Genomic DNA, 71260 nt, shown 5'->3' with positions numbered 1-71260 from the left:
AAAAAAAAAACAAAATTAACACACACTGGTCTTCCTAGCAGTGCTAATCCATCTCGCTACACTCTCATTTTTCTTTCATCTGTAGCATGGGTCAGCATGGAGCAGAGAACAGGGTTCTCTATCTCAGGGCTTCTGAAACTTCACCCACTCATTACTTCTCTTCACCTGAGAAATGTTTATGCCACCAAATGTACATAGGCATGTAAAACAAGCATACAAAATAAATATTTGCTGGTAATAATTATGAAGATATCTATTGTAAAGCAGTTCTATAGTATACATATAATGTTACCAGCCTATGTTATGTGAGACACCCACCTTAAAATAAATTTAAAAATTCTAATGCAACAAATTTGGATGTGAGAGTGATCTGGCTGCAATGTGTGCCACTCCACTGACTGCAAGGACTGGTTCAGCTGATCTGGCTGCCTAGGCAAGTGTCTCCTTCCTCCTTCACCTCTTCAATGTGTGTCCCTCCCAAAGTTGTGCATGCACTCAAAGAGCAAGACCTTTATAATGGAGGATGGTTCTTTGATAGAGAGTATACATGGAGGTGTGCTCCCCTGCTAAAATCTCCAAACGAGTTCTCAAAGGCACATTCATTTGCTATTTACAGGCTGAGGAGTGATGACAGGCAGACATTGCAAGTCTATGTTTTTTTTTTAATTTAACTTTTCTATTACTATGAGGCAGGAAGCTTAGTATGCACAGAGAAAAAGCACTGCAATGCATGACGTATAATACTCTCAAGCCAAAGCCTGGGTGTTTGGGCAGCTTTGGCTGGCAGTGTGTGATGTGAAGACATGTGCTGTGCAAGATGCACATGTTATGTGCTTAGGAACAAGACTTCAGGGCAAGTGCTGTCCGAAGCACCTGAAATTCATCCAGCATTTGATTTTGAATTAATTTGGGGTTATTGTGTATTCAGGACTCTTTTTCCTTTCTTTCAAGCTCAAGAACCATTTATTTTATTATGGTTTTAGAGGAAAAAAAAACAGGGTAGGCAAGCTGTAAATCCCAGTAGGTGCTAGGGAGAGGGAGATAGAAAGAGGACAGGGAGTCATGCTATTTGAGTTAAGTCAGTAATGGAGGAGGCCTGCAACCAGCTAGAGAAAGGGGAAAGTCTAAACTATCAGAGAAAGCATGCTTAGGATTTGGGCTGGTATTCAAAGAAGAGAGAAATGAGAAAGGGAAAGGAACAATAGTATGAACTGTTCTAATCTTTGGGACAAATCAAAATTTCATGTCTCCACCAAGGGACTAGTTGGACTCAAAGTCCATTCTTTTGACCTGGAGAAAGTAGTTTTACCTTAGTGGGCCTCAGCAAAGTCCTGATACCTTTACTCTTCACATGGTAGTTTAAATCTCAAGGAGCGGCAAATGTACTACTTCCTTTCCCGTGAAAGAAGGGGTGGGATCCAGAAGAAGGAATTTATCCTCAATGGCCTCCAAGCCCACTAATAACAATCTAGCTACTTAACATTCTCCCTCAAGAGCTGCATCCCTAGAATAGTTTAGAAGATGAATCTCAAGTCAATCTGGCTGATTCTGGCTGAAGTAGGTTGTAGATGGCTTAGAATCTCCATACTTGCTGCCTTTCAGGCCTTGGAGGAGTTGTGACCCTCATTCAGAAACTAGTCCCTAGGGAAACAAAACCAATAGGCTATGTGGGGTGTGTGTGTGTGTGTGTGTGTGTGTGTGTGTGTGTGTGTGTGTTCCCAGAGTCAACCAGGGTCAAGAAGAGGGCATCGGATCATTCCCTGGAGCTAGAGTTACAGAGGATTGTGAGCTGCTGACACAGGTGCTGGGAACCAAACTCAGGTCTTCTGTAAGGCTTACTTGCTGAGCCATCTTTCCAGAATTCCCACTTCTACAAGTGAATACATTCTTAGTGAAATTAAAAATAAAATGTCTTGGTCGTATAGTTTTTTTTTCTATAATCAGCCACATGGCCGTAGCTGGTATTTATAGCTATTTTTCTCTCCCACTGACTCTGAAGTTCCTCCATGCTTAACAGTCACCTTAGCAGGTATTGGTTCTTGATCTGAAATGATGACCTACACACATCCTGACCTACACAGGGGATGGAGGTAGTAGTCTAATCTATCTGTAATTGCCTGCGTTGGTAACCCCTGCTACTAATGCAACTCTTTCCTTAGCCTGTTGACTAAAGAGTATGAGGCGCCCAACATTGCTAGAAGGAAGTCTTAGTTTCCAGTTCAATAAAGGGTTTGTTGTTTTTCTTGTTAGAAGCACCCCTCCCTCTAAAACAAAGACTTCTTGGCCAGCAGAACATAAGGTCTTAGAAAAATACATTAAAAATTTTACTACTGTGTCTCTAGGGGTGATAGTGACCATTTGCACTTCCATGCTATGAATCTTGGACCCATGAGTCCTGTGTATGGAAAAAACTGTAGCATAAATTGAATGTTAATTCTGAGAATATATATATTTCTTTCTGAAGAACCCTACTACAGCCCTCCAGGCTATTGATACCTAGTAACTGAATGTTTAAAAGGTTATTCCAAGGTTCTATCAAAGTCAGTACTTCAGTATGGTGGAGAATATGGTAAAGCAGTGAATTCTATGACTGTGAGCCCACTGACACACTTATTTTACTGTGAAGTAAGTTCCTTGGTCACAAGCGACGCTGTATAGAGTACTATAGAGCATTCTGTAAGGCTGTTGATAGTGATGTTTTCACCTTTTTCTATTCATCACCTAGTATTGGATTCTTGAGTCCCCCCCCTCTTCCATGCTAGAATGTAGGTTGGCTTGTTCTTGTGTGGTCTTGTACAGGCCACCATAGCTGCTGTGAGTTCATGAGTGCAGAGGTCCTGTCATGGCCAGAAGACATTGTTTTGCTATGGTTCTCCCTGAACTCTGGCTCTTACAGTCTTTCCACCTTCTCTTCTATGATGGCATCTGGGCACTGGGGAAAGAGATATGATACAGATGTCACATTTATGGCTGAGCACTCCACGGACACTTATTCTCTGTACCAGTTGCCCATCTTATTAATCATATGAACTCTATCTGTTGCAGAAATAGACTTCTCCGATGAGGATTGAGAGTGGCACTAACATACAGATAGAGGGATGCAAATTTGGAGGGCTGCTAGATACTATGCCCATTTAGCAAAATACACAAGTATATTCACTCTTGAAGCCTATTACCTCCCCCATCCATTGGTTCTTGGCCAGGCATGAGTTTCTACCTGTGGAGCAGGTCTTAAATCCAATAGTAAACTTGTTGATTGCTCCTGTGATATCTGTGCCATTGTTTCCATTCATAGGTATGTTGTGTCACACCACGCATTATTGTAGTTCACAGGGTTCACAGTTTTGTAAGACCATTGATACTTTTCTACCCTAGCAGCCTGTATAGTAACTTCTGAAAGCTGTTGAATAGGGAAGAAGCTTCCTAGCCAGTACCAATTTGATTTCTCTGTGATCAAAGTATGTGGTATTTTCAGCAATAGAGTTTTAATGTCAGGTTCTGGCAGGCAACCAGGAGCAACAGCAATAGCCTGTATTGTTTGTGTTTGAGGAAATCTTTGGAACACCCCTAGCCAAGAACTAAAGAAGAGATATCCATGCCTGACACTGAGGCTTTTTTTTTTCTTTTTTCTTTTTTTTTTCTTTTCTTTTTTTGTTTTTCGAGACAAGGTTTCTCTGTGTAGCTCTGGCTGTCCTGCTGTCCTGAAACTCACTCTGTAGACCAGGCTAGCCTCAAAACTCCGCCTGCCTCTGCCTCCCAAGTGCTGGAATTAAAGGTATGAGCTACAACTGCCTGGAAAATGGCATTTTGTTTTGTTTTGTGTTTTGAGACAGGGGTACTCTGTGTAGCCCTGGCTGTCCTGTAAGTCACTCTGTAGACCAGGCTGGCCTCGAACTCAGAAATCTGCCTGCCTCTGCCTCCCAAGTGGTGGGATTAAAGGTATGAGCTACCACTGCCCGGCAACACTGAGGCCTTTTATTTGACAACACACAGCTTCTGAGAGATTTATCCTCTATGTAGGGTAACTCCAATTGAGTTTTGTGGGCTGGGAGAAGTTTATGTGCATGTGTGTCTCATAAAATATAGGTTTCTATATGGCTTTTTCAATCTTCCTTCATGTTACTTATCTTTTCACTTGTGGATGGCATTTTGGCAGAAAAATTATATGCAAGAAAGGCAAATCCATAACCAAGAACAAATGTTTATTCCAGTAAGAATAATACACTACCCCTTTCATCACAATGGAAATGACCCAATATAATCAATCTGCTACCAGGTCACTGGCTTGCCACACCAGGGAAAGGTGTCATATTGGGGACTCAGTGTTGGTCTCTACTATTGGAAAATTTGTCACCATGCAATGGCCATAGCCAGATCATTCTTGGTGAATGGAATTTTATTTATTTTTTCTTTTCTTTTCTTTTCTTCTTTTTTATTGGATATTTTATTTACATTTCAGATGTTATCCCCTTACCCCATTTCCCCCCCCAACCCAGGAACCCCCTATCCCATCCCCCCTCCTCCTGCTTCTATAAGGATGTGCCCCCACCCAACTCTCAACTCCCACCTCCCCACCCTAGAACTCCCCTACACTCGGTATCCAGCCTTCATGGGATCAAGGCCTTCCTCTCCCACCTATGCCTGACAAGGCCATCCTCCCCTACATATACTGCTGGAGCCATGGGTCCCTCCCTATGTGCTCCCAGGCTGGTAGTTTAGACCCTGGGAGCTCTGGTTGGTTGGTATTGTTGCTCTCCCCATGGAGCCGCAAACCCTTTCAGCTCCTTCAGCTCCTTCACTCTAACTCCTCCATTGGGAACCCCATGATCATTTCAATGGTTAGCTGTGAGCATCCACCTCTGTATATTTCAGGCTCTGGCAGACCTCTAAGGAGACAGCTATATCAGGCTCCTGTCAGCATGCACTTCCTGACTTCCACATCAGTGTCTACCTTTGGAGACTGCACATGGGATGGTACTCAGGTGGAACAGTCTCCAGATGACCCCTCCTTCAGTTTCTGTCCCACACTTTGTCTCGATATTTGCTCCCACGAGTATTTTGTTACACCTTCTAAGATGGACCGAAGCACCCACACCATGCAACAGCCATAGCCAGGTCATCCTTGGTGAATGAAACTTTAGATTGTTAAGTTCATGCATATCCCCCATCTCTGCCATGATGGCCGCTTTTTCATGGGCCCACTGGACAATGACAAACATAGCTTGGGAAAGAGATTATCTTATTATCCACTATGATATCCACTATTATCCACACAATGAGTCATCTATTTAGTTGATTACTGGAGTTCTTCTCTGGTGAGGTCACATTTGGTGAGGAACAAGGAATACAAATACCTGCACATCCTTTGCCCACATGGAGAGGTCCATCTGTATACCTCTTCCTCAATGCCTTTCTCACTAATTTTCCATTCACACTTCTTCCAAGTCCCTGACCATCTAGCCAAACTATTGGCTTCAGCCCATGAATCAGTATAGAATTACCCATCTGGACATTTTTCTTCCCAAGTAAAGTTTTACCCACTGTGATGAATTCTCTTCACCACTATCCTTTGGGGATGTCCCCCAAAGGGACTGTATTCTTCAGCTATTTACTTTTTAGGTAGTGCCTACATAGTATGCAGAACTCACTGTAAACCAGATGTTAGTATTTTCTTCTTTAGTTGACCACATAAGCCATAGGTGCATTGCCTAGGGCACACCATATGAAGCCACAGATGCACTGTATAAAACGCATTGCAGTTGGAGTAGGAGCCACAGACATTTAGGTCACTTCTGCAAGTAATTTACTTGTGCTTTCAGGATTAGCTTGGGCCTCATCACCAACATTTAATGATCACATCCATTTAATGAAAGGTTGCTGCTGTGTACATGTGTACATGAAGCTTTATGACTCGGTGGGTCCAATAACATCAAACTCAGAATGAACAGCTTAGGTCACATAGTACCATTGTGGACCATTGTCAAATACTTTCCCTCCACTAAGAGCCCATAACAGGCTAAGATCTGTCTCTCAAAGAAAGAGTAGTTGTCTGCAGATGAAGTCAGGGCTCTGTTCCAAAATCCTAAGGACTTCTGCTGGAATTTACCTATGGGCCCCTGCCAAAGGCAAGCAACATCAAATCTGCCACTGATACCTTCAGTACCATTGGGTCTACTGAATCATATGGCCCAAGTGGAAGAGCAACCTGCATAGCAGCCTGGACCTATTGAGGAGACTTCCTATCTTTTAGCTTCCCTGCTCCCACACACAAAGAATAACAATCCGTATATGGGCCAGACTTACACATGCAGATAAGGAATGTGCTATCTCAGAAACCTAAATAGATCCACTAAACATTGTGCTTCTTACTTGGTGGCAGAATAAAAATTAGAGACAACTATAAGGGATTTCTTTGTATGTCCCACACCACTGGAATCTTAGCAATTTTCTTGAGGGAGACGATCATTGAATTGGGATTGGATTTTTTTTCCTATCCTCTTATGCACATATGCTTTACCAACAATTCCTTACTTGGTTCAATTAACATAATGTCATCAGTAATATAAGCCAGTATAGATCAAGATCTCTGTGAATTAAGTTATGACACAGGGCTGGAGAGTTAATATACTCTTTGGGTAGTGAGGCAAGCTAGACAGACAAAAAAGTTAAGGGGACATGAGAAGGGAAAGACGCTACTCACTTTGAAATCTATTATGTTCCTCCTGCCTATGGAATAACAAATGTCAACAAAATTGACAAGCCAAAATTGCCTACGGAGAATGTGGTGTAGGTTTTTGTTTGTTTGTTTTTAAGAACACTCCAAATAAGGAAGTTAAAAACAATGAGTGAACTGGAGAGATGGTTAAGAAAACTTGGACCAAAGTTCAGTTCTTGGTGACTCACAACTGTGTGTAACTCTAGTTCCAGAAGATCTGATGCTTTTTTCTGGCCTCTGCGGGTACCCACACACAATTATACACACACACACACACACACACACACAAGTACGCAATGTATATGCACACATACACATATGATAGAGAGAGAGAATAAATTTTGTTTAAAAAGGAGGGCTGGAGGAGCACTTGCTGCTCTTCCAGAGGACCCGAGTTCATTTATCAGCACCCGCACAGTGGCTTACAATAGTATGTGACTCCAGTTTCAGAGGATCCAGTGCCTCTTCTGACCTCTGCAGGCTCCAGCACCCACATGGTACACATACTTACATGAATATATATTCATACACATAGAATAAAATAAATAATATTTTTAAAATGTTGAAAATGACAAATGAACTATGCTTACTTAAGTCCCAAATGTTTGTCACCTTGAGTTTTGCCATAGTAACCATTCCTTTCTCCTCTCTAAAGCAAAACAGTGCACTCATAAAAGTCATCTTAAAGTGTATTTACAAAAATAAATTGTTTAAAGTAAGTAAACTGGCTCATATATTTTTTAACTTTCAAAAGATTACATTTGTTACCTAGGTGGTAGTTCACACCACCCTCCCAACAAGTGGGAGGCAGAAGCATTTAGAATCTCTGTGAGTTCAAGGTCACCCTGGTCTACAGAGTGAGAAAAAAATATCTTGAAAAAGCATTTTAAAAAATTACATTTTTCGCCAGGCAGTGGTGGCACACGCCTTTAATCCCAGCACTTGGGAGGCAGAGACAGGCAGATTTCTGAGTTCGAGGCCAGCCTGGTCTACAGAGTGAGTCCCAGGACAGCCCGGGCTATAAAGAGAAACCCTGTCTCAAAAAAAAAATCCATTTTTCAATGTGCATGAGTATTTTGCCTCCACGAATAGCTGGGTACCATGTGTGTCTGGCAGTACCTGCAGAGGCCAGAAGAGGAAGCTAGATCCTCTAACTGATATTAGAGACAATTGTGAGCTATTGTGTGGGTGCTAGGAATCTAACCCAGATCCTCTAAAAAAATTTACCAGGGCTTTTAAATGCTGAACCATCTCTCTAGTCCTTATTTTGTTTTTAGCTTTACTTAAAGGTTTGTTTTGTTTCATCTTTAAACCCTGTTTTAGAGCATCCTTTGAAGATGTAAATTAAAAAAACACAAGATCATATATATGCAGTCACTGTAAAGACTTCTGTGGTGGTTTGACTAGAAATGGCCCCCACAGGCTTATATATTTGAATGCTTGGTCATTAGGGTCTGGCAATATTTGGGATGGATTAGGAGGTGTCCCCTTGTTGGAATAGGTTTGGCCTTGTTGGTAGAAGGATATCACTGTGGGTGGGCTTTTGGGTTTCAAGGGTCCAAGCCAGAACCAATGGCTCTCTCTCTGCCTGTTGTGTGCAGATCTGGATGTAGAACTTTTTTGTTGTTGTTGTTGTTGTTTTTTTTTTGGTTTTTCGAGACAGAGTTTCTCTGTGTAGCCCTGGCTGTCCTGGAACTCACTCTGTAGACCAGGCTGGCCTCGAACTCAGAAATCCGCCTGCCTCTGCCTCCCAAGTGCTGGGATTAAAGGCGTGCGCCACCACCGCCCAGTGGATGTAGAACTTTTAACTCTCTCACTAGCACCGTGTCTGTGTGAGTGCCACTATGCTTTCTGCCATGATGACAATGGACTAAGCCTCTGAATCTGTAAGCAAACCCAGTTAAATGTGTTCCTCTATAAGAGTTACCATGGTCATGGTGTCTCTTCACAGTAAATAGAACAAGGAGAGGAGTTGGTACCAGGGAGCTGGATATTGCTGTGACAGGCGTGACCATTCTGCTTGTTGGTGGAACGTGGACTTTGAGACTTTGGATCAGGAAAGCAGTCGAATGCTTTAAGTGGGGCTTAATGGGCCATGCTAGCAGGAGCATGGAAGGCAGTGGTGTTGAGAGCAATGTAGATTATGATGGCCCAGCTCAAGAGCTTGCAGAGAAGAAGAACATTAGAAACTGTTCTGGTGGTGTTTTGGTGAAGAATGTGGCTGTTTTCTGCCCTTGTCCTAAAAATCTGCCTGAGGCAAAATTGAAGACTTTAGGATTAATGGTGTTAGCAAAGGAGATTTCAAAACAACCTATGTCACATGGTTATTACTGTACTTTTATACAGATCTATAATGAAAAGGAGAAAACCAGTAAGAAACATTAGCATTCCTCCACGGCCTCTGCACCTGAAGAACCTGCCTTCAGGTTCTTACCCTGTTTGATTCCCTGTCTTGAATTCCTTTGATGACAAGCAATGATGTGTACGTGTAAGCCAAATAAACCCTTTCCTCCCCAGCTTGCTTCTTGGCAATGGAGTTTCATCACATCTAAGTGTGACTCTCAAATTTGTACCTTTTTCTTTCTGTAGTAGACAGAGATTAATGAAAGGAACTCACAACTAGTCAACGTTCAGAGAATAAGTGTCTTGTGATAAGGCATGGGACATCTACATTATCTGCCTCTTTATAGGCTTTAGGGATCATTGCAGAAGCAGAGATAGAAAGATTGTGATAACCAGAGATTGAGGAGGACCAGAATCAAACAGTGTTCTTCTAGATATGACAGAACTGCTTTACTTATGAACTTACAGCATCAGTGTTTGCCAGCAAAAGGCCTCTACAATATCAAGCAAGTCAACATTACAGCACGTTTATCAAACCTGATTGTGCATTCTGAGGCTCAGAAAGTAACTACAGTTCAGGGACACATTTAACCTACTGTGAATCAGAGCTCTGCTAAGATTCCATTGGTTACCTTACGTTCTTAAGTCCCTCCTTTGACTGACGAGCCATGATCTCAAAGCTATTTGAGATCTTCTGGAATTAATGTCAATTCAGAGGAAATGTAGGTACTAAAACATCTGATTATTTCCTTTTCCTCAGCATATAGCTACCATGGCAAAAGAATGTAGATTCATTTTAGGAGAGATTGAGGAAAGATTAATAGTTTAAAAAATGGCTGAGCAACAGTGGTGCAAGCTTTTAATTCCAGCACCTGAGACGCAGAGATAGGCAGGTTTCTGTGAGTTCAAGGCCAGATTGGCCTACAGAGTGAGTTCCAGAATACCCAGGGCCACAGGGAATCCCCCACACACATTTATATAGTAGGGTCTGTCCTCAAAAGGATCTGGTATCCATTTATTGCATAGGCCTGAAAATTGTATAAAGTCTGGCAATTGGTTGAGGAGCCATGATTCTTCGTGTCTATGATTCAAGATAGACTTTTGTTCATTTGTTCTGTTTGCTTTTGGCCCTCGTATCACTTGCACCCCTATACCCATCTCATTTAAGTTATCCAATTGAGTGCCTATGGCTCATACTCTAAGGTCTGCTATACAGAAAAGAGTAATGACAGAGCTCTCCAAGCACCCTGGTGCTTCTCTCTCAAATCTGCTTCTTACAGTATTATTGGAAGGCATGTCTTCTGAACTTTCCTGTGATACAGGAGTAGATACCAAACTTTCAGTTATACCGAGCCATTGATTCCCTTCATCAACATTAAGCCAGAGGACACCAGGCAGATTCAGTGCATTCACAGTAGGACATTCAACCAAATAAACTATTATGTGCAGCATAGGGGTAGGGTGGCATGTGTCTGGGTGTGTCTGGATGGATATGTGTAGATATGAATGCAGTGTCTGCAGAGGCCAGAAGAGGGTGTTGAATCCCCTGGGGTTGACATTGCAGGAGGTTGTGAACTGTTCCATGTGAATGGTATGGCAGCTGAAACATTAAACCGAGAATCTGTTCGATGAGATCATATCAATAAATTCAGGCTGGAGTGGTTTTGTGTTCTGTTCACCACTACACCATACCCTTAAAATCTATTAGCATACACACTCCTCAGGCTTCTACTTGTATGAACTAAAAAATTCAAGCAGTTCTGGAACATAGAGCATCTCCTCAGGGTCATACTGTGTCCCTCATCTCTAAGAGCCTGCTAAGACATCAGTCTAGCTATAGATCTAGGACTAAAGATGGGTGGTGAGGAGGTGTTCTGAGGGGCATCAGCATTCTCTTGCATGACATCTCCTTCAGAAAAGGTAATTGCTAGTTCTATAGATATTGCAGGATTATGTCCTTGGGTAAGGATGGAGAGTCCAATGTTTCAGGGAATAAGGTATACTTACCACTAATGGTAGGAGACTACTTTCTCAGGTAAAATAAACTCAACAGATTTGGGGATAGAGAAATGTCTCAATAGTTAAGACTGTGTCCTGCTCTTGCAGAACACTGAAGTTCAGATCCCAGAACCTAACTGAAGTGGTTCCAAACCACTTTCAACACCAGGGAATCTGACACTGTCTTCTGAGCTCCACAGACACGAAATTTACATTTGTACACACACACACACACACACACACACACACACACACACACACACACACTTTAAAATAATAAAGGAAAGTCTTAAAACATGTAACCCGGGGCTGGAGAGTTAGTTCAATGGTTAAGCACACTAGTTTGTTCCAGAGGTTTCTGGTTCAATTCCCAGCACCCCACATGACAGCTGACAAGTCTCTGTAACTCCATTTCCAGGGGATCCAACACCCTCCCTCATACTGACATACATGCAGGCAAAACACCAACGCACATAAAAACAAACAAACAAATCACTTTTAAAAAGAAACTCATCAATATCTGAGGGCTCAGCGTTTTGGCCTCATTAGTGTCCGCCTACACATCTCCATCTTAAAGTTCTAGGATCCCAATCTTTACCAGTCAGTGTTGTCACTTTAACTGCAGACAGTTTTTGAGGCTCAGACCTAAACTTGTATTAAGTCAGATAAACTAATAATGAGAGTTTGTGTTTGTTTTTTGGCAACTTCAGCCCTATGGGTGCCAAAGAGAAGATTCTCTCTCAAGCCAAGTTTAGAGCCTTTAGTGTTTTTTTTTCTTTCCTCCAAGTCCCTTCCCCCACCTCCCCTTTTCCCTATCCCTAACCACTCCCCCCTTTCTCCTCAAAAAAGAGGAGACCTCCTACGGATATCAACCAGCTTTGGCACATCAAGTTGCAGTAAGACTAGGTGAATCTTCTCCTATAAAGGCTAGATGAGGCAGCCCAGTAGGAGGAAAGGATCCCCAAGACAGGCAACAGAGTCAGAGACAGCTCCTGCTCTCACTGTTAGGAGTCCCCCATGAAGACTGAACTACACAACTGTGTGATATGTGCAGAGGGCCTAGGCCGGTCCTATGCAGGCTTCCTGCATAGGTTGTCAATTCAGTCCCTGTGAACTCTTATGAGCTCAGGATGGTTGATTCTGTGTGTTTCCTTCTGGTGTCCTTCACTCCTCCAGCCTTTAGGTTTTTAAAACACACCTGGAGCTGAGAAACTGCATCTCTGAACTTATATGTTCCCTTTGTTACTTTATCCAGAGATACAAGAAGCAACCAGCCCATAACATTATATTGTCTGTTTCTCAGAAATACTCAAACGTATCATGGATAAACTCCCCCAATTCCCTGCCTCTCACAAGTAAGTGTTGAATCAGAAGTGTCCATTTATTGCACATACTTCTTTAAACAGTTCACACCATGGATTGTTCTCCAGTGCTCTCCATACTATCAGTAGGGTGTTTAGCAACTTTAGATATAATCAAACTAGTGCAGAAAGCACTAAGCCTCCATCCTTTCTCTAGAACTACCTGTAGTACCCAAATCTGCATTAGACAAGTTTCTGTAGAGGAATATCCAATTGAATGCATACATATTATAGTGATGGCTTATTGGATTGGCTTACGTGATAGGGAAACTAGCAGTCCAACAATGGCTGTCTGTACACTGGCAGGGCACAGAACCTGATAGCTGCTCAGTCTAAAAACTAGATGTTTCAGCAGTCTCAATCCAGTGCTGAAAGCCGAGAGGATCTCTGAAAAGTCACTGGTGTTAAGTTCACTTGGATGACTGAAGAACATGGAGTCTGGTGGCAGCCAATAATGGCAACAGCAGTGATGTGTGCTCTCAAAAGGAAGAGAAGAGGGAATGAAGGGATGGCTTCGTGGCTAAGAGCACTTGTAATTCTTGCAGAGGACCCAAGTTTGGTTTGGATGGACAACTATCTGTAACTTCAGTATCAGAGGATCTGACACGTCCTACTGGCTTCTGCCAGAACTTCATGCAAATGGTGCACAAACAGACATGTAGGTAAAACACTAGCACACAGAATATGAAATAAGTCTATAAACAATTTTTGAAAAGGAAGTGAAAGCAGACATATGCTTGCTGCATTTTATTCAGACCTCTCTATATCTGGATGACCTATTGGAAGATGCTACTCCCATTGAGAATCTGTTCATCTGCTCTGGAAATGCTCTCGAAGATATGCCCAATGCGTATCTTCTAGGTGATTCTAATTCTACTTAAGTTGACAGTCATGGCCAGTTATATCTATATGGTTATCTTTTTTTTCTTTTCTTTGTTGCGATTATGTTTGTCTACATCCTCCCCAAGGTCAGTGACTTGTTCTGTTTGTTGTATGTCTTACTGTTCTATTACTATCTTCTAGAACAGTGTTTGGCATGAACATCTGTTGAATTAAGCCCAAGTCTCTATTCACAACACCTACATAATGGCCTTACACAGGGTAAAAGCTCAATTGATGTTTGTTAAATTAAACAGAGACCTAAAATCTGCAGGAGAACTTACAGCATAGTACTTACATGAATAGTTTAGAGCATGAATTTGAGTCAAATGGCAAGAACTTTGTATTTCAGTTATGCTACCAGTGTTAGCACCACTGAGCTTCCCGTTCTTATTGGTAGAATGGAGGTACCATGATAGAGATTTTTGTTTGCACTTCAGACTTTGTAATGATTCAGTCATTGTCTGCTAAAGATAAAACAAGGATAGCAACAAAAAGCTAGGCCGAGTGACACCTGTAATACCACCAATCAAGTAGCTGAGGCAAGATGTTCACTCTGTCTCCAAAAAAAAAAAAAAAAAAAAAAAAGGATTCTGTCTTATAATTGTCCTTTCCCAACCGTCCAACAGCGTGAACCAGGAGAAGCCAAGGATATCTCCTTCAATAGGTATTCCTGAGTGCTGTACAGAATTGGCTTCTCTCACTTCAGATCTTTTCTTACCACTTCCTTGTACCCTAACTCCCTTTCTTCTTAACATTTCAAGCCTCTTTTCCCTAATATAATCATGGAGTGGAGACAGAAGTGTCAGGGGCAGGGACAGGTACTTTTCTCTCATTGCCGGTTCTGAGATTAAGTCTCTCACTGGTGATGTAAGAAAGGTCGACTGTGAGAGATAGTCATTTCAGGGCCTAGGGAATGAGAGAACAATGGTCCTGATCAGAATCCGCTGACAGACCAGGATGCTGCCCTTTTCCTTGGTCCCCTGCAGGCGGCAGCACTTCTTGCACCTTGCCCAGATGCCCCTTTGGTCGGTTCTGTTGCTGCCTTTACTTCTGGTGGCCCTAGCCTTGGAGCAAGCTTAGGGACCCATTGAGCATCTCACTGCAACTCCCTCTTGCAAGTGGGGCGGGGTGGAGTGGGCAGAGGACAGTCTGAAATTGGCAACACCGGGACACAGGATCACAGGATCATACTCTTCAGCTCTCCAGTGGACCAAATCTCAGCAACCTAGACTAGGGTCGCCAGTAACCCCAGAGAATAGGGAAGATATATCTGAGCCCGGGGGGCGCCTCTGCTTCTGTTCCTTTAAGGAGCCGCTGTTTAGCATTCCTGCTGCTGCTGCTGCCGCTGCCTGACTCTGCTCTCTGATTGGCTGGAATCAATTGAGAAGGGAGTCAGGGAGAGATGCTCTTGACTCCACTCAGATCCATCCTGGGGACCTGAGCAGAAGAGGTTCTCGCCGCACCTAGCCTTTGCCTGGGCGCCCGATTCTTCTTTGCCGCTGGGCCTCGGCCCAGAAGCCACAACGGGCGACACGGAGCCGCCAGTGCTGGAGGGGGAGCCATGGGTGCGGGGCAGCGTGGGGGCAGACGCCCCGGGACGCCCGCCCGGCCCCAGGCCCCGCTCGGCCCGGGCACCCCCACGGGTGCCCCCCCCTTCTTGGTCTGAGCAGTGCGAGTGTGCTAGGGAGCCCGGCGGCGGCAGCGGCGCCGGCGTGGAAACTGGCGTGGGCTGGGGGGTCCGAGCCGCGGGGGGCAGTGCCATGCACAAGCACCAGCACTGCTGTAAGTGCCCCGAGTGCTATGAGGTGACCCGCCTGGCCGCCCTGAGGCGTCTTGAGCCTCCTGGCTACGGGGACTGGCAGGTGCCGGACCCCTATGGGCCAAGTGGGGGCAATGGGGCTAGCTCTGGTTATGGAGGCTATAGCTCGCAGACCCTGCCTTCCCAGGCAGGGGCTACCCCCACCCCTCGCACCAAGGCCAAGCTCATCCCCACAGGCCGAGATGTAGGGCCAGTGCCCCCTAAGCCAGTCCCTGGCAAGAGCACCCCAAAACTCAACGGCAGTGGCCCCGGCTGGTGGCCCGAGTGCACCTGTACCAACCGGGACTGGTATGAGCAGGTAAGGACCGGCTGATGAGGAGGAGGGGAGGCTGGTGGGACAACCCAAAGGACTAGGGATTGGGGTCTAGGAAGTCTGGGGAGCAGTAGAGGTTGCTGGGGCTCCAAGTCTGTGGATTTGAGCCTTTTAGCACTGCAGCTGACCAAAGAGAGATTGTTGAAAATACATGCTTCTTCTATGTGTGTCTGTTTGGGGGGTCTCCATTTGGAGGGGATTGGGAGGAGCTGTTTGTATCAGGGGGTGATGGTATGGCGGAGGGGCACATTTTCTAGTGTGGGGGATTTGGGTTTGTCTCAGTGCCGTGTGGGGGGTGGCAGTGTCTCTGTGTCTGGCAGGGGGCGGGAGGTTCTGCGGGGGTTGTATGTGGTGTGTGTCTCCATAGGAGGGGAGGAGGGGGCATGGTGCTCTGCGTGGGGGGGGGGACATATGTGTTTGTATGTATGTTGGGGTGTGTGAAAGGAGCTTGTGTGAATGTATGTAGCAGAGCCCATGTGCCCAGATGGCTGAGCTGCATCCCTCCATACCATGAGTCCTTCTCCATCCCAGTCCCTTTGTGTGTGAACGTGCACATGGGTATGTGAATGTCTCTCTGAATGTGGAGATGTCTCTGTAGATGAGGCTGCAGGGATTGCTGTGTTTGCCTGAGGGTGTCTCCATGTATATGTGTATAAGCATGTGGCTGCTGTGGCTGCGAGAGTGTACACGTGTGTGTGTGTGTGTGTGTGTGTGTGTGTGTGTGTTGTCCCTGATGAGAAGCACTTGACAGGCGTGGGGGGGGGGCGAGACACGTCCCAAGCAAGGCTGAGAGGCTGCTGAGAAGGACAGACTCTTTTGTCCAGGCTGCTCTGAAGTGTGTGTGCTGCGGGGGGTGGGGGGCAGGGGGTGTTAAACAAGCCTTCTTGCTCCAAAGCAGGCACATTGCCTGGAACCAGGTGAAGGGTAGCTGCCCTAATGCAGGGTCTGCCCTGAATGGGTACCCACAGATGTGAGAAAGCTTAGCTCCCCAGCTCTGATTTGGCACAGCTTGGGAGCCCCTGGGTGCTGGGCACAACTCCGGCTTCCACTCCCAGCCTGAACTGCCAGCTTAGAAAATGGAAGGAGCGTCTGTGGGAGAAGCAGCAAAATGGAGGCTGGGCCAGCAGAGCCAGGGCTCTGGCACGCATGGCGGAGGGCCTGTCTAGTTCTTCAATTCTGCAGCCCCCAGAGTGGAAAGAGAGGAGGAGAGGCTTTGCTCTCTATGGCAGGTGCTGACTGCCCCAAGCTGGTGACCGTTCTAGCTACCCCTGTCTTCTTCAGAGAATAGGATGTGCTTTTATCAAGAAGCAAAAGAGGGGGCTTCTTGGAGATAGGAATCTTCCATTCTGTATTTCTGTCTGTCTACACCTCTTCCTGTGTCCCTAGCCTTGGTTCCTTGCCCTCTCCAGTGAGTCCCCTCTTCTTTGCCCCTCCCTTACAAATACACTCTCATGCTTGGCCTGCCCAGTGAGAAATAGGTGCCAATTCCAGGGCTGGGCCTGTTGGGTACCCTATCTTTACCCAGTCTGGTCTTTGGGTGGACCCTAGAGGCAAGGTCCCCAAGTGGACGTGGGACCAGAGCTAGAGGGTGTACTACTGGGAGCTGAAACCTCCAGGTACCATCTGAACTAGGCTTGAGGCATGGCTTATCACATGTGGAACACACATGGTACACTAGGTACACGAAAGAGCGGCATGGACTCTCTTCTGCTCTGTGTTGGTTGTATTGCACTTCAGTCGGCTGTGTTGGTTTGGGGGGGGTCTCTGAAGAACCAGTAAGTTTTCCTCCTGGGACCAGGGTGGGGCTGCAGCTGGAGTCCTACCCACTGACTCCTTAAGACCACAGAACATGAAGGAAGAGCTAAGGGAGGCATGGCTAGTCAGCACTCTTGAAGCCAGTGCTGCGGAGGATGAAGGTGGGAAGGGGGAGGCAGAGCAGTCGTGGTTAGAAGAGCCTTCACCCTGGATTTCCAGCGGCTCTCTTCTGGGGCCAAAACTTAAGAAAGGTATAATACAGTCAGAGAAATTTGGATCAGTGCTGGGACACCTGGTGAGAGAGACAATGTACAATGGCTACAAGTATGTCTTGTCTGGAAGGCAATGTCTATTTGTTGCTAAAAACAAAACAACCTGTGTTTTTTTTTTTTGGACCCCCTCACTGGCCTGTCTTCCCATGGCTGCTGTGTGCTAAAGATCACATATTCTGCTGCTATTGTCTATGGGTCTTCAGGTTCTCTGTCATGGGAAATTTTGTCTACCCTAGTCCTGTCCTACCCTGATTTGTCCTCAGACTCCTGGCCAATTCCCACCCTGACCCTTTCTTCTGGAACACAGAAAGGGTTCAAATAAAACGTGGGAACCCATTTTTAAATGGGTTCGGATTTTTACTCCCGTCCATTTGAGAACTTGGATTTCTGGAACCTTTGAAGGAGGTGTAAAAATAGGGCTTCCAGGGAATAACTGATGAGAATAACGTGGGGAAGGGATGATCAGCCAAATTACCACTGGCCTTGAAGCTTCCTGTAACCCAAAGAGTACCTGGAGATGCAAGTTCTATGTCCTAACTCCTAGTGTGCTCTTAGGCACACCTCATAACCACTCTGGGCCTTAGTGTCCTCAACTGTCATGTGAAAGTGGTGTCTATTGTCTTTCCATATCTGACACTGTGGGAGTCTATGATCCCAAAGTCAGGGGGAGCTGTTGTTCAGAAATGGAGAGGTTTCCTCACCAGGCTTCCTAAGGATGTTGGTGTGGTACGGTATGCCCACCATGCTCCATCTCTGCCATCCCCCTTAGGCCAGCCCTGCACCCCTCCTAGTGAACCCCGAGGCCCTGGAGCCCAGCCTATCGGTGAGTGCACCACTGGTTGGCTCAGTCTCAGACAATTGATCTGGGCTAAACAAGCAGCTGGTTTTGGACTGATATGGTTGGACACAAGGGGAGGGGTGTGCTCGCTTGGGGTCAGCCTGTCCCCATCTGTGGTCTAGAGATGCCTTGTGGTGTGCTTGGGATCTTTGTGGGAGTGGGGAAGGAAGCAAACTGACTAGAGGGCAGATGTCTGGGAGGGCAGGAGACACTGAAGGAAGTGCTTCTGTCTTCTTTTAGGTGAATGGCAGTGATGGCATGTTCAAGTATGAGGAGATAGTACTGGAGCGGGTAAGTTTTCCAGTAGGGAGATTGGGAAACAGGAGGCAAAGGCAACATCCAGGAAAGGGGAGGGCCATGAGCAGCATTTCAAGACTCATGGGGGAGCCCATATTGAGAGTATGAGGAAATAGGGCCCTCAAAAGCCACATCACCGCAGCTATCAAGCAACTCACAAATATCGATCTTGTTGTCTGAGGCCTGGAAACTTGGGGTGGAGGTGGTTTGCTGAGGCCTCCCCACCAAAATGGTCAACGTAGACTGAGAAACTGTTAGCTATCTGATGAATGTGTCCCACCCTTACCATGGGACCTGGGGACCCTACTCTGGGAGATGGAGGGACATAGAGAGCCAAGAACCCTCCTGTGTGCTCTCAAAATGAAATGACTGTGCCCTTCCACCTCCTCCTCAGGGCAACTCTGGCCTGGGCTTCAGTATCGCAGGTGGCATCGACAACCCTCATGTCCCTGATGACCCTGGCATCTTTATTACCAAGATCATTCCTGGTGGAGCAGCTGCCATGGATGGGAGGCTGGGGTGAGATGGCCTGGAAGCAGGGCTGTGGGTGGAAGGGACAGGATGGAGATGAGGGACAAGGGCAGGATGACCCTTCCATTATATCGGAGAAGGAGAGGGAAAGGAGGAAGGGAGAGACGAGGAGAGGGAGGATACAGGAGACATAGTAGAGGGGTGGCAGCACAGTGTCATGCCTCTTGGGCTTTCCCCACAGGGTGAATGACTGTGTGCTACGGGTGAATGAGGTGGACGTGTCGGAGGTGGTGCACAGCCGGGCCGTGGAGGCACTGAAGGAGGCAGGCCCTGTGGTGCGGTTGGTGGTGCGGAGGCGACAGCCCCCACCTGAGACTATCATGGAGGTCAACCTTCTCAAAGGGCCAAAAGGTGCGGCCTTCTTGATTCCTATGCACTTGCATCACATCCCCAGCCCCTAGTTCATGGCTGCCCCATGGGTGAATGGGAGTGGCTTTTCTCCTAGCATGAATACTAAAGTCCCAGATCATAGCCTTCTTTCTTGATCTCAAGTTTCAATCCTTACTGACCTTGGGATGGTAGGCTGGTGTTTGCCTGGTGGGAAAGGAGCTTTTGGAGGGGACAGAGGGAAGGAATTGGCTTCGAAATGGATGAAACATGCTAACTTCTCCTTGTGGCTCTCTCCCACTTCCTGCTGGCTGCCATCTAGGCCTGGGTTTCAGCATTGCTGGGGGCATTGGCAACCAGCACATCCCAGGAGACAACAGCATCTATATCACCAAGATCATTGAAGGAGGAGCTGCTCAGAAGGATGGACGCCTACAGATTGGGGACCGGCTGCTTGCGGTGAGATAGCCTTCAAGGGGATGCCCAAATAGTAGGGTAGGGAGGAACAGCTCTGGCATCCCTGTCACTCCATCTAAACCTCAGTAGAGGATGAGGCATTTTGGCAAATTTCAAGACTATCACCTGAGTTGTGTTTACTCAGCTAACAAGGCCCTAGTTTTTTCCATGATGGGGCCAGCCACTCTTGTATCCCTTTAACCCTACCCTACTTGGACCTGTTAGTATACTGAAAAAAAAAAAAACGCTCCTTTGAGCGCCCTGGAGAGGTTTTCCCTTCTAAGACCCAACCTAGGGTGTCTCCTCTTCTAGGTGAACAACACCAATCTGCAGGATGTGAGGCATGAGGAAGCTGTGGCCTCACTCAAGAACACATCAGACATGGTCTATCTGAAGGTGGCCAAGCCAGGCAGCATCCACCTCAACGACATGTATGCTCCCCCTGACTATGCCAGCAGTACGTACCCATTGGTCTTTCTCTTGATTTCAGCAGGGATGGTGTCTGTGCCCTTTGTTCAGAAAGAACTAGTATAGATGGTATTGTCATAACTGAGTTCAGGTTCCAGCCTTATGCTGGCAAGTTGGGTGCCCTTGGGCAAGCCCTTTTCACACCTTTAGTTTCCTCTTTAGCTCAAATAAGCTAATGGTGTGTGTGTGTGTGTGTGTGTGTGTGTGTGTGTATTGCCTTCCTCATAGGACTGGTGTAAGGATCGAATGAGATCATGGATGAGAAAGGCCTTGGAAAAACTATTAGGCTACAGAGATGTAAGGGATTGTTATTAGTCACACTTCTATTCATGCCTTTCTTTGTAGATGCTTTGACTTCAGCTCTTTCTAAGACTCACAGGAATAAGCTCTGGGTTTAGAAAGGGACAGTGGAGGAGGAACCCTGGGCTGAGGGTGGGTAATGGGTAAAAGCACAGAGCAGTGGAATCAGCATTCCTCGGTCCTTTTTGCATCTGAGGTAGGATGTAAGGAAAAATCCTGGGTGGGGTTTGGGGAAAATTCCATAGTGGACATCTCTAGACTCCTCTCTCTCTCTCTCTCTCTTTCTCTCTTTCCACCTCAGCTTTCACTGCCTTGGCTGACAATCACATAAGCCATAATTCCAGCCTGGGTTATCTTGGCGCAGTGGAGAGCAAGGTCACCTACCCTGCTCCTCCTCAGGTGCCCCCTACTCGTTACTCTCCTATTCCCAGACACATGCTGGCTGAGGAAGACTTTACCAGGTAAAGACATTCCCGTTCTTTCGACCTAGAGGGAGTGAGAATAAGTTTTCTGGCCGGTTAGAGGCTTTTTTGTAGTATGACAAAAAGGGCAAGGCCCTCATCATTCCCAGCAGTAAGATCTCTATGAGGCCTTCGGACTTTAGAAAGAAAACAGAGGTGGCTGCAAGAACGACTACTGCCGTCAGGGGGAGTGCCAAGCGAGTGGCCCAAATCAGAAAATGCAGATCCGGGGTGGGGTGAAGCGTTTAGGGGGCTGAGGAAGTGGGGGCAAGGGAGGGGGTTTCCTGCCCCGCGACAGTAGCAATCCTCTCTTCGGCAGCCATCCATAGTCTCCGAAGAAGGCCTTTTAGCCGACGGGGTTGGCCGGAGTCAGAGAGGCCGCCAGGCCAACCCGGGACCGCGGGAGGAAGGGTTCCACCCCACGGTGGTGGCGGCGGCCCGGGGCCGTTGAACTGGTCAGGCCGGCCGGGGTTGCAGGGGGACAGGTTTGCAGGGTGGGGCCTAGGTGGCTGCTGGGCCAGCTGCGGTGGAGACAGAAGGGTAGGCTGAGCCGGGGAGAACCAGGGGAGCCATGGAGAGGGCTCGCAAGTTCTCAGGCTCAAGCTTGGCCCTGGGTTTGGGCTCGGCCTCGGCTTCAGCCTGGAGGAGGGCTTCGCAGAGGTGGGCCTGGCCGCTCCGCTCGCTGCGGCCTGGAGGGGATGCCAGGTAGGGAGCCTCGAACCCAAGACTCGGAATTTCAAGAAAGGAAGAGGTTCAATTAAGACCTGGGCTTCCTCTCAGGAAAGATGCTTGTAACAAATGAAGATGGCTGGATGGGACAGTGTGCTGGGGAGTTGGGCGAATTATATGGATACCTGTGTGCAGATAATTCTGCTCATCTGGTGGAGATATATATATATATATATCCTCTCCTCAGTTTAACCTATTTTGGGACGTGGATTTCCTCATCTATTTTTCTTCCACATCATTGGTCAGTGGCGGCTGCCATTTTGGGGAAAGGTAGAAAGGGTCATATAGTTGAAGGGTGGAACTTCAAAACTTCCCAGCAGTGGGTGTAATGAAAGTATCTTTTGGATGGTTAGGGAGATTAATCCAGGGCGACTCCACTGCCCCTTAACAGCTTTCTCCTTCAGTCCAGGGCCTTTCACGGAGCATACTAGAACAGAAGACTCAGGGAAGAAAAGGAGTGAGTGAGCTGTGAAGTTTGGGCTCTAGAGTTCTGGATGATGTTTTGTGGACCGGAGAGTGCTGAGGAATGCCCATTGGGAAATTGACTAGGAGACTTTAGGAAGGAGGGACAAGGAACTGAAACTTGGCACCTGGCATAAAAGAGCAGCCAAGCAGGTTTCAGGAGACAAAGGGGAAGCACATATGGAAGTCCAAGTATTTACTTCCTACAGCAAGTATGGATCTTGTGATGGGCTGGTCCTCATAGAATCAACACTTCCTGTCATCCTTTGTCCTGACCTGACCTCCCTTGTCATATCTTTTTTCCTTTCTCTCCAGAGAGCCCCGCAAGATCATCCTGCACAAAGGTTCTACAGGCCTGGGCTTCAACATTGTAGGAGGAGAGGATGGAGAAGGCATTTTTGTTTCCTTCATCCTGGCAGGAGGCCCAGCAGACCTAAGTGGGGAGTTGCGAAGGGGAGACCGGATCTTATCGGTGAGACAAAGTTGGGGTGGGAGGATGGGTGTTGTGCCAGGCTGAAAGAGAGGAGTCTCTGTGTCCACCAAGAAGTGTTTCTTGGGATGAGGGAAGGGCTGAGAACTGACGGACATGTAAATTGTTTTTATAAATATCTTTAATTAGGGAAAAGAGAATAAGACTAGACTTATGCTTGGGGAAGAAATGAATGTCTCTAGAGCTTAACTGTGATTGGCATTTGACTGCCACAAAAAATAATTATTACACCAGAGGTATTGTATCCTTTAAGACTAATTTGTGGGGACAGGATGGAATTTGTGGAAAACCAATACCAAACAAGCTGAGAGATAGGTTGTACATCCTCTTTATAACTGTTATGGGGGGGAGGACAACTCTCTCTCTCTTGCCTTTGAGGTAGCTCACGGCTCCTCTCTTTGGACAGGTAAATGGAGTCAACCTGAGGAATGCTACCCATGAGCAGGCAGCAGCTGCTCTGAAACGGGCTGGCCAATCAGTCACCATTGTGGCCCAGTATAGACCTGAAGGTAAGAGAAGGGAGAGAGATGATGAGTTTCAACGTATAGCATTGGTTTATCCCACCGTAGGTAACAAAGCCATTTGACCAGGTCCGCGGTATTCTAGTTCAGTTACCTCTTATTTCCTTTTCACTCTAGACAGTGTGGTAGCTATGGTGGTTTGGGAGTATCAATCAAGGCAGTACTGCTAAGATCCTGCAGACGACGAATGCAGTACTGCAGGAAGCCTGTAGCGGGCAGCAGCCCACGAGAAACACCACCAAGAGATTTTAGGGCAAATGGAAAAGACAGGGAGAATGAGGGCTCAGAGACGGTCACTGGGAATTGTGTGCCCTGGGAAAGAGTAACTCGGTGAGAAGAACTTCAGAGAGTGAGGAACCCTACCTCCTAAGAGATCTTGGAGGTCCCACTTATTTACCTTCATCAAAATAAGGTGATACTAAGCCCTGGGATGGGGGATTCAGGAATAGAATCACACCCATATGTGATCTTTGTATTCTCAGCTAGTAGGCCCTCCGCAGGGGCGAGTGGGCGGAGCCGGTTATGCAAACAAGGGCGTTTGATAGGCCGGGGCCAGCGGAGGCCCAGGTGAGGAGGTGAACTGTAGGAAGGCGCGCCCCAGCCTGCCAGCCAGCTGGACAACCATTGGTGCGCCGAGCACGGCCTCCAGCCGCTCGCCCCGCCCCCTGACCCAGGCGGAGGGCGACGGGCGCCCCTCCTCCCCTCGCGCCTCTGGCGTCTCCTCCTCTATCCCCTCCCCCTCCTCCCCTTCTCCCCTCCTCCCGCGCGCCCCGCTTTGTGTCCGTGGTCTCCTGCGCGGGACAGAGGGACCGGCCGGAGCCGGCGCTTTCTCGACACTAGACCTGGACTCCGACTGGGCGCCAGGTGAGGTGGGACGAATGATAGCCAGGCCCCCTCGCAGTCCCCCCAGTCTCTCTACTGTTCTCAGCCTCTTTTCCAACATTGCGCCCCATCTCTGTCCTCTCCCCCGAAAGCCTGCGCTGTGCACCCCGAGGCCCCTTCCCTGCCACCTTGGCTTCCTCAACTGCGCTGCGAGGGGCTCTTCGCCCACTGAACCTTGTCTGGCTTTCACCTCCGTGCCATCACTTCTTCTCACCCATCAACTGTTGCCCCTTTTCGTCCCAAAGCCTCAGTGCAGCCCACAGCCTCCTTCCTGCTGCGTCCCCAGCTGCCCTCGATCCCTCAGAGGAATTTTGTAAATCTTCCTCTTTCCCCCATGCTCGTTTCTCCCCCTAACCCTAGGAACTCCAGCAATTAGTTTAGGATTCTTGCGTCCCCAGTCTTCTCAAGGCTTTCATTCTTTACCAGACGTCTTTCGCCTCTCCTCCCTCTTGTAATCCTGGCCTTTGTCCCCTTAGGGCTGCAGTGCCTGGGTTCCTTGGACACCCAGGCCCTGCAGGCCTGTAAGCCCTGTGGAGGAGGAACCTGGTGCTGGCAGGTGCTCCAGTTGTGCTAGAAGAACAGGAGAAGCTAGGATCCCTGTGACAAAGCTAAGACGACTCAAAAGCGACCACCTTTGTCCTTCTCGCCCCTCCCCCACGCTAGTTCGGTGCCCTCCGAGCCCTAAGAGAAAGGGCCCTGTCACCCTTTCTACCAGGCTTGATGGGAGACAGGAGTGCAGGCAGGTTAACTAATAGGAGAGCTTGTTGGTCTAAGATAATTGGAAAGAGAGATGCAAATGGACACTTCGAATCATTTCTCTCCATGTTTGGCGTTCAGCTTCCTGACAGAGAATGCTCCTTAGGGATATTGTTTTTTTATGAATCAGGCTTATGATGTTTGCTTCTGAAGAGAGGGTTCGCTATTGGATTTTTCTTAGCAACTAATATTTATCATTTTTTTTGCCCTCAATTTGAGAGTAGATTCTGCAAAGGAAATGGCTTCTCATGGCCTGCCTGCCTGTCTGCTGGCCTGCCTGCCTGTCTGCTTCCCTGCCTCCCCCCCCTGCGCGCTCTCTCTCTCTCTCTCTCTCTCTCTCTCTCTGTGTGTGTGTGTGTGTGTGTGTGTGTGTAAGAGAAAATGGTTATTCTCTCTGATGCTGGGTACATGGAAACAATACTGTGAATTTGCCTGGTGGCAGTATGCTGGAAACTGGTGACTAAATATTTCTATGACTTTGGTTTGGGGAATGCAACTGGTCTGCATAAAAAGCTATGAGTGGCTAAAGTCATTCCTGCAGTGTCTGCTACTCTCTCAGTGTAGTTTTGAGAGTTTACGATGCAGACTGAGATGCTATCTGTGTCAGGTCTTTCTACCACTTACTGCTCAAGGCCCTCCTTTAGGTATTAGGTGAAGCACCACTAAGCAATGCTGCCCCAGTCTTATTTTTTCTTTGGTTTGCTCAATCCAACAGAGCCCTAATAAGTTTTTTCTTCATTTGAAAATGGAACCTTTTGGTACTGGTCTAGATAGGCCATCAAACATTCTGCATTGAATCTATACTTTTCATAAATTAAATCCTTGTATTTAAGAGTAAGGATGACATGTTGATAATTGTAAAAATACATTAAATATGGCTCCTTGGAGGATTGCATCCTGGTGCCTGTTTTCAAGGTTGAATAATCCAAATATGTTCATCTGTTGGCAAAAGTGGCAGAGACTTCTCATGTTGTTGGCTAAGCAACCGTTCATTATTTGGATTTTCTCATAGAATGTGAGCACTGGAGGAGGTCAGATCACACTGTGCATCCCTGCTGTGCAGACTGGAACAACCACAGGAGAGCTAGAACTCAACTGGCCTGAAGTCACACAGGGAAAGTTGCTGAGGATCAGCAAACCATTTAATTTAAATACAGTGCTTGTAACAACTGCGACCTAAGACTAGGTCAGAGTGGAAGGATAACCAGAAAGGGATTGGAGAAATAACAGATAGGGGGCTAGGGAGGGAATGTGGGAAAGAAAGCAATGGATGGAAGGGGACTTCAGAGGCACCATTCCAGTGCACCCTTTGACTAATCCTATTTATCATGAGAACTTAAAAATAGCTTTGACTAATTAGAACAGTCAGGATAAGAACATTTTTTCTGCCTTTTAAAATGTTTTAAATGAGATATAAGTCATAATAGCATTCACTTCCCACATGTAGGTCTATAGTTCAGTGACACAGAGTTGTGCCTGTGTTGCCACAGATAAATTTAGAACATTTTCATGATCCTGCATCTCCTTGGAATACATAAGGAGGAACATGCATTGGGAAGGTGATAGGCTTAAGGCAGCTGCTTCCTAGTGTATCTCCCTTGAGCATGGGTGTGTGTATGTGGCGGGGAGGTGGGCTGGGTGGCAACGTAGAAATGCTCCTAACAAGACATTTTTGGTATATGTGGCTTGCTTAGTGTGGATTAATGAGGTATAGGAACTGGTCTTTCTATTTGAGCTTTGATATTGTGCTTAGCATGGGTGCATTACAGTGTTTTCATGATGAAGTTTTGGATATATTAAGAAGAAATAGAAGTGCTAAATAACAAGCTATCACAGTGAAAGATATTTAATAGCTTCCGTTCTAATTGCTCCAAACTGTTGTGGATACCAAAATCCTACCTGTTAGCTAAAAGTCTCATTAAAATAGAAACTGGCACAAGGCAGAGGCATTCTTCCAAACTACTTTGAAATGGGTATTATTTCTCACTGGCCTATGGAACTGCAGCAGCAAGGTAAAGATGGGCTTAGCATTACAACACTTTGAGCTCTCCTACACTTTCCCCCTAGTCCCCTGAGCCAGTCTCTGCTTATAAACTGAGCTAGTGTTTTTGTGGAAAGACCGTTTGTTTTTAGAGTACCAACCTGATCTCTAAATCAATAATTGAGCCAGAAATGGATCACTTTAAGTAGCCCAACTGAGGACTGATCCTTTGTGAAGTTTTGTCTTGTTTTTTACTGGAATGTAAATCCACATAGGGTAGAAGTGTGCTAAGTGAGAGAATTCTTTTTCCATTTTAAGGTGCCTAATGGTCTCACCACAGAAACCCCTTCACATAAGCCTTGGAAGAGCTAGCAGAAATGATATGAAAGTTCCAAAGAGTTTTTTTTTTCTTTACAATATTTCCCCTTATTTAGGAATGAAGGATGTAAACATTGCTACCTTATCAATATGATCTTTCATGAGAGCAGAGATTAAACTGCATCAAGGCAAAGAAAAATGTGAAATTCCTGAATTCCTAAAGCAGGGCTAAGACTAGGATAAAGATGAATCCTCAGAGTGAGAAGGCGGAAAGAACCTAATTGTCCATAGAGCCTAGAATGAGTAAACAGAACACACTCTAATTTACACCGAGATTTTTGATCTACCAGAAAACAGAATAAAGAACTGGTTGTCACAATATGGCTTAACCTTGAAAACATTTTTTTAAAGAAAGCCAGGCACACCTTTAATCCCACCAACATTCCAGAGGCAGGCAGATCTTGGGGTTCCAGGCTCGGTTTACATAGTGAGTTCTAGAACAGCCAGGGCTATATAGTGAGACCCTGTCTTAAAAACCAAACTAGAACAACACAAACAAAAAGCAACCAGACATATTGCATGATTTCATTTACATAAATTGGCCATGAGTGGCAAATTAATGGAAGCAAAAGACCTAGGGCTCGAGTAAGGGGAGGAATGGGGGATTTTCTCTATCTCTTCTTAATAGACAAAGAGGGATAAGCTTTGGGAGAGTGATAGGTTTAAGATACTTGTTTCCTAATGTATCTCCCCTGTACAAGTAGGAGTTGGCTGCCATTTAATCTCTGGCCTTCTACGTACTTGGTGGGGGGGGGGGTTCCCAAACAGGGTTTCTCTGTAATCCTGACTGTCCTAGGCCTCTACTGTAAACCAGGCTAGCTTCAAATTTACAGAGATTCTCCTGCCTCTGCCTCCCCATGCTGGGACTAAAGGTGTGTACCACCACTGCCTGGCTGTACTTTTTTTCTTTTTTGTTTATGTTTGTGTGTTTTTGTTGTTGTAGTTGTTGAGATAAGGTCTCATTTCCTGGCTTTGGTTGGCCTGGAACTTGCTGTGTAGATCATGCTGATTGGCCGCCTAGCCCTTCTTGCTTCTGCTTTCCCAAATGCTTGTGGGATTAAAGGTGTGTGCCAGCGCACCTTGTTTATCTCAGTTTTTCAGTCCTGATGATCATACAGTCCTGAACCAAAAGAAGCAGTAGTGGGGAAGAGATTTCTGGAAACATGTGGGGGTCTCTCCTATAGATGCAAAGTGAGTTCCCACTGGGTGTGGTTTTGTTGGGGGGGGGAATTGCTTTGCTTAGTTGAATAGAAAATGTGACCAGGTTTAGAATATTAATGGTGTAAGTAGGCATTTCTCATTTCTTCAACTGGAGTTGGGTCATTCCTTTTGAGTACTGGGGATAGTATCTGGGGCCTTATGTGTGCTAAGCAGGGGTGTGCCACTGAGTGACACCCCAACCCTGTTATTCATTTTTATGACAACAATTAATTCAAGGCTACAGATAAATGGAGTTTAATAGCTTAACCATCACCCCCAAACTTCTTATCCTTCTCAGCCCTAGGCAACCACATATCCCCTTTCTGAATCTTATGATGTTATTGTTTATTCTGAGTTTTTCATGTGAGTGAAAGTACATGGTATGTGGCCTTTTGACACTGGCTCCTTTCACTTAGCACACATTCAAGGTTAATTTGTGTTGTAGCATGTAGTGGTACTTCTTTTCCTTTTATGAATAAATAATCTCTCTCTCTCTCTCTCTCTCTCTCTCTGTGTGTGTGTGTGTGTGTGTGTGTGTGTGTGTAGTTTTTGAACTGTTATAAATAATACTCCATGAATGTCAATGTGCAATCTTTCAGTGGACGTAAGCTTCATAAGCTTACATATTTCTTGGATATGTATTACCATTCCCCTTAGAGGACTGTCCAGGCTGCTTTCTACTGGGCCTGCACCATCTCGGCATCCTCCTGAACACTTGTCAGTCCTTTTGGTTGTCACCATCCTGCTGGGTGTGAAGTGGTATCTCCTTGTGGTCTTGATTTGCATTTCCCGATAGTAATGTTGAGCATATTTTAAGGGCTTATTATTTGTTGTTCAATTTTGCTTTGATTTGGTTCTCATCCTGTTCACAAATTAACTGGAGAATAAATAGGGCCAGACATGCTGTTGCTGCAGTGAGTAGCAGGAACCAGAGGGTAACTAGCTGAGTGTACTGGAGGGGTTTAAAGCTTTACTGAAGATGCTTTACTAGAAACGCTGATCTGATAAAAAATAATAGGGTCCACCTTTTTTGGAATCAGGTTATTGAGATATAATTCACATGCCATAATATGAGCATGTCCATTTAAGATATATTTCAGCTCTTTCTGCAATTTTCAGGATTTTTATTATAGTCAATTTTAGAATGCTTTCATCACTCCCAGAAGCCTTGATCCATTAGTAGTCTGTCTTGTTTCCCCCTGGCTCTTTCTCTCCCCACAGCCCTAGGCATCTTCTAATGTTTTGCAGGCAGTTCACGTAAACTTTGCAATATGTGGCCTCTTGTGCCCAGCTTCTCTTAGTATAACCTCTTCAAGGTTCAGCCATGTTGTGACATGTGTCTATTCCTCACTGTTTCCAGGTGGGATAATAGCACAGTCTATGTTAGAGCCCATTTGTTTATCCGTTCTTGGGTTGACGGGCATTTGTGTTCTTTTCACCTTTTTACTGTTGTGAATACTGCTGTTACGAACATTCCTGAAGACGTTTTCCTGTGAACAGATGTTTTCAGCTCTCTTGTATTTACACCTAGAAGTAAAATCGCTGTGGGTCAGAAGGTAACAACATTTTTGAGGCACTGCCAGACTTCTTAAAGTGACTACACCCTTTCAGGCCCACCCAGTTTTGTAAACTTAGAAGAGAATTCGAAGCTCTCCTTCCTTAGAGTTTTGTCCCCTGAAGCTGCATGTGTGTTTGTGTTGGGCTTTTCTGTATTCTGTGTCTCTGTAGCCCAAGGACATTGGAGTGAAATTTGGCACAGTGTTTTGAACCTAGTTAGACAGGTGCTTTCTTGTCCTTGCTAGGTGGTATGAGTCAAAATCTTAGGAGCTTTGCTGTTTGTAAAATATCAGATCTTCCTGCTAGGAGGAACGATTACAATGATATGTAGTAATAAGAATGGGTTATTTCTTAATGTAATTATAGTTTGAGGGCTTCTTTTTCTGTCTATTGTGTTAGGTTTTGAAATCTTGACCTTGATATTGACACTGATGTTTTTTAAAAAAGAAAAAACAACACGAGTATATTCTACAACAAGGTAAATATTCTGTTGCTTTAAATAGAGGAACAGAGGGAGAGTAATTTGGGACTGCCACTGTCACTGAAATTGAAACTACTTTTTTTGCTACTCTTGTGTAAGATACATGCATACACACATGTACATCCACACATACATATCTATTAACACAATATATAGACATTAGACTCCTACATATATGATATAGAGGTCATATATTATCTATATTAGAGAAGCCACGCTCCTGAGATCTACTTCTGAATTTTTCTCTAAATGGATAAAAATTCTTGCCTCTTAGACTCAGTTTCCTAATGTCTAAAATGGGGAGATTAGATAAAATGTTTTTGATTTGTTTTCAAGCTAAAATTCTATGTTAGATAAGTGAAAGTGAGTTTTTAATTCAATGTATGAATTTTTGCTTGTACTTATTAAATCTCACGGTCTTGAACTAATAATTGCTTTGCTTTAATAAAGCATCCTCCCCTCTTTCTTGAGCTAGGCTTTTATCCTCTTGAGAAAGGCTTCTGTTCACTTTTCACTGAATTCATAGCTCCTTTAAAAGCAAAGGCCCCAGAGATTTTTTTTGAATTTTCTGTTTGACAAAATTGAGTTATGAAATATTTTGTTAGATAAAAAATTATGAAGATAACATGTTTTGTATAAATATGTACTTTAAGGATTTGGATTTCAAAAAAGAGAAAGAATTTTGTAAATGTGGGGTTACATTCCAAACTGGATTTTCTAAGGTTTTATAACTACCCCAAAGAAGAAAGTGGTAAGCAGCAAAGTTAGACAGGGCAGCTTGTTCCCATCTCTCAGTGGACAGGGTTACTGAATTGTGGGTCAGGAAAGTCTGGCTATGGCGGATGTAGATTTGAGTAAGGCACTAAACGCCTGGGTTATAAACGGTTATGTGTTCATGTAGATTTGTTTGCATCTGGTTGCTAAGCTAGGAGCAGTGCAGACTGAAATTTCTAGTGCAAGTACACCTTGACTTTGCCCTGGTATACTGTTTGTCTGTTCAATGTGTCTGCTTACTCAGATCCCTTAAGTTTTATTCTTGGGTATAAAAATATTAGATTTACATATAATTGCAAATTTAGAAAATACAAAGTCAAAAAGTTCAAAATCAACTGACTGGTACATGCACATCTTTGTATATTTCTTTTCAAACCATATATATTTATATTTTATATATCATGCAATGTGTCTGTTGCTTTAAAAAGCTTATTATATTGAGGCAGTTTTTATATTCCTTTCCATTATTTTAAACTACATCATGAATATTTTCCTAGGTCATTGTATATTATTTGAATAATAATATTATGTGTGTGCCATAATTCAGGTAACCATTCTTCTGTTAGTGGCTATGGATATTTAGGGGGTTTTTCCCAAGATTTTGTTCTTCTAAAAATGCCTTAATGAATATCCTTGTACAGGTTTTTTTGAATCTATAATTATTTCCTGAGAATATGTTCTTTCAAATGGAATTTAAAGGATATGAACATGTTTAATGCTTTTGATGCATTTTTTTTTCAAATTAGCTTTTACCTCTGCTGGCAGTATAAGGTCCCCCCACCAAAAAAATTCTCACTAATGTGGAGTAATTTTATTTATTTTCATTCTTTTGGCAGTTTCTACATGCACAGAATGAATCGCAACCTTTACCACCTCCCAGCACTCCTTCCCTCCCCTTCCCTCCCCTGCTGAACCCTTTCATGTCCTTTTGCTTGTGAGCCCCCACTGAGTTTAATTAGAGTTCCTTGCATGAACATGGGTGGGAGGTTATTTACTGGAGCATGGGCAACTTATCATCAATCACTACAACATTAAAGAAAGTGACACCCCTTCCCTGAGCCACCATTAATTGGCAATAGCTCCTTGTGGGACTGGGCCTTCATGAACCCTTCCCCCTTCCAGGATGAAAAGTTGTTGGTCTCCCCGATCTTGTGCCAGTCTTATGTAGAGAAGCAGAGTTGCAGTGAGTTTGGGCGTGACGTGATCATGCCTCTTTTGCAGCATACCTCTCCATGCCCCAGCTCTTCCATTCTTTTCAACCCATCTTGATTTACCTTGGAAGTGGGTTATGGTGCTGTTGCATTTAGGGCTGAACTTTAACGTCTCTTAACACTCGCACTTCTATCAGTTATGAGTCTTCATTAACCACCAGCCAATGCAGTAAGAAGCTTTTCTGATGAAAGCTGAGATCAGCACTGACTTAAGGACATAAACATGAGTGCTCCAAAGGCTGTTTGTACACGTGTTTATCCAGGAAAAAAAGATAGGGCCTGTGATCTTTCCAGCCACCAGCTCTTGACCAGGTTTACAGTACTAAGCATGGATTCCCCATGTGGAGTGGGCCTCACATCCACTCACAAAGTGTTAACTACCTCACAGTATTCATGGCATTATTTCACTAACTGGTACATCTTGTCAAATTGGTCCTTATTGTAGCTTACAGGGTTCACAGCTGGGTTGTGACTGTTGATAACCTCTGGGTAGCAGCCCAGGTAGCAGCACCTTCTAGCACTATGAAAACTAGCCAGCTAGGAGGGAGCTATCAACTCAGCTCCAGCTTCATTTTTCCATGGCCTGTGACTAAAGTATGTGGGATCTTCAGCAGTAGGATCTTACCATCCAGTTCTGGTGGGGAATCAACAAGGCCAACAATCTGTATTGCTTTGGGGGCCTCTGGGGCCCCTCTGACCAACACTTTACAGGGTAGAGTGTTATCTCACATCTGCCACTGGGGTTTTCTTTAATAATCTGTGGCTTCTAAGTTATGTTTCTACTTATGTGATAAAGACCATGGCTAAACACAACATGAGGAAGAAAGGGTTTATCTCACAACTCATAGATCACACTCTATCACTAAGGGAAGTCAGTGCAGGAACCTGGTGGCAGGAACTTGAATCGGAGGCCAGAGAGAAAACAGGTTACTGGCTTGCTCTGCCTGCTTTCATTCATGTGTGTGTGAGTGTGTGTGTGTATACACACCCAGACACACAGACAGACACACACACACACACACACACACACACTGGATTTCTCTGTGTAGTCCTGGCTGTCTTGGAACTCACTCTGTACACCAGGCTGGTCCTGAACTCAGAGATCTGCCTGCTTCTGCCTTCCAAGTGCTAGAATTAAAGGCTTCTGCCACCGTCACCACTACCACCTTTCTTTTATATTTATATTTTGTGTAAGAATCCCCAAAGGGGCAGAAGAGGGCATCAGGCAGGTTCCTTGTCCTGCAGTCACAGATGGTTGTCCAGATGCTGGAGTGTGGGCTGAGGATTGGACCTGAGAGCAGTCAGTGCTCTTAGCCACTGAGCCATTGCTTCAGCCACCAGTTTGCTTTCATTTACACTCCAGGACCATCTGCCCAGGGCTAGCACCACCCACAATTGGCTGGGTCCTCCTGCATCAATCATTAATTCAGAAAATGCCCTACAGGCTTGCCTGCAGGCCAGTCTTTTGGAGGCATTTTCTCCATTGAGGTTCCCACCTCTCAAATGACTAACTTATGTCCAGTTGACAAACAACCAAAACACATCAAGATAGTTTCTATAAACACTTCAGAGGCAGAAGTATGCAAGTCTCTGAGTTAGAGGCCATCCTGGTCTAGGTAGTGAGTTGCTAGGCAGGAGTACAAAACAAAAAATAACCTGGGGCTTCAGAGAGAAATATCTCCCTGTGCAGTGTAGGATACCTCCATTCTGACTCTTTTTAAAATTACATTTTAATAAGCTTATAAAATAGTAGGTTCCTTATGGCTTTTTCATAATCCTTAGTGTTGGTTACTCACTTCCCACCCCCTCTCCTACCACCTCTTTCACCCCTGGCAGTCCCCTTTCCACTTTCCTATCACTTGGGTCTTATAATCCCCCCCATCCCTGGCTTTAAGGTCTCTCCACGTTCCCTTCCCTCTAATGTTTTTCTTTCTAACTTCCTAGCCTCTATGTGTACCTGGTATACTTTATTAAAGATCGTCCACTCATTTGATCCATAACAAATCTATTTGATGGATATTTTTTGTTTGTAATACAGTTGAGCCAAGTGTGATGGAGCAAGCCTGTCATCCTAGCACTCAGGAGGTGCAAAGCTGCCCTGAGCTACATAGCTAGATAATGACTCAAAAGCAAGTGCTCAGGTTAAAGTGGTAGGTCACTTCCCTATCATGTATAAGGCCCTGGGTCTGGTCCCAAGCACTGGATGGAACAAACAAAAGTACATAATAGAATTGAACATTTGTGTCTGTTTATTGGTTGTTGTTGTTGTCCTGAGGTTGTAGTTATGTCTTTTTAAGACAAGTGAAATTCCTCATGTAGTCTAGGTAGGCCTCAATCTTGTTGTCCTTCCCAGTCTCCTGAATGCTAGGATTTATAGGATTCACACAGCCACACATGTGGGTATTATCTCTTGCACGCCTCCCCAAGTGCCTGTTTATAACCTTTCTCCATTCCTTGTTGTGGTACATTCAGCTATTGAAGGTTTAATATAGGCAAATTATTAGTTCTTTGTTAGATATATTGCAAAGGCTTTTGTAATTTGCTTTTTTGTTGTTTATTAATTATTTCACTGGTGAGAATCAAATCCCAAGGCCTCACATAAGCTAGACAAACACTTTACTACTGAGCTACACTCCTGGCCCTTTTTGTTCGAGACAGGAGATTGCTGTGAAAACTGGGCAGACTTTGAACTCAACTATCCTCCTGCCTCAGCTCCCCATGTGCTTAGATTACAAATCAGCTTTCATTCCATGTTTCTCAAGTTTTGGTCTCTATTGAGAAATGTTGAAGGTCCTATCCTATCTTGAGGGAAAATAAATACTCAACTGTGTTTTCTTATGGTTACTTAATGTTTTTGTTTCACATGTAAAGCCATTGACTTGAAGTCTTACCTTTACTACAAGCAAACTTATTTTATACTCTCATAATTTGAATTTGGGAGTTTCTTATTCTCTTTTGTCATGGTTTACCTTGGACTATCTGATTATTTTACAAAGAGATTACTTGAAAGCAACCACAGATATTTTAGCAACTATAAACTAGAGGAGAGGAGTCTTTCTCTAGGTCCCTTTTTCTCTGGTCTCCTTTTACAGAAATTTGACCCAAAAGAGATTGAGATGATACTGCAGTAAAGATTGCTGGAGAGTTTGTGATTCTGGGGAGAGTATTACTGTGAAGGGCATTTGAATCTGGATTGTTGACCTGGTAAAATATAGAAATTGGTTATATTAACTTAGATTGGCAAGCTTCATCATAAGTTGTGTGGATTTTGGTCATTATGAGGTAGCATCACCATTAAGTGTAGACGATTATTCTGAGAATGTCTATTTGGTACTGAGAGTACAGTAAAGGTAGAATTCTGCCTTCATTCTCAGGCTTTGTGCAAGAGAAGACCTGCCTTGGGTGACCTTTCCAGATACTTTGACTTGTGGGTTAAGGAAGCTAAACACTTGGTAATCTTTCACTGGAGCATGCTATGTGAAATTTCCTTTGAAGTAGGGAGAAGGCCCTGTTTGAAGCTTTTCCCAACTCTGACTAGTGATGGATGTGAAAGCAAGGTCCTTTTGTACTCATTTCAGACCAGGTGGCTGCTGAGTGTAATAAAGCCTTTAGTGAGCATAGCACTTTCACCCAAACAACCAGCTCTTCCTACATCCTCACTTCTTGGGGAAAGACAGACAGATATTTTCTCTCTCTCTCTCTCTCTCTCTCTCTCTCTCTCTCTCTCTCTCTCTCTCTCTCTCTCATACACACACACACACACACACACAGCAACATCAATACTGTCAACACCAACAATAAACCTGCACACAGTCTGTAGGGAAGACTGGAATTTTTATAGCATGCTTACCGAGCGTACTTGTTTTCTGTTTTATTCTCAGCAACCTTCATGATGCTCTCTAGAGCCTTGGCTGAGTGTGTGTCGCTGAGGAAGTACATTGTGACAGTTCAGGGACCAGAACAGGTTTCTGTTTAGGGTTAGTCATAATTTCGAGTCATTGTGCTAAGGGTAGAGCTGGAATTATTTTTCCTTAAGCAATATTTGTCCATATGGAAGCTATTTGTCACTTCTGCTGGCTTACATACCCTTAAGATTTTTTTTTTTTGCAATTTATATATTTAGTTTTTTTAAATGCAAAGGGTTTGAGGTTACTTGTAGATTTTAAAATTGTGTTAAATTAAATGAGACATCCTAGGTCTGATTCCTCATGAACCTCATTGATTTTTCTTAAAATCATAGTGTTATAATTAGAATAATCTTTCCCAATTGTTCAGCTTTAGAGATGTTGGATTCTTGAAGTAGTGGGCCCATAATGAGAAACTAACTCAAGTTTTCTTAATTGTATAGAGGCAAGTTGTGGTTTCAAGAAATGTACTTTTTGGCAATTCATATATGCTGTACTTAGAGGTTTCTTGTTGCTATTGTTTTGAGACATGTATCATTGTAGCCCAGGCTGGCCTGGAACTCACTTGTAGCCCAGGCTAGCCTTGACATTGAGGCAATCCTGTATGTTGACTTCCTGAGTGTTAGGATTACAGATGTGTGCCACCATGTCTGGCTTGCTAATAGGTATCTTGATTGACTTCTTTAGCTCTTCTGTCCTTTTATTTTGAAGACATGAAGAGCTGTAGCATTTCCATAGTTGCTTGTAATTCACACAGTCCCAAAGGTTCCTACTCCAAAGGCAACATTAGAAGGCTGAAACAATTTACACTCATCAGAATCTGTGCCTCTCTGTGGAGCTTGTAACTTTATTTCCACAAGTGCTCTGTAATTTTTCACAATTGGTGATTCCTTAAAGCTCTGGGGGCAGCTCAGCAATGGCAAATGAGAACTGTGTGAGTTTGAGATCAGAGCAGCACTTCCATAAGAACAGATGAGCTTTCTGGGTAGCTGTTGATTCATTCCGAACATGAGCTAGGTAGGATTCAGCCATGCCTTCCCTACTCAGCATTTTATGGGACCTCAAGGTCAGAAAGTTCATATTCTCTCTCCTTGTTCCTCTTTCCTCTCTTCTTCCTTCTCTTTCCTCCCCTCTCTTTTTCTTATGGACTTAAATGCCACTCCTCCCAGGGAGAACTTTGTTGATCTATCTCCCCAGGTAGATTGGGTCATTCTGTCTGAATCTCCCTTACTATTTTATTCACTGCAGTTTTAATGATTGTAATTGAAATTGTAATTAAATAGTTGCTTGTTGATATGATTGCAATTTATAGAGACTGTTTCGATTACTGGTATATTCTCAACAACTAACACAGTAACTGGTATGCAGTAGGCACTTGGTAAGTACCTGAATAAGTACATGAATGGATAAAACTTAGTGATGAAGGAATGGTGTTGAAGGGCACAAAGAATGTTTGGCTTCAGGCAGTGAAAATAAGTGCAGGATCAGGGCATAACAGATGTGAATGAACTGTGTTCAAGTCCCAGACCAGGGAGTTCAAGAGAATTGTGGAATGAGAAACAGGTAGATAAAATGCAGGAATGGTGAAGCAGTCCTTGAATGTTTACTTCAGATTTAACATAAGATTCTTTAGTTTCGGTGATAGTACATACTTGGATGGGATGGGGAAGTCTAGAAACTGAAGTTTTATGGTGACCAAATAAGGATCTGAAGACCAGTTACCACAATAGAGCAGTGGCCCGGAGGAAAAGAGATGACACAGTGTGACCTAAGTCATGGCAGAGGCAATGTGACCTAAGTCATGGCTGGGGGGCAGAGATAAAACATTATGACACTGATGTCATAGCACATACTTGCAGTTCCAGCTATTCAGGAGGTTGAGGCTGGAGGATCTTTTGAGGCCTGGATTTTCAGTAGGCCTGGGCAACAGACACTAGTCTTTTAAAAACTAAAATAGTGAAGAGAAAACAAGAAGTTAAATCAACTGAAAAGCAATAGCTGTGAAAGCAAGAGATGGAGTGAGGTCAAGAAGAAAGATCAGAACTTGAAACATACTGGCTGTGCACAGAAAAGTGGGGTATCATCATAGTAAGGGGACATTTTAGTGTAAGGAAGGGAAGGCTTGGGTTTAAGGTAGGAGAAGGCACAGTGAATGGTCAAAGTTAGTTCTAGGTACTTACAAAGGTAGGTAGACCATCTTATAGGTAGTAGTTGAAACGGACTTAATAGGACCCGAAAGGAGGAGAGGGAGGCCTGTGACCTGGACCCTAATGCAGAGTACCAGCAGCTACACTCACTAGTAGAGCAGCCCTTTGCATTACTGTGCAGAGAACATTACCTCTCCTTTCTGTCTTATCCTTTCCATACTTCATCTTAACCTAAAGGCCAGGAAGTGCTTGTCTGTTCCAGAGTAAAATCTTGACTTTACTTTTGCATGACTGAAAGGCTCATTAAAGTCTAGTCCCCAAACAAAAGGTTTCCCAAACAAAAAAATCAGTCTGTCCTCAAAAGTAAAATTTGCCTCTACTTCTACAGAAACCAAAAAGCTTCTGAAAGCTTCCAAATATCGTTTTATTTTTACAGTCAGAAAGTTTCAGAATGTTGGGGTTTCATATAGTAGTGACAATGAAAAGTTTGCTTTTTTTGTGGTGCTGAGATAAAGCACAGGGTCACAAGCATGACAGGTAAGTGTGCTACCACTGTACTGTGTCCTCTCTCAGCTCTGTGATGATTCGCGCGAGCATCGATTGTGCATTTGACTCTGTACTTTCACATTTAGAAATCTATGCTTCAGACAGATTCATATACTTATACAATGCAGCATTGATTGAACATTAAAAAAAGATCGGCTGTGTGTGTTGGTGCACACCTGGGCTATACAGCAAGTGAATACTAGGTTATCCTGGCTATATAGCAAGAGCCCCATCTCAATGAGCAAATGATTTAAATGTACATTGACCAGGAAGGATATGACTGAATAAGATACATTATGTCCTCTCTAATATGCAATATTCTGTGGCCATTAATATGTATGTGGTCTTTATTTGTATGCTGATGTGAATGGGTTTCTATGACATTAGAGAAGGAAAACAAGGATGTGTATGAATCTGTCTGAGCTGGGAGTACATGGATATGTATGGAGGGAAGCCTGGAAAGACACATGAAGAATACTAACAGTGATTGTTTCCGAATAGTGCAAGGAAGAAACCAGACAGAAAATTTTAAATTAGAAACTGAAAACAGTTTTTTTGAAGTCAGGTTCTGGGCTTGTGGCTCAGTGGTAGAAGGCCTGCCTAGCATGCATGAAGTCCTGGGTTTGAGCACCAGTACTGCAAATTTTTAAAAATAACTCATGTGTTACTATTGTGGGTTTTTTGCATTTGAAAAGGCATTTATGCAATCACCAAAGGTAGATGCTGATGTGGAAGTCAGGAAGTGCATGCCGATAAGGGCCTGATATGGATGTCTCCTCAGAGGTCTTCAAGAGTCTGACATATTCAGAGGCAGATGCTCACAACTAGCCATTGAACTGATCATGGGGTTCTCAATGGAGGAGTTAGAGTGAAGACTGAAGGAGCTGAAAGGGTTTGTGGCCCCATGAGGAGAGCAACAATACCAACCAACCACAGCTCCCAGGGTCTAAACCACCAGCCTGGGAGCACTTAGGGAGGGATCCAGGGCTTTAGCTGAATATGTAAGAGTGGAGGGCCCTGCTGGGCATAGGTGGAAGAAGAGAACCTTGACCTCATGAAGGCTGGACGCTCCAGAGGGTGGGAATTTTGAGGGTGGGGAGGTGGGAGTGGGGGGGGGTAGATAGAGGTTAAATCCAAAAAGAAGAAGGAGGAGGGGGGGGGGGGGGGGGGGTTCCGGGGTGGGGGGGGGATGGGGTAAGGGGACAACATATGAAATGTAAATAAAACATCCAATAAAAAAATTTTAAAAAAAAAGAAAAGGCATTTATTGGAGGTGAAGAAGCACATATATGTAACAGACAAAGCAGGGTTGGAACTCAGAAAGCTCAAAAATGCCACAGTTGGAGCTTTTGAAAACCTCAGGCACATTGGGCAATGGCCTCTTTTTGTTTTTTGTTTGTTTGTTTTTTGAGACAGGGTTTCTCTGTCTATTTCTGGCTGTCCTGGAACTCACTCTGTAGACCAAGCTGGCCTTAGAAATCCCCCTGCCTCCGCCTCCCAAGTGCTGGGATTAAAGGCATGCGCCACCACTGCCCAGTTGGGCAATGGCCTCTTTTTCGTTGTTGTTTTTGTGGATTTGGGATTGTATTATCAAATTTGGGGGTGGGGGGAGAGCATGCCATCCTTGCCCTGCCTTCCATTGGAACCTTTTTGCAGGGTCATTGCCTTGCCATTACTCAAAACCAAACTGACTTCTCTTAAGTTCAGACCAGCGGGTTCCAACTTGATGGGGCATCATGGTTACTTAATGCGTTTTGAAGACAGATTTCTGGGCTCTGCTCCATTCAGTGGCTAATGATATAGTGTATCAGGGGCAGGGTAGGGGTGCTTCCCAGAATTCTGATCTTAAGGCACACTATAGTCCCTGAGAAATCCTCTTTCTGTACTGGCTTCTACTTGTGCACCTCTGGCTTCTTTCTCCCTGTGTGATTAGCATTGGTAAAAGGGAAGGAGGAAGCAGAATATGACTCATCGTGGATATCTTTGTGGAGTACAAATGGTTGAGTTTATCTGAATGGGAAAATGAATAAAGCGCAGTTTAATAGACTTGAGATTTTAGAATATGTGGTGCTTCTTGAAAGTGGCCTATTTGAAGTAGGGCCCTCTCAGAAGGAAGGCTAGTCAAGTAGCTTCCTACGCAGTGACTTGGGCCTAAGAGATGCCATCCAAATAATGGCTGTTCTACTGGTAAGTGGATGGGAAGGAAAAATCTTGGGAAGTCTTAGAATTTAGCTGTTTTATAAGTGAAGCTTTAGTCTTGGGGAAATATTTAATAATATTAAGAGTCACTGTCTTAAGTCCATTCCACATACATTATTGTTGGAATGACTTCGTCTTTGTTCTATATAAAGTATGTTAACCAGTCTGGGATGTAGCTTACTTGTAAAGGGCTTGTCTGGGCCTCTGTTCCCTCCCTAGCATTGTGGATCTCATAACTGGGTGACCAGTGAGGGTTATTAACATCCTAAAATGGTGGTGAGCAATCTCAGTTGCTCCCAACAGTTAACCCCTGGAACTAAAGCATCAACTCTCCTGGAACAGCAGTTATGGACAGTTGTGAGCTGCCATGTGAGTGCTGGGAATTGAACTAGGGTCCTCTGCAAGAGTAGCCAGTGCTCTTAACCACTGAGCCATCTCTTCAGCCCCACGATACTTCTTTATTCCCTTTGGAAATTCTCTGTGAAGCTGGTGGCCGTCAGTTAAAGAAATCATTTGCTTTATTAGTTTGATAACAGATGCTTCCATTTGGACAGAGTTTTCCTCAACAATCATTTAGCACAAGGTACTCTGGGTCTAGTGGTCAGTACGTAAGTATCCAGCTAGAAGCCAGAAACTGATAAGGAGTGAAAGTCTGGGAGGTTCATCTGAATAAGAAAAATGAATAACGCAGTCCAAGGAACTTGAAAACCAATAACAGATTTCTCAAAGCAGCAACTTTGCTCCCCTTCCCTTTTTTATTTTAATTGGGTCTCCTGGCTTAGAATTATCAACCTTGGATATGAGTTTTGAGGAAATGGTGGCTTGGTGGTTGTTTTTAAAGGATTTTTTTTTCTTTCTTTCTTTCTTTTTTTTTTTTTTTGAGAAACATAGTTACTAAGCAACCGCTGTGGCCTGCTGCTGCTCTGTTTGAGTTCAGTGGGCAGGGTCACCTCCAAAGAAGGCAACGCATAGACAAGAGCAAAACACTTGCAGATAGACTGAATATCATTCGTTGTTGTTCTGAGTTTGGGGACTGTGTTGTTTTAGTAAGGCAGGGTCTTGGGCTGTACTCCAGGCTGGCCTGGAATTTATGTCCCTTCTGCTCTAGCCTTTTGGGTGCTGTGGTTACTGGTATGAGCCACTGTGCTAGACTTATTCAGGTTCTGTGTACAGTTCTTTGATTCATCATCACCAAGGAAGTACTGGTCAAATCTCTTGCCTGCATGGTTCTTCCCTGAGTGAGTGAGCTAGAAGGGAGGGCCTGGAAGGAAGGAGCAAGAAATGATCCCTGATTCAGGGGTTAGAGGCCAAGCCCTGAGGTAAGGCAAGTATCCTGTCTCTCTGGGCAGCCCAAGGCTTCTATGACAAATCAGTTACCACCCTTTACATTTAGATTAGGACAGCTTATTTATATTGATGTGCCTTGTAAGTCTCAGAACAGGCACAATGTCCAGCTGCTGTGTCCCATCCCCCCCCGCACCCCGCCACCATTTAATAGGTGAGTCAGTGAGTCAACTGCTTCCTCCAGGATTGTAGAGACAGGAGTAAGTAATGAGGACAAATCTCAGTAACACTCAGTGCGTGATGAATGAAAGAACATGCGAATTTAACTGGTTGGCTCCATTGATACAGTGAAGAAAAAGGAAGTCTGAGAGGAGAGGATTTATGTGACTTTTAACTCCACCCGGTCCTCACCTTGGCTTCTTCACATTTCCCTTTTCTCCCAGCTGAAGGTCAGGTTGCTTTACCCAGGGAGCTGAGGGGGGGGGGCAGGTGTTGGAGCAGGTGTCGTGCTTTCTCCCACAGAGTCACACTGACTAGGTGGGGTTGCTTCTTGCCAGCCCCTCTATGGTGCATAAAAATGCTTTTGTGAAAAATTTCCCCTGGAAATGTTTTTAACCAGTTGCTCAATTGCCTTTAAAGTCAGCTTGTCACTGAAGTCTGCCTTGTTTTCTGACATTTCTTTATCGTATGCCTCTCAGTATACCCCATTTTCACAAAGCAATTATAGACCTGAAAATGTTGTGTAAGGAGAGCTCTAGATTTAATGCTGGACAAATGGCTGCAGCTTGTTTCTTTTTAGACTTTGTACTGGGATCTACTATATCTCCACTAAACAAGTCATCCTGGGCAAACTGTCCTCCTTACCTAACAGTGATTGAATAGCCTCTGGTCCTTTCCAGCCCCCCTGCCCTGTGTCTCAGGGCCATCTGTTCTCCACACTCAGCTTTTTGGGAAAGTCTCCTTGCCCATCTGCTCTCCTTAGGCCTTAGTGCCTGCTCTAAAGATTTATAAAAGCTGCCCTGAACCTCTTTCCAGTTGTTATTTTTTAAGGATCAATGAGATGTTGAAGAAGATAAAAGCTATTTCCATTTGACATGCCTAAATGCAACTCTTTTTTGTTTCTAGGTGCTTTTTTTTCCCCTTCTTGGTGGAGAGGGTTGGTCTGTCTTTCTCAACTTGGGGGAGGGACTCTGCTTATCAAAGCAAAGATTCCACCTCCTGGCTGCTTTGAAGCCAAGTGTCCTCCTGACATTTTGGCCGAGGGTGTGTTGGCCCAACGAGCTCCTTGGGTTCATTCTTTTCTCCGTGTCTCCCTGACAGAGTACAGTCGCTTTGAATCCAAGATACATGACTTGCGAGAGCAAATGATGAACAGCAGCATGAGTTCTGGGTCTGGGTCTCTCCGAACCAGTGAGAAGAGGTCCTTGTATGTCAGGTAAGCTGCCCTCTGAGCACCACCCGAACCATTCTTGTCTAACTGGTAGGGTGGGGATTGTGTACTCCCTGCACTAAACCAACACTTTGTACCTTGTGCTCGCAGTGTGGATTTTATGGTCACTATCTCCTCCCTTTTGTGAACTGCTTTCTTCCTTTTCACTCACAAATGAGTCTGTCCAGGAACTGTTCAGTTTGCTCTAAATTGTAAGACTATTAGGTGATTGTTGCTAGTCAGCATTCTAATAACACTTGAAAAGTATGTTACTTACAGTCTGTGCTTTGAGGGGAAAAGTTAGTATCTCCTTCCACATATGCATGATAGACATGAGGATTTGTGTCTGAGCACATCAGTTATCACAGTGTCCTGGTACAGGGCCTCTTAAGAGACCCAAGAGCTGGCAGGTTGCTGCATTCTGGATGTTTTGCTATATATGTTCCTGTCCCCGTCTCTCTACCCGCGGCACGTGATTCATAGGACAAGATGGCGAATGCACCCTAAGAAGGAAAAAGCAGGGACAGCTTATTGTTGAAAGGTATGTAGTGGCATTGTCAAAGACTGAGCTTTTGACCCTTGAAGGGTCAAAGTATAAAACCTCCAGTTAGCAGACTGATAAGGGAACACTGATCTTTCTTAGAATTAGGGGTAGTTTCCTTCTTCCTGCCATGCTCTTGAGCACCAACAGTCTGATCACCAGTACTCTAAGGTCAGCTGCCTTACGGAAAGGTGGTGGGATCACTCCCCAGAGCCAGTAGTCTTCCCTGGCTTCTTTAACTGGTTGAACATTTTATGGTGGCCTCTGATACTTGCTAGAGGCGGGAGGGAGAGGCCAGTTGCCTGGTAACGTGACAATTACTGTGTCCTTGGGGTGTGAAATGACAGTAGCTAACTGATGTCAATGCTAATTGCAGCTCTCACGTGCTCACTTTTCTTTTTCCACAGTTAGTTGTCAGTGACCCCTCTGCACAGGGAGACAGCCTAGGGAGCACTCTGCATCTGAGGCCCACTAGACTCTTTTGAGTTCTTTTCTAAAGTGAACCCTGCACTCTGCTCTTTGTGGGTGGAGAATGTTTGCTGCATTCACCTCCTGCTGGCAGTACAGAACGGGAGAGAGGCTTGGCAAGGCCCAGCCATCTTTCCAGTCTCCTTTCTGGAGAAGAAAGGCCTGTTGGTGGTCACTAAAGTTCTTGCTTAGGATCTACAACATGGACAGTGGGTCTCTGATGTGGGGGAACCATCATGGGCTGTCACCCCCAAAAGTGGGTAATATTTATGTGACTTGGTCAGGATTGTTCCGTTCCATGCTTCCAGCCCCCGCAGATGTGGCACTTCAGTGTGCGTGGGAAGCTCTCTTTAGGCAAGACAGTTCCTTCAGAGAGCTTTATTTTTAGATCTCTCCTCTCCGCCTAGCCTCTGCTAGTGCTGCCCCTGCCTGGGTAGAGGAACTGGGCACTGGCTCTTGATGTGGAACACCCTTCTGTGGCTCCGGCAAGGTATCCACTCACCTGGATTCTGGGAAGGAAGGGAAAGACCGTGACTCTCCTTCTAGTGAATCCGTTTTATATAATCTGCTCCTAACCTTGGCTAGATAACTTTGTCCTCTGAGGAAAGTAGATATGGTTTAGAATAGGAACTGTTTGTGATCACTAGAGGCAATCAGGGGAAATGCTGTTTTATGGTGACAGCTGGGAGTGGGAGCCCTTTCCTGGGTTAACCCCTTGGCCTGCTCTCTGTCGCCCAATACAGTCTTTGAGCTTATGATCCTCTTCTCAGCTTTTTGAGTAGTAGGGACGCCTACTAGTTGTACAGGCCTGCACAACTAGTTTCAGCTTGTTTCTTACCTTCTTAAAAAGAAAAAAAAATCCATTGATACCAATAGTTCCCTAAACTATTACCTCCTCTCTTTCTCTGAATTCTGTGGCAGGAAATACTAGTTCCCTAAAAGACTACTCTGACTGTAGAAAAACAAGTCCTTTAGTGAAACTAGGCAAATACAGGCATCAATATAGGAAAATGGGCTTCTTTTTTTTTGTGAATGTTGTACTCAACAACTCTAAGCCTTCATACCTGTGTGCGTATATGCATGCATATGCATGTATGGGGGTGGTGACAGCTAGGCAGACGGCCCATAAGCCCAGGATTTCTCATTGCTTCTGTTTCCCCAGTACTGGGATTGCGAGCAGGCCTGTACCATCATGCCTAGCATTTTTGGGCAGGTGTCAGGGATTGAACTCAGGTCCTCATGTTTGCCCAGCAAGTACTTGTCTGACTGAGCTGTGTCCCCACCCCCAAGAATGAGATTCTTCACTCTTTTTAGTGTCCAGAAAAAACTGTCTTGGGCAGTAGGCAGTATCGCCGCCTAGCAATGTGAACAAAGGAATATTATTTGCCGAAGCCTAGCCTCCTAACATTCAGGCTGGGGAATTTTGGAGTCACGTACTCCCTGCCATCACTTCTTCCAGTCACTTCTTCAGTGGCTTCACATGTTGGGAGCACCAACTTTTCAGCCTGGTGACATGACTCCTGAGCAGCCCAAGAAGCCAAAGGAGCCTTTGGCAGGGATCAGCAGTGACCTAGTGGCCGCCATATTCAATGATTGGTTCACTGGTTCTTCCACACCAGTCTGAGTTCACCCGTGTTTCTAAGGCATTTGCTTGCTGCTTTAAAGGCTCTGTCTGCCTTGCTAACTGTCCCTAAATACCTCCTTAGCTTTGGGCCTGAGATGGCAATACCATTGCTTTTCATAGCTTTACATCATACTTTTGTATAAATGACAGCCTCAAACGTGCATAGCAACAACCTGATGGGCATGTGCAGAAACCAAAGCTGCTCACCTCATGCCTCTGACAAGGGGCATATTCAAACTGGCTCCTTCCCTCCTTTTAGCGTTCCTTAAGTTAATTTCCTTACCTTGTCATGTGGGAAAGGGATTAGATTTGTTCTGTCACCCAAGGCATATTTCATTCAATGTAAGGATGAAAGCGCTCATAATAAAAAGTCTGAAATGGAATGGACTGCCTGCCTCTTGAGAGAAGATACTTGATTTTTTTGTCACTGAAGGGGTGACGTTTTGCCCTGGGCGTTGTACCTGGGCCTGTTGTGTGTGCTCTGAAGCTTTTAGTAGACTGCTGGCATCTTCAGCTTAAAGGGAACCCAAGGTCACCATGCATCATGACCTTTATTATTCTCTTTAAATGGTTTTTAAAAGCCTTTAAATAACGGTACATTATGATCCCATTTTGCATATGAGAAAATCGAGCCTGGAATGAGACAGCCAGGAAACTCCCAAACTGGAATGTGAACTGAGTTGCACTGGCCTTTAATAAAGTGTAATTCATTCAGTTTCCCCAACTCCCTGACTGATGGAATTAGCTGGAGTGCTGCTAAAAAAAAAAAAATAGATCCCTAGCTGTGTCTTCTAGAGCTTCAGGTCACTGTGTATAGTGATTGTTTTTCTTTTTTGGTCATTGTTGCTACTGTTTGGTCAGTTGATCGGTCCGCCCAGTACTCAGGATTGATTGAGCCTAGGGCCTCAGACATGCTACCATTAGGCTAGGTCCTCAGCCCTCTTCTCTTTCCTTCTTTTTTCTTTTGAGACAGAATCTCACTGTGTGACGCAGACTGACTTCCATCTTGAGCTCCTCCCACCCCAGCATCTCAAGTAGCTGGGATTACAGGCCTATGCCAGCGGGTCTGGTACAAAATGTGTTTTTAAGTCAGAATGCTCAAGAATGGCCACTTTATACTGTGATTGACACTTATTTTTACATCAGTGGAGCAACTAAACATTATGTTTCCTGTTCTGTGGAAGGCAGTAGTGCAGAACTAATAACTTGAGCCTGCTTGCTGGGATAGATTCAGGGAAGCGATGGTCTGCTTCCTGTCCTCCTGCAGCTGACTTTTACCCAGAGGGTGATGGGGTGATGTGGCTTCATTCAGTAGAGGTTTTAGTTTTGCTCTTCTCTCCCCTCCCCTCCCGTCCTCTCCCCTCTCCTTCCCTTCTCCCTCCCCTCTCCTCCCAAGGATCTATCTCCCCTTTGTTTACATGGGTTTGCAAAGCTATTTTGAAGGAGGTAACCCCCTCTCACAACTGTAGCAGGTAAAACCATAGGGTGCTGCAGCTGTTCTGAGCACAGGGGTTTGGGGAGTTTTCAAGAGGAAAGGTAACAATGTTTGGACACTGGCAATTGGCTTTAAAACCACCAGGAACGAGAAAGCCCTTTCCTCTCTTTACTACACCAGAACCATCTCTTATTGGGTGAATGTGAACAGAGCCTCTGTCTGTGCCCAGCCTAGGGCTTTTGTTCTGTTACTGTGGTGTTTGCTGGACTGGACCACAGAAATCACCTCTCATGCCACTGGCTCACAGTGTGTTGGCTAGATGTTTGATTTACACCATTTGCATGTGAAGGCAAGGCAATGCTTCTGAGTAGGTTCAAATTCCAGGCCTGACTTTAATTTTATAACTGAATGAATGAATGAATGAATGAATGAATGAATGAATGAATGAATGGCGTAGGACTCTAAAGGTTGCCCAAAAGGCTCAATTGTGCAATTGTAGAAGTAGGTTTTGAAAGTCTGTGCAGACTCATCTGACTGTATCCTTTGCAATCTCAGGACAGCATTCTGGCAGTTTAGGAATTTTGGCCTCCTGGCTGGCCATCTCCCAGTCTTCTTCCCACTCTAAAATGGAAATCCTGTTGAGGCATCTGTAGTTTTGGTTCAGTTAGTATATTGGCTTGGTCATCAGAAAAGACTGGAGAGTGCTTCTTCTGTCAACAACAGGACACTTTGCTCAGGGTGGTGTTCTTTGAAGTTCAGCTTGATTTAGTCTTTAAGCTCCAGTAGGGGATGAAGATGGTAAAAAGAAAATATTGGCAGGCTTCTCTGCCTGACAGAATTGTAGGTAGTGACAATATTATTTATTTTTGCAGGGTTAGGGGTCAAATTTAGAGCCTCACATGTACTAGTAAGCACTCTACTGCTGAACTGAACTACATACCCAGGCTGTGTTAAAAGCACCAGTAAATGTATGGAAGTCATTGGTGCTACCAGTGGCTGCTGGAACTGCCTGCTTCCAAGTAATAGTGCCAGTAATCATTCCCTTCTTCTCAGCATCTCAGGAGCTGTAAGCCCTGCACAGTCTCTTATTATGGATTGTTGGTCCTTGAATGTCTCTTAAAATTCATGGTTGCCCTTTAGGGCCTAGCACTTTTAAATAGACTAGAGATAAAGTCGCTGACCTGCTCCTTTTTTGAAGGTGCATCAAGATTCCTGACTCTAGTAGCCACATTTGGTGCTACTCTTATGATCCACACTCAGTGTCCCCTGAAAATTTGGCTTTAGAGTTTTAGGTTGTTCTTGGAAGGTGCTGGAAAGTTTAATTTTCTACTAAGGTCAAGAGCTGATGTATAACTCCTGCTTTATGGTTTTCTGTGCTCATATTATGCCAACCAGGCAATAGATAGGCTGTCCAGTGTTCAAACTATATGTGCCCTTTAACATTATAGTGATAACCCAGACCCCAGCTTCAAAGGAAGGGGAACACAGCAGAGTACTGAGGAATAATAACTTGAGGGTGTTCTGTGGGATAACCTGGGCTCATCACCCTCCACAAGCACTGAGAAGAGCTTACTTGGTGATCTGCTATGAAAACTCAAAAATAATCGTGCAAGAATTAAATTATAATAATAGAAATTATAATGGAAGGCTGCTACTAAATGCCTGGAATATATTACAAAGGAAATTTGGGGTGTGCGGTATCACAAAGCAGGAGAAACTTGGGCTGGACCATGGAGGATTTGTTCAGGGGGCTGAGGGGAACAACACAACCCAGGCAAGACAGGTGACCTGTAGGTCAGGAGGTCAGCACAATCCTGAGTTCTGTGGAAGCAGCCCTTTGCCTTCTAGACTATTAGTACTAAACTGTTGTTATTTGCTCTGTTGGGAAACCTGCCTAACCAGTTCCCTCCAGGGAGTTGATTTTCATTGTGTTCTTGCTTGTTAAGTTTAAGGTGCCAGAATGGCTGTGCAAGGTGCTTATGACTTCTTTGGATCTTTTATATGCAACCCTCACAATTTATGATCTGAACTACAAAGACTCGTGCTAGGTAATCTGTTTGCTTAAAGCTGACTATATCCTTCTTTCCCTCCTATTAGAGAGGGGTCAGCTGAAATGAAGATTTAGCAGTCTCCCAGAACCGTATGCACGACCCCTGTGGATGGGCACATGTAAGATCTCTTTGAAGATATTTAAAAGGTCACATCTAAAACAGTATAGCTCCCAAGACCTTTGGAAACATTGTCTCCTTAGAGGAGCAGGCAGTGGTCTTCAATGCTGGAATGCTGAAGGCCAGTCTGGGACGTGAAACTGGACACTCCTGAGTCTGTCCCACCTTGTGCTGATGGAACAGCAGTGTGGGGTTCTTTGTGCTATTTCTCTGTTTTCCCAGGTTTTATTGTGTAGTTTCTTTAAACAATTCAATATTTTTCTGGTTTGCCCTTGATGATAGATAAGTTGTAGGGGTACCCAGGGTCTGCCTCACCTTGGGGCTTCTTAAATACACAGCCATGGCTAAGAGGCTGGGAAGCTACTTTCTTCTGGTTACACAGAGCACTGTGGCTATGGACTTGTGAGAGGAACTATTTCTGGAAGCTTTGGCCTTGCATGACAGTGTTTCTCAGTGACCTCACTGGTCCTTAATTTAACCTTGACTTCATACAGTTTTTTTTATTGGGCCAACAAGATGGCTCAGTGAGTAAAGGCGCTTCTCATGGAGTCTGGAATCCTAATAACCTGACTTTGATTGGCTGGATCCCACCTGCAGGTTAAGGCAGATAATCAACTCCACAAAGTTGTTTCCACAATGTGCTGTGACATTCATGGCCAACAACAATAATAATAATTGAGGAAGAAGTTAAAAATTCTATTATGATTCAGAAGGAAAAGGGGTTTCTTGGACTCTTAGTCTTCCAACACACCTGTCCTTGGGTAAGCTTACTTGTACACACACATACATACACACACACACTGCAGCTCTTTTTATTACATTCTTTTCTTAGGTGTGTGAGGACAAAGGTTTAGCTTTCTTGTTTCCTTCCTGCTGTCTCTTTGAATCAGAGATTGAAGTGGTTCTGTGTCATTTGGGCCTTGCATATGGTAAACTTCAATTCTGGGAACTAGTGTCTACCCTTAATTCCCTTAGGCTAAAGGTGGAGAGGCTTGGCGGAAGGAGGTGCTTAGAATAAAAGGCTGAACCTGTCCCTTTATTAGGACTCTAGGCTACTTGGCCAACTGTCATTGATAGAAGGCCACAATTTTTTCTTTTAATTTTTTTGACATTTTCATGTGTGTGTGTGTGTGTGGGGGGGAAGCATGAATTTTGAACATTTTTACCCCCATTACTCTTTCTTGTTCCTTTTGTGTGTGACCCACTGAGGTTAATTATGGCTGCTTGCATGAACACTAATAGAGGTCTTTACTGGAGCTTGGGAAACTTTTCAATGAAGAAAATGACCCCTCTTCCAGCAACCATGTTAGAGGTGCACTGTTTAGATTTTTAAACATTATGTGTGTGAGTGTTTTGCCTGGTACCTGTGGAGGTCAGAAGATAGGGTCAGGTTCCCTGGAACTGGAATTATGAATGATTTTGACATCTAAGGGCCCTGGTCTGATGGTTGCCTACCACACAGTGCTGAATGATGTCCTGAGTACTTCTAGGTCTGGCCTTCATTTGGAGGATATCTTCTAGTTATTAGCATATCAGAATTTCTGCAGGAAAGGGGGAGTAGATTTGGAGAAAAAAAACATTGTGGGTTTTGAAAACAGACCAAAATCAGGACAAAGGAATTATTGAAGGAAAGACCCCGGCTCATTAAGTGCTAGAGCTAGAAAGAAGCTTCAAGAATATCTAAGAAATTTCTTCTTTTAGACAGCAAAGTGGACAGAGTGAACTTGGAGGCCCCAGTGTTCTGCTGAGTTCTTTTCCTATTGGCAGCCCTGCTTGATAGAAAGGGAGATTCTTAATTCATTGTTTGGGTTCATTACTGCACATATTAGTTCAGAATTTAAAAGTGAAATATCATGTTTGTATGTCCTTAACAGTCATAGCTTACAAGCACTGTCCATCCCTTTCTTTGATATAGCCTTGTCCATTCATTCATAAAGCTGTCAAACAAAAGCCAAACGGAACAGGTGCTACTTTTAATGGGAATTTGGAGTTATATAACCTTTTGACTTTGTTTGCCAGGGAACTTAGAGCCTCTCCTGAAGTAAAAGGCTCAAGCCTGTACTTAGTGGAGCTGTTTCTCAAATTCTCCGTTAATCGACTTACATTTTTGGAAATTGTAAAGGGAACACATGCTGTGGTTATAAAACAAAGTGAACACTACAGTGCTAATGTGGCTTTCTTGCTGGCTTGGATCTCTGTGTGTTGAGTGTTGTGCAGTGCCTGAGCTCATCTCACAAGTAGATGCCATCTAGATTTTAGTCAAACTTTCAGATGTTTTAAAATGATGAATTATTGGATTCTTGGCACCTAGAAAACTCATTTGTATTAATTTGTATGTCCCCTGGTTGCTATTGTTGTCACCAAAAGGTCAAGCCCAGTTCTTTGGGTGCTAAAATACACCTTATGTTTCTACACAGGCAACTCTCTCATCTGTCTGTCTGTCTGTCTGTCTGTCTGTCTGTCTATTTGTCTATCTATCTATCTATCTATCTATCTATCTATCTATCTATCTATCTGCCTACCTACTTACCTACCTACCTATACTGTAATCTACCTCAGTTCTTTTATTTGGCTTTAGTTTTGTTTTCAGTTTTTGAGACAGGATCTTACGAGTTGTCTTACTTACTTTTTTATTACTGTGACAAAACACCATGACCAAGGCAGCTAATAAAAGAAAGCATTTAATTACGGATTTGCTTACTATTTCAGAGGCTTAGTCCGTGGCCATTGTGGTGGGGGAGCATGGCAGCAGGGAGGGAGGCATGATGCTGGAGCAACAGCCAAAAGCTTACATCTGATCATCAAGCAGCAGGCAAAGAGAGCTGACTAAGAATGGCAAACCCGGAAGCCCATCCCCAGTGACATACCTTTTCCCACAAGGCCACACCTCCTAATCCTTCCCAAACGGCTCTTACAACTGGACCAAGCAGTAAAATATATAAGCCTACAGGGGCCATTCTCATTCAAACTATCATACTATGCATGTCATGCTCATGATCCTTCTGCCTTAGCCTCTCTGGAGCTTTAACTACCAGCCTGTGTCACTACACCCAATTCCTGATTCATTTTGGCATCTTTCTATTTCCCTCTCCAAACTTCCAAACTAATATGTGCTTAATACTAATTCTGTTCTTCTACTTCAGTCTTGGAACTCCTAATGACATTGTGTATTTCTCATCAGTTAGACTTACGTTGCTCAAGCTTGTTGGTCTTTGTAGAACAGCTGATAGATGCCTGCCTTGCATTAGGTTGCATAGAACTCAATTCATTTCAAATGCATTGTTCCTGTCATATAGAGCTTGGAAAAGACCTTGTAGACCAAATGCCTTATCTGCTGGTCTCTGCCTCTGCCCTTATTGCTAGGAGTGCATGCATTGTGAATTAAAGAGCTTTTGGTTAGAGCTTGGATATTTTCATCTTCAAGTTGTCTTGACACCATTCTCAAGAGGGTTCTGTTTCTATACCCTGTCATTCATCTGGGCTTGTACACATGGAGATATGGTATTTTGGACTTGTAGCTTCCTGATAAGTGAGACAACTGGAATGAAAATAAAGTCTTAGTATTGAGTGCTGGACAGTCCCCTGGCCCATGTGCACTGTTAAAGATGAATGAGAGAACCAGGCATGGTGGCACATGCCTTTAATCCCAGCACTGGGAAGGAAGAGGAAGTTGATCCCTATGAGTCTGAGCCCTGCCTACTCTACATAGTGAGTTCCAGGACAGCCAGAGCTACATAGTCACATAGTCAGACCCTGTCAAAACAGGAGGTGTGTGTGTGTGTGTGTGTGTGTGTGTGTGTGTGTGTGTATGTGTGTGTGTGTGTAGAGGTAGCCCAGCAGTTAAGAACATAAGCTGCTCTTCCAGAGGAGCTGAGTTTGGTTTTCAGCATCCAAGGTGGGCAGCTCACAACCACCTGTTTCTGCAGCTGTAGGAGTTCCTACACCCTCTTCTGGCCTCTATGGGTATCAGCATACGTATCACATACCCTTTAACACACATGTGCATAAGTAGCATGTTACTGAAGTCTCGTGTTTGTGCTGACTCCACACCCTTAGTTACCATGGGATGAGATGATTATATTTATTTGGAGTACTTGTTCCTGAGCAGGAAGCTCTGTTGGTACATGGTAGACTAGCTTCACTAGGACCTGAACTTGGGAGCTTTGCTTTACATTTGCTTCCAAATCTCCTCCTCTCTCACATCTCACTGCATTTTAGGGTAGAGTGCTAGCAGTGAAGCAGGTCCTACTTTTGGCTGTGTCTAGAAGCTCGGAGAAGATAGAATTTGTGGAAGAGTTTCCCAACACGCACACACACATACACACACACAAATTGGGGCCCAAAACGAGGTGCCATCTCACACAGTCTCTTCTTGTGTGCTCTGCTATTAGGTTGGCTCTCTTTTGATATCCTAGCTGGTTGCCAAATCTCCCAGAATTCCAGAGTAGGATAATTTCTCTTTACTTTTTATGTCTGTTTCAGGGCCCTGTTTGATTATGATCGGACTCGTGACAGCTGCCTACCAAGCCAGGGACTCAGTTTCTCTTATGGTGACATTCTGCACGTCATTAATGCCTCTGATGATGAGTGGTGGCAAGCAAGGCTGGTGACTCCACATGGAGAAAGTGAACAGATTGGTGTGATCCCTAGTAAAAAGAGGTGAGCTGTCAAGGTTTTTAATCCCAGCTTTTCCTGGCTTCTTGTTCTCATTCTCTGTCTCTGTCTATATCTCTGTCTCTTTTCTTCTCCCCCTCCCTCTCTCCTCTCTCTCTTCTTCCCTACTCCTCCCTCTTTGACCTTCCCTCCCTCTTTCTCTTCCCATCCATGCTCTGGTTGCTTTGTTTTATGAGACAATGTCTCACTCTGTAGCACAGGCTAGACTGGAACTTCTTTTGTAGCCTAGACTGGCCTTAAACTTGCTGCAGTCTTACTGCCTTTGCCTCCTGAGTGCTAGGAATTAGTAGTGCTCCAGCACACCAGTCCTTGTGTTTGTCTTTGCTTGCCTGTCATACTGTGAGTTACCTGAGAGCCCTGTGTATGCCTTCTTAGGCCTTTTGGAATAGTCAGTACTTGGGACATGGTACTCACTGAATGAGCCAGTGTGGTGGTTGTTCCTGCCACAGCCCATTGCTGGGACCTTGTACTGGCAGTAACTAGACTTCTTGACTCCCAAACAGGGTTGAAAAGAAAGAGCGAGCTCGATTGAAAACTGTGAAGTTCCATGCCAGGACAGGGATGATTGAGTCTAATCGGGTAAGTGAGGACCCCCACCCTCCCAAGGCAGTCAGCCAGAGTGTAAAGAAGAGTGAGAGGCTTGGAGTTTGGGTTGAAATACAGGAGAACTGGGAAGCATGAAACATTGTCTGTTAGTCAAAGACTGGCTCTGTCCTGCTAGGAAATTGCCCTGAAAGCCCACAGTTAGTGTGTGGGCCTGCTATTGGGTGACTGGCTCTGGAAGGGGTGGAGCTGGCTGACTTGGCGGGGTAGATGAAACCAGTCCTGGTTGTCTTCTGGCAGCAGACCCTGCCAGAGCTGTGGAGACCTTGAGCAGAACCTGTTGTTACCATACCATCTTGCCAAGAAGGTCAGCCCCAGAACATCTGCCTGCCTCCAGACAGCACGGGACAACATCACACATTTCCTTTTATGAGCTTTGCAGCAAAGGCCAAGGAACTTGAGGAGCAATAGAGGGAAGAGAGGCATGCTGACTGTATCAGTGACAGCTCAGGGCTATGTCTAGGAGGCAACAGTGACTTTTATCCTGTAGGAAGGTCAGTGAGTGATGCTGGACTCAGTAGAGCCTCTAACATCTACATCTCCCTCTTACCATCATTTCATTGAATCTCATAGACTCCATTTGTGAAAGATGGTCTTTTATTTAGCTCACCATTGTCTCCATTTTAGTTTTTCTTGCATGCTTTAAAATCCATTGTTGTTTTTTTTTTCTCCTTCTGTCTTCCCCTCCCCCTCCATCTTCATGTTCTTTCACAGTCGATCAAAACGAAACGTAAAAAGAGTTTTCGCCTCTCTCGAAAGTTTCCATTTTACAAGAGCAAAGAAAACATGGCCCAGGAGAACAGCATACAGGAACGTAAGTAGCAGCAGAGTCCAGAGAGCAAGCAGACCATTTGCAGCCCTGGCTTCTTGTCCTTAGTTGCCACTTCCCTTAGAAGGAGATGGTGGCCACCCAAGCATTTGTGTGCATATACCCACTTATTTGTAGTCATCATAGAACCTGGCCTGCACAGAGACATGTTGGGGCTTATTTGTCCAGCTCCTCACTCAGATTGAAGTGTTGGAGGCTCCGAGGCTATCCCAGGCACCTATGTTGGAAGTGTAAGACAGAGCTGTGCTATTGTGATAAGGAATGGTTTTCAGCTAGTGTCAGGGTTAGGAAATGGTTTACAAGAGGACAAGTTCAAGGCACTAAGTGTTGCTCTCCTGGCTCTCACCTCTTGTGTTTTCTTTCCCTTAATTTCATTCATAAATGTTAAAAGAAGAGCCTGTCCCTCCTCAGATCCCTAAGATTGGGGCTGCTTCTGGAATGCTCATGTGTGTATCAGCACACAGGACACCCATATGATTCACAGCAGGCTTCCTATTATGCCAGGGCACCCCCAGAGCCAGTTACCACAAGAAAACCTTGCTGCTTATATGAGTTGATGTGGACACAGTGTTGCTCAACATTATCTAAATAAAGATTTATTGAGAAACACAAAGCTGAGTTGGTAGGACAGGCTACAACACTGGGCTGCATTAGGAACCAATTCAATCCTACTAAATCTCTTTACTCTACCACATGCCTCAGAAACAAGTTGCTCTGACAGTATTCTTGAACACCAGGTCAGGTTTGTCCAGTAGGTTCTCATTCATGTCATTGTGAAATTGTAAATTGTAAATGTCTCATTTATCAATCATTCCTCCATCTTTCATGGAGCAATCTTGTCATCCAGAGCTATGGGGTCCGACAGGAGTCTGACTAGTTTGGATAAAAAATGGCCCCTAGTAGGCTTACCTGGTTTGTATAAGATCATGCTATGTATGGGTTCTGACCACCCATAGTAACCCTGATAAGAATGGCTTACTGTCCAAGGCTTGCTCAGTGACGGGGGATAGAGGAGGTTGACTGGACTTGTGAACAGTGGGAGCTTAAGACAAAGATCTGAGATAATGCTGCCACAGTTTACTAGATCAGTCCTGAACCTCCCCAAGGAGCCCAGCCTGGGACATGTCACTATTTAATGACCTAGCCAGTTAGGGGTACCCATTGGCCAATAAGGTTGCAACTTTTTGGTACCTGTTCTCCAGAAACAAAACTTAGGGAAGTTCTGTACACCATACCACAGAGAAGTTTTTTTATGAAGGGCTTGGACAGACTAAGGTATAGTATGGGGAAAAGCTCCCAGGGTAATGATAATTCTTTCTGCATATAGTTGGCATATAGACATGTCTCTTTCATACACCAATGGGAGATGTGTTGCAGGGGCAAAGCAGAGACCCGGCCTCTACAATTACACATTTGGTCAAAGCAGGTACTTTTAAGCCTTGGAGTGTTGCCTGCCATGTGCTATGGGTATGTGGGCTGTAGACTACCTCAGAAAGCCTGTCTACTCCAAGGCCTTCTGCCTCCAAGCTGAATAGCATAATGCCAGACATCTTACCTGACGTGGGCTATTCTTTCTTCGGCAGATGTCTTCATCTCACTGTAGTTCTAAGTCTTCATTGGATACTCCTATCACTAATGCTCAACTGCCTCTGTATTCTTCCTTCCCTTCGTTGTTTTTCTCTGTTGTTTTCTCTTTTCCCTGGTTTTCTCCATTTCTCCCCTCCCTCCCCTTCCCTTTCTGTCTCTGTTGTCTGTGAAATCAGGACTTCCCTGGGTTAAGTGACGATTATTATGGAGCAAAGAACCTGAGTAAGTCAAACTTACACACCATTAACTGTATCTGTGGCATGAATGGAGTTCACGGGGTGGGGGTGGGGATGTAGGGGACATGGGTAAAAGGGAAGGGTGAGGGAGGGTAGTGTTTGTGAGACCCTTCCCCATGGCAGGAGGAAATCTGTGGCTCCAAATGGTCCCTGGTATTCTAACAAATCTCTAGTATTCCTGTCTGCGTTCTTTGTACACCTCTGGGTGATAGTGGCCCCATAGAAGAGAGTTAGGTCTAATTGCATGGTCAGGGCGAGTGCTCAGCTGATGTGGAGCTTCCTGAAGATCGTGGGGCCTGCTGGTTGTGTTTTCTCCCAAGTAACCCTATGCCAAAGAGTTGAGCTTGGGAACCACAGCTTTACTAGTTCTTCTAACCTAGTACGGGGTGCTAACTGGGGATGGGGTGAACAAACTCCACATCTGAGCGGTCTTGGGAGTTCAGGTGGTACCACCAGGCCAGCTATCCATAGAACATCTCTAAGAAGCCCAGCTGCCCTGCTGGGGCTAGCTCACCGCTGACTGATTCCTATCCCAGAAAAGCTCTGACCGACATCTCCATTTGGAAAAATTTCCAGAGTGGATACTAGGAGGACCTAGGTACAGGTTCCTTAGCAGCCGTCCTTGCTCACTGCAAATCCAGAGTACAGCCTTCCAGGTGGGCTCTGTCCACATGTATTGTCCCTCAATAAAGGATAACAGTGGAAGACATAAGCCTGTCCTTAGGGGGAACTCAGGGCCTAGCCACGTGTGACAGACAACCCAGCAAGTCCTTGGGGAGGTATGCACAGCATATTATGGTCCTGGCTGAAACGAGCAGCATCTCTCCATAGTTTGGTGTGTCTGTGTCTCATTTCCATTTGCCTGCTGGTCCTTTGAGAGGGCTGCCATGTCTGTGCCTCCTGTGAATGCAGCCTTTTGCTTGAGCTTTCTCCACCCACACTCCAAGATGGGCAGGTCCCGACTGTCTGTGATGGGAGGGGTAGCCTGTCTTCCTTAGTCCTACTGGCTTGTTGTTTCTGTGTATTTGACGTGTGTCTTGTGGTGGATCAAGGTGTATCCCCTTCACTGCTGAAGCCAAGTTCTCCTCAGCATTGGTAGAAGGAAGGGCTGTGGGTTGCACCATAGTTCAGAGTAGTGTTCCTGGTGACTGTTACATCCATTCAGTGATGAGCCTCTAAGTTGGAGAGTGTCACACAATTCTGTACCTTTGGTGGCTCTGTCTTGGGAGAAAATGCGTGAGCAGCAGCATGCCTAGGCTTCTCTCTTTGACCGTCCTTATCCATTTCCTTCCTGCCCATTAGCCTTAGGAGATGAGTTCTGAGACAGGATTTGGAAACCATCCAAATTGGCTGGCATGATTCAGATGAAGAAAATGCTATGAAAGGAAATAAGCCTTCTAGTGCCTATGGAGGGACTTGGCAAATTGAGTGGGCTCTGGGGACATGGAGGAGGTGGCCAGAACATCAGGATTGGAGCTGTGCTTCCCAGTTAGTGGCCTGGATGTGGCAGGCCTCCTGTGGCCTGACTTGGTTGGCAGCTCGATGTCTCCCTCCTGGCGCATTTGAGTTTGTGCTGCATGCGACCTCTCAGTGGTGTGTTCTGAATTGGAGTCTCTTTTTTGTTGGCTTGCAGAGGGAGTGACATCCAACACCAGTGACAGCGAAAGCAGTTCCAGTAAGTGTGTGTCATGCCCCTGTGTCCTGTAGCTCCCCCATGTCTCCCTACCATCATCATTCCAGTGTCCACCGCTACCATCGCTGCTCAGAGGCTGCTGCTCCTTTTAGCCATGTATACTTTGAGCCCCTAGAGATGCTGTGGCCAGCTCATTCACCTTGTGGGATGGAATTTGTAGAATAGAGAGAGAATAAGCCCTACAGCTCTAGCTAGGACCTGGCTTGAAACCATCCCTGGGGTACTGGGGAGGATAAACTGCCACTGATTAGGTCCCTGCCATGGGCATGTAGGCTGCTGAGACTACCAGCTGTACAGATTTGCTCAGAGACCAAAAGTAAAATGGCTTCTGCCTTCCATCTGCCTTTCTGGGCTCCTAGGACCACCTTACCTTCCGACTGGGTTACATAGTCAGGAAAAGAATTGCCCCAAATTCCTTGGGAGCTCCTCTAACTACAACATTGAAGCCATAGTTCAAATCTCACAAGCTCTGGGGATACTGGCCTTTGAGGAGCTGCAGTGACTAGAGGTCTTTAAAATTCCACCGGGAGTCTCAGACTCAGGAGCTCTGTAGCAAGTATCCTGTGGCTCCATGCAGCTCTCACTGCCTTCCCAGAACTGCTGTCAGCTCATTTGGGAACCGTAGGCAACCAGCACCAAGTGTCTTAGTGACTTTCTTAGGAAGACATCGTCATTGCCAGGTCACGTGAGGGTCCACTATGAGCAGAAAGCAGGTTCAATATTGCTCTTAAAGGATACTGGGACCTTAGCTCAGATATGCACCACTTTCCTAGATGCTTCTTAGAGGTATGAGGTTGGTAAATAAATAGACATTTAAAGGGGCATCATTAGGCTGCAGCTTTGGAGGTTGGGCAAAGTGTCTGGACTCAGGTAAAGTGACTTTGCAAGTGTATTTCAACGAGTTGGAGCTTTGCTGTGATTCTTCCCAGAACAAGGGGACTACTGAATATAACCAATTGTTACCTATAAGAAGTAATTCCCTAGAGCTTGGGGTGGTTTGGTGGAGACTTGACTTCTGGGCCTAGCCCCATAATTGGGCAATATTTCACTGAATGAAAACAGCCCAGCCCAAGGCTAGTGAATGGCTCCTTAGCCTTCTTGCCAACAGAAAGTGAGACTGTTTTGTGGTGGGCGTGGGGTGTGATGAATGCTGTACACGGTCATCAGATCATAAAGTGCTAACATGTTTCCCTTTTTGCAGAAGGACAAGAGGATGCTATTTTGTCATATGAGCCAGTGACACGACAAGAAAGTAAGCCCCCTTCTGAGAGTCTCGCTTTTGTGCCAGTCTCCCGGTCATGGGGCTTAGTAAAGAGGGTAGCTTGGGGGAGCAGTGGGGAGGAGGCCTGGCAACATCCAGCCCTTGGCTCCTCCCTAGCATCGCTGGGTGGATGACATGCTGCACACATATCTTGGGATACTTTTGCCCACTGCTAGGATACCTTCCAAAGGACAGGTGGATTCCAGAGCAAAGCAGGAGAAGGCCTATTCCAGCAGAGGCAGTTGTTGCTGCACAGGCATCCCACCCTGGGCATCTGCTTTGCGAAAACCTTGCTTAGTAGCTAGGGTCTGTGTGGAAATTGCTCCTGAATCTGTTGGAAATGGAGATGCTTCTGATTTCAGACTTGCCTGAGACTTTTTTTTTTTTTTTTTTTTGGTTTTTCAAGACAGGGTTTCTCTGTATAGCCCTGGCTGTCCTGGAACTCACTCTGCAGACCAGGCTGGCCTCGAACTCAGAAATCCACCTGCCTCTGCCTCCCAAGTGCTGGGATTAAAGGCGTGCGCCACCACTGCCCGGCTTGCCTGAGACTTTAGATTGTCAAATTTAAAGGCTCTTTGAAATCTTTAATTAAAAGCCAGAGAATAGCCGTAGTTGCTTCACCTTGTCTGAGTGGTGGCCACAGAGCCTCTGTCCTCGGAGGCAGGGCAGGTCTTCCTGTGGGACCTCTGTTCATTGTCTTGTACTCTCCCTCCCCAGTTCACTATGCCAGGCCTGTGATCATCTTGGGCCCAATGAAGGACCGAGTCAATGATGACCTCATCTCTGAGTTCCCGCATAAATTTGGATCCTGCGTGCCACGTAAGAGCCCAGGCAGACCCAGATGAGTGAGGTTTGGTACTCTGGGAAGTGCTATTTTTTTGAAAGTGTCTAGGATCAGGGCCATTTGGGACTTCCTGGAAGGCAGTAGGAAGTAATGGATACCCCCAGAGTAAGTGGTATTGGTAGGGTTAAAGTCCAACTTGGCTGCTTGCCTGATGCTATGGAGTTAAAATTTGGGTGGTAGTCAGGATTAAGTTTACAAATGGAGAGACCCATCATTGTTTTGGTTTTTGTTTCCTTGTGGTGCTGGGAATTAAACCCAGGTCATTGTACACAAAGTGATTTGAGGAATCATTTTTTAGGGCTTCTTAAATGCCAAGTATTGCATCTCTACCAGGCCACATGTCAGGAAGCCCCACCTTTTTGGTCCATATTACCCTCAAGGACCCTGTGTATAATATCTGGAGTTTGGAAGAGGAAATAGGCTGGACAAAATCTTTCCAAGTGTTTTTTTTTCATTCATCTGAAAAATATTGGAGTAGCCTTGTGTCCTTCCTGTGAGAAAGGACGAAAGTGGCTTTTAATAGCCCAGATCATTGCCTTTGGAGCACACAACATTTCCTTCCTTCTTTCTCCTTCCTTCAGATACCACCCGGCCTCGGCGTGATAACGAGGTAGATGGACAGGATTACCACTTTGTGGTTTCCCGGGAACAGATGGAGAAGGATATTCAGGACAACAAGTTCATTGAGGCGGGCCAGTTCAATGATAATCTCTATGGGACCAGCATCCAGTCTGTGCGGGCAGTTGCAGAGAGGGTAAGCAAAGAGGAGGTGGTCTGGCTATCCTTGAGGGAAGGCCCTTATAGACATAGCAGACAGCTTCACTAATCTGTAAGGTGGTACTTTAAAAAATTATTTTTATTTCATGTGCTTTGGTATTTTTCCTGTATATATGATGGTGTGTGGGTGTTGTATCCCCTGGAATTTGAGTTCAGATGGTTGTTCACTGCTATGTGGGTGCTGGGTATTGAACCCCAGTCCTTTGGAAGGGCTTCCAGTGCTCTTGACCTCTGAGCCTCAACCTGATCTCTAACAATCATAAAGAACCATCCCAGAAACAAGAAACTTGTGGGACCTTTTTGGGACCTCTAGGATGTGTGTGTCTGGGTTCTTCTCAGGCTGATGTTTGGGTTACTACTGGCTTTCTTGGGGACCTATAGCCAGGAACTGTATGAGCTGATGCAGTCTACTCTTTCAGGGCAAGCACTGCATCTTAGATGTCTCCGGCAACGCTATAAAGAGACTGCAGCAAGCACAACTTTACCCCATTGCCATTTTCATCAAGCCCAAGTCCATTGAAGCACTTATGTAAGTGTCCACAGGGTTCAAATGACCCTGGAGAGGGAATAAAATAGATTTGCTGGGCAGGGGCAGCACCCAGAGAAAGGCTGAGACCAACTCTGAGTACCTGCTGTTCCTCCTGTTTGGGGGCCTAGGCATGTTCCTCCTTCCCAGTTGGGCTTTTCGGCTTGGAGGTTTGGAGGAGGGAGTTAGCCATGGTCTACTTTAAGGTAGCTGTTTAGCAGATTTTCAGAAAACCTAGACCATTTTGTTGCGTTAAGACATAGGATCTCCCTTGGAAATGGATTGCTACTGTGTCTTTGGCAGGGAAATGAACCGACGGCAGACATATGAACAAGCAAATAAGATCTATGACAAAGCCATGAAACTGGAGCAAGAATTTGGAGAATACTTTACAGGTAAGAATCCGGAGTCCTCTGAGAAGGCCAGATGCTAGCTCAGGGAGACTTAGAGCTAAATGCCCAAGGAGCTTTACAGTCACTGAGCACGGACCTTTCCCCGGCACTTAGGTTTCCAGTCAGCCAGGTTCTAGCACAAGCCACACCCAGGCATAGCTTTTGCTGGTTCCCTTGTTTAATCTATTTGCATGTTCTGTGAGATTACAGATTCCTTTGTCTCCTCCCTCCCTGCTCTTCCTCCTGAAAGTTTTTGCCTCACATGCTTTGGTGTTGATAAACGTTTGTTGGTGGTTTCTTAGTGTGGTGGTTAAGTCGTCGGTCAGTCTGCATGTGTATACTTTATGAAGGTCAGTTCTAAAAGTGGGGAAGATTCCCTTTAAAGTCCAGCACTAGGTGTACGAGAGCAGGCTGGTAGTGAGTAAATTCAAACTCATAACATTGGGTTAGCCAAGTAAAGAATTTGGAAATTATTCACATACCATGGGTCTTTGGAATCTTTTACCATCCATATGTATGCCCTTGTTTGCTGGGCTGACCTCTGACATAGCAGATGTGATGGCCCCTAGGATCTCTGCCTCTTGCCAGAAATTGTGGCTTTCTGCTCTTCCCCTGGATAACTGGGATTTTCCAAATCTTTGAGTGAAACTGCTTTAGAATTAAAGGCTGCCAGCCCATGGCAAAATCAATGGGAGCTTCCGTGTCTGGCACGCAGTGGGTACTCAATAAACATCTTTCCAATCAGCACACTGCCTGTGCATGGCTAGTCTCACTGTCTCACTGACTCTGGCAGTTGATGTCCAGCCCTGGGTTCTGGGCAGCTAGCCAGCCATATATATACTTCTTCTCTGAACCCTGGGCAGATAACTCAAGAAGCCAGACCCCATGCTTCTGTGAGCATCCATTATACCCTGGGGACATCATAGGAGAGTTGTTACTAGAGGCAGGATGGCCGGGACTTGGGGATACTATTATGGACCACAGTGGTAATTTTTTTTGTTCTCTCTTCACTTTAGCCATTGTACAGGGTGACTCACTGGAAGAGATTTATAACAAAATCAAACAAATCATTGAGGACCAGTCTGGGCACTACATTTGGGTCCCATCCCCTGAAAAACTCTGAAGAATCCCCTCCAACCATTCTCTTGTGAACAGAAGAAATCAAGTCCCTCTTCCCTCCTTCCTCTTCATTCCTGTCCCTACGGGGAGAACAAATGACTACTGTTCTTGTCCCCCTTTTTAGATATGTCAAAAATTGAGTTTTCTAGTCCTGTTCTTTTTTAAAAAATGTTGTTTTGTTTTGGTTTATTTTTTGGGATGATGCCATCTCACTCATCACGTGACCGTGCCCATTCCTGCATGGACCTTTCCCACGCGCTAGACAGGTGCAAATCCATCAGAGTTGTTGTTCTCATAAACACCCAGCAGAAGCGAAGAGAAGAGAGGAGGACTGATGGAAAGACAGACTCTGGACAACTGCACAGCTTGTGAAGTGAGCGAAACAGCCCACGTGCTGAGGTGCTCCTGGGCATTTCTACCCTGGACTGCTGGCTTGCAGCTCTGAACGGTGCAACGTAAAGGCTACAGAAAGTATCTTATTTATATATAGATATATATATGTAATTTATATAAAATATATAGAAATTATTATATATATATATTATACACTCTTCTATAATATATATATATATATATTCACATACATTGGAACTAGAAAATCTATGGAGACGTCCATCAATGGTACTATGTTATTAGAGAAATGCTTTAATTTTCATATTCCAATCAGATGACATCTTATGTTCCACCTGGTTGGGAAGGGGTTGACAACGGTAGCAAGTGCTATACCAAAGCACTTGAATTTGGTCATTCTCTTCAGAGCTAAGGTTTGCTCCAGGTGGGGCCAACCTACAGCATAAGAGAAGGGGCTTTGGCTGGGAGCTTAAGATTGGTGACTGAAAGCAGTTGCTGCCCCTGCAGGGCAGTCATTCCTGTGCAGGAAGAGAGAATGAATGGCTAATGACGCTCCGGATGAAATCGCCTATTGTTTTATGCCGCCTGATGTGTCTGCATGAGAGGTTTCCTTTTTGTTCATTTTTAAGCTGCTGTTAAACCAAAACCATGTTGTGCTACTGTGTCAGCCTTTTCATTATTCCAGATTTTACTTTTACTATTTAAGTGAATGCGTAGAATCCTATTTGCCAGTGTTCTAAAGGCTTGTGAGGTTCTGAAGGAGCCAGGCCTGGGCTACAGCAGTAACTCAGGCCTGGCCATCCAGTCAACAGAGGGAAAGCAGGGGCTGGTGAGGGCAGAGAGTACAAGCTGGGGTTCAGAGTTACCATGCTGGACTTAGCTAGGGGTTCCTTCATGGAGCCACTGACAGGCATAGGGAGGTGCTTGCCTTCCGGCTCTGTGCTAGGACAGTGGAAGAGCACCAGGCTTGGCCAGCCATGTAGTGAGTTGGATTTGGGTTCTTTTATTTTGCAACTGCTCCATTTGCCCTACCCCAGCCCCCTCACCAACAGCTGGTAGCTTACTGTTTCTTCAAGAAGAAAGTAGATTTTAATGCTGTAAATTTGAGCTGTAGAGCTAAGACTCGCTTACTGGTGAGCTGTGAAATCTTGTTGCTTTTTTCCCAGAGTCTGATGGCAGTGACTGGTCCAGGTAGTTTTCCTCCCACAGCCAGTGCAGGCAGCAGGTGTGGTCCAGGCCCTACCCCACCCCACTATGCTCCTTTGAAGCCAACGTGCCTCCCTCACCTCCACACTGGAGGGATGACGCAGGGGAGAACCTAGAATTGCTTGGCTCTCAACTGGGTTAGGACCATTGCAGGTGACACAGTGTTGAGGACACTTTCCAGCACTACCAGCCACATTCAGGAACTCTGTTCACAGGTATCCTACCAGCATAATGAGGCTAACTGTGACTCATGGGGCCCAGAGCTAGAAGAAAGAAAAGGCAGCAGCTTTCTCTTGGGCAGTACACTGGATTGAAGGCAAAGAGGAATAAAGCGACAGATGATTGTGACTCTCGTGAGGGAGGGTGAGCAGGGAGTGTTAATTCTCTGATGGTAACTAACAAGTGTGAGCAATGCTCAGCCCTCCCTCCCAGGGAAGAAAAGCAAAGATTCAAAGTAAGCATGATAATAGTTGGTTTACCAGTGTTCCTTCCAAGGAGACATATATTTTTTAATAAATGATAGTTGCAATGAACAATGGCTCAGAGACCTTCTTGAAGTAGTCGAGTAGGGTGGTTGGGGCCCAACAGCGGGAAGAACTCAAACCAATGTTTCAGAGTGCTGGGGGAGGGGCGACTGACCAGGCAGTCCTTGAGAAGGGTGTGGCCCTGGGTGGTACTGGATCCTTTGCTAAAACTAAGCTGAAAGTGTATACTGAGGCTTCTACCCTGGCCTAGAAGCTGCCCTTAACATTCTCAGCTGGGTAGGGGCCATGTCCTTGGTGGCAAAAAGCTGTCACTTTTCTCAAAAATTCCGTATGGTGGAAAATGCCGCCGTAACAAAGATGCATGTAGAGAAGCAGGGGCAGCCTGCCATCCCAGTACGGAAAGGGATGGCAAGAGAGAAAGCTGCCTGCCTGCCTGCCAGCTCCTCTTCCTACAATGGAGGTGGGATGGGCCTGGCCTGGAGAGGGTGCCAGTCATCCTTGTGGCCCTCAAGAGCTGGGAGAAGGGCTTGAAGCAAGTATTTCTGACTATGGCTGATGTCACGCAGGCAGCTCGTGGGAAGAAACCTCAAGTGGTGCTGCCATAATTAAGGTACACGAGTGAAAGCTGAATGGCTGAGCCACCACCCTAAGGTGTGTGGGCTGAGCCCCAGGAAGGATGCTTGCCCTCTCTCATTTGTGGGGTGTCATGGTATACACAAGAGCTTGCCTCGCTGTATTCTCTTGTGTGTTATAAGGTAACCCAATAAAGGGGAACCCCTAAAGAGCTCTGTGGGGCTGAGGAAATTCACTTGGCTTGTAAGTGCACTATGCAGAGACTGTCTTCACAGTTGATGTCCCGTCTACAGGAAGTGTACAGCTGGAGGAAATTAAGCCCCAGCACAAGAAAACAACTGAGTAACTTGAAAACACCAAACAGACAGGCCCCCTGGTGTGTGGGGCCAGACTGTCAGCAGAGCCTTGTCTCTGTGAAGAGTCAAGTGGGATCCTCTCAAGTCTGCTGCTGACTGAAGCCAAGCCTGACTAAATTTTTTCATCTCTAACAGGAAGAACTCAAAAATATTCACAGTTTGATGCCTATGACTAAATAAAATACTTGTTCAAACAAACACAAATTATCAACTTTATCCTACTTTGAAAGTGCTTTCAGACATTAGCTAGGGAAAGCACACTCTTTACCAGAAGCGAGCACAGATATTGAGGGGCCAAGTGTGAAGCTAATAAGGACACAGAAGAATGCAGGGCTGAGGACTGAGCCCGCCTGAGAAGGGATCTTGGGCTCAAGCACAGCAGGCATTACTAAAGGCCACCCATCTTTAGTGACGGGACAATGCCTGCTTGGTTCTAAGCACTGTCTAAGGCAAGGGAGCAGTAAGATGAGCAGCGTTCACCTTTTCAGGGTAGCCTGGACTGAGCAGAGCCCTGCCTTAGAGGCCTCTTTCTTCACATGAATGGCCTGTCTCTGCTTAGTCTTGCCACTCCTCAGGTTTGGTCTGTTGGCATGGTTTCCACCTGGCCTTCCATGGCTTCTATTCCACAAATCTTTTTTTATCCATTCAGTAATTTCCTTGGCACCTCTAGGACATAATATTGTCATTATGAATGACTTGGGACACTCAAATCCCAATTTCCTCAAAAGCTTCTGCTTCCATTGCTTCCAAGAGAAAGCAAAACTAGCTCCTGCACTTCTGGATTCCTTCCCAGAGGTGGATACCCGTGCTCTGTCAGAAGCTAGAACTTCAACAGTGACACCCCAAGTATGTTATATATGCAGAGACATGACCACTGGGCACAATGACTCCCTCTAGTGGGTTTTTCCAGAGGGCCACTCCCTCTTCCCACAGGGAGATGGAATTGACCTCTTCTTTTGTGCATTGTCATCTGTCACCATTCACACGTGTGTTCCTTCATCAAAAACATCTGTTGGCAGAAACATCTGTAAAGATGTCTTATTCTCCATTTTTCAGGCAAGGAAACTGAGGCACAGTATGATTGTATAGTTAATATGTGACAGAGAGGCGAGCCAAACACTATGGTTCTAGTAGCTGTGCTCTCAGGCACCCCAGCAGCCTGTTCCTTTGCTGTGCTCAAAACCTTGTCCTGTCCCTGTTCATGTGCCTTTTCTCACAGAGAGCCGTCTGCTCTTTCGCACATGCCCTCAAGTGTGGCCCCGGAGAGTAAAGCAGGTGAATGAGCAGCAGTCTGTCTGAACCCTGAGGACAAGATGGACGAGACCCCTGCCTGCAGTCATGCTTTACTTTCTGATCTAGCATCTTCCACGGGGATCTTGCTCCGTTTGCTTTCTTTGTTCTTTCCATTCTCCTTCAACCACTTGATTGTGCTTAGCTCATTTCCCCTTGTTTTCACTCAGCTACCTGTTTACCTGCCCTGTGCCACATACAAGTGACAACATGTGCTCAGCTGGGGCTATCCTTTAATAGCAACTGAGAGCTGTCAGAGGCCAGCATTTACTTCTGCAATAGGAAATTCCAAGACCCTAGAAATTTGACCAATCCCTGTCCCCACTCTTCCCCAGGGGACTTCATTTTACTCTGAGCATGGCCCTCCCCTTCCACTGGCTCCCCCATCCAGCAGCTCTGGCCCTGTCCCTCTGGATGTACCACATTTCCTACCCCCAGGCTCAATGCTGACTCCTTAGGTCATCATATAGGCTTTCCAGCCAAAGTCTGTTGGATATTTATGACTCTTTAGAATAGTTCTTTGTTGCTACACCTGCTCCACCCTGTATGTGAGGAGCTGCTGCTTGGAGAGCACTTACTGAGAGGCCTTCCTCTTGGTGATAGAAAGACAAGGGCACAAGAACAGCCCTAGTCTGAAAGATCCTGGGATCTAGACAAAAACAAGGAAGAAATAGAATTTTACATTAAGGCAGAAGGCGATGAAAGAAAAGGCCAGGATGGGGATTAGAAAAGGTGCATAGGTACAGCCTCTCTGGAAGTGATATTCAGAGTGAGACCTTTAGTCTCTGCAGGAAGGAATGGGGACTGAGACAGCATTTGCTGAGCACTCTTCGATCCACTCACTGGCAGTCTGCTCCTGCAGTGCTGCCGCCTGAGCAAGGTCTCTGAAGTCTCTGTAATCTACATCTCTTCTGTTACAAAACCTTCACGCTTCAGCTGAAATGTTACTATTCATGCTAATGTCGCTGATCTTTCGAGAAGAAGCCCCCCTTTGTACCCTCCTAGCAGCTTCTGCTGACTTGCTCTTTGCATGTTAGCTGTTGGTCCATATGTACTTCTCCAACTAGCAAAATGCTTCTAGAAGGTGTATCTGGTGTATGTTTTCATAATGCATGCCCTGCATATTACAGGTGATGGCTAATGACTGTTGGAATGTCCCTTTCTGGGCCTCAGTCTTTCTTTTTTTTTTTTTTTTTGTCCCCTTACCCCATCCCCCACCACCCCCTCGGAACCTCCAATCCCCTCGCCCCTCCTCCTTCTTCTCTGTGGATGTAACCTCTATCTACACCCCCCCCCCACTCCCACCTCCCCACCCTCAAAATTCCCACCCCCTGGGGCATCCAGCCTTCATGAGGTCAAGGTTCTCTTCTTCCACCTATGCCCAGCAGGGCCCTCCACTTTTACATATTCAGCTGAAGCCCTGGATTCCCCCCTAAGTGCTCCCAGGCTGGTGGTTTAGACCCTGGGAGCTGTGGTTGGTTGGTATTGTTGCTCTCCTCATGGTGCCACAAACCCTTTCAGCTCCTTCAGTCTTCACTCTAACTCCTCCATTGAGAACCCCATGATCAGTTCAATGGCTAGTTGTGAGCATCTGCCTCTGAATATGTCTGACTCTTGAAGGCCTCTGAGGAGATATCCATATCAGGCTCTTATCAGCATGCACTTCCTGTCTTCCACATCAGCATCTACCTTTGGTGATTGCACATGGGATAGATACTCAGGTGGGGTGGTCTTGAGACGGCCCCTCCTTCAGTTTCTGTCCCTCACTTTGTCTCCATATTTGCTCCCTTGAGTATTTTGTTGCTCCTTCTAAGAAGGACCGAATCACCCTCACTTGGTCTTCCTTCTTTATGGGCTTCATGTGGCCTGTGAGTTGCATCTTGGGCATTTCAAGGTTCTAGGCTAATATCCAATAATCAGTGAGTGAATACCATGTGTCTTCTTTTGTGATTGGCTTACCTCACTCAGGATGATAATTTCTAGTTCCATCCATTTACCTAGGAACCTCTCGAATTCATTGTTTTTAATAGCTGAGTAATACTCCATTGTGTAAATATACCACATTTTTTGAATCCATTCCTCAGTTGAAGGACATCTGGGTTCTTTCCAGCTCCTGGCTATTATAAATAAGGCTGCTATGAACATAGTTGAGCA

At 45.2% G+C, this 71260-nt stretch overlaps 1 protein-coding gene across 6 annotated transcripts; it reads left to right on the top strand.

The window, feature by feature from the left end:
* Positions 1 to 14712: 14712 nt before the first annotated feature.
* Positions 14713 to 66935, top strand: Dlg3 (discs large MAGUK scaffold protein 3). Of its 6 annotated transcripts, XM_028769983.1 has the most exons (21): positions 14713 to 15416; positions 18228 to 18281; positions 18537 to 18587; positions 18988 to 19112; positions 19306 to 19475; positions 19774 to 19910; positions 20220 to 20364; positions 20977 to 21136; positions 22643 to 22799; positions 23224 to 23326; positions 43960 to 44074; positions 54787 to 54963; positions 55482 to 55557; positions 58174 to 58219; positions 59867 to 59908; positions 61128 to 61178; positions 61905 to 62006; positions 62613 to 62785; positions 63228 to 63337; positions 63638 to 63729; positions 64743 to 66935. In XM_028769983.1, exons 1-21 carry the CDS (start codon positions 15060 to 15062, stop codon positions 64847 to 64849), a joined length of 2550 nt encoding a protein of 849 aa, XP_028625816.1. In that variant the 5' UTR covers positions 14713 to 15059; the 3' UTR covers positions 64850 to 66935. The 6 variants fall into 6 exon arrangements, with proteins under 6 accessions (XP_028625816.1, XP_028625817.1, XP_028625818.1 ...); XM_028769984.1 differs by lacking the exon at positions 59867 to 59908; XM_028769985.1 differs by lacking the exons at positions 18228 to 18281; positions 59867 to 59908.
* The last annotated feature ends 4325 nt before the right edge of the window (positions 66936 to 71260 follow it).

This window comes from Grammomys surdaster, unplaced genomic scaffold (genome assembly GCF_004785775.1).
Source record: "Grammomys surdaster isolate TR1022 unplaced genomic scaffold, NIH_TR_1.0 197, whole genome shotgun sequence".
In the NCBI taxonomy this organism is placed as follows: domain Eukaryota; kingdom Metazoa; phylum Chordata; class Mammalia; order Rodentia; family Muridae; genus Grammomys; species Grammomys surdaster.
The sequence above is the reverse complement of the archived record's forward strand: the minus strand, read 5'-3'. Positions and strand labels throughout refer to the sequence as shown.

Excerpts from the sequence above, each read along its gene's own strand:
- Dlg3 (XM_028769983.1), top strand. The coding sequence starts at position 15,060 with ATGCACAAGCACCAGCACTGCTGTAAGTGCCCCGAGTGCTATGAGGTG. Across the intron at positions 15,417-18,227 it reads ACCGGGACTGGTATGAGCAG|GCCAGCCCTGCACCCCTCCT; the intron begins GTAAGGACCGGC and ends CATCCCCCTTAG. Across the intron at positions 21,137-22,642 it reads GCTGAGGAAGACTTTACCAG|AGAGCCCCGCAAGATCATCC; the intron begins GTAAAGACATTC and ends CTTTCTCTCCAG.